A 71785-nucleotide genomic window follows, 5' to 3' on the forward strand; every position below is an offset into this window, starting at 1 on the left:
GGATCGGGAATCTGGATATGGTCCACTCTTACCTCGTGGACATGCTCCTTTTCTGTCAGCATGAGAAGGAAGCAAGCACTGGAGAGAGCCTGGATATCTCTCATGTCATGTGGTCTGAACTTCTATCTGCCGTATCTGAGCGCAAGTGTCCTATCTATGGTCCATTCATCATGAGGCTCATTGAGAGGGCCTGGGCACAGACTTATCCCAGAGTGTTGCTAGAGACTGGAGACTTGGTGTCTCATGAGATCAAGCGTCTGAGGAAGAAGGACAACTGGACAGCGCCTCACATAGGGGGTCCATCTGCTACTGCTGCCACATGAGGTCCGTTTGCTGATGCTGCTGCTGCTGCTGTTGCTGCCATGGGGACCGAGGGTGAGGCTGCTACTGATGATCATGAGGAGAACTTTGGCCCCTCTAGTGCAGAACCATCGTGGGCACAGAAGCTTAAGCGCAAGATGAAGAAGCTTTTCTGCATGGAGTCTCATGGTCAGTACATGACTCATGTGGCGGAGAAGCATGCCAGGACGCGCCACAAGGAGCTCATGCGTCAGATAGGAGCAACTATTGTCAGTGGGTCTGAGGGTCAGATCACTAGAGAGGAGGACTGGATTCATCAGAATTGCCACTGGACCGACTCCGATGCCGAGCAGTTTTCGACCCACGATGAAGATGCAGAGATGTGATGTTCGAGACCTTCCCCTCCCATCACCTGGAGTCGTAGTGTCACTCTATGTCCTTTTTGGTGTCTCGCTGCCAAAGGGGGAGAGAGTGTAGGGATTTGCTTCTTGTGTCATGCTTTGAGTCGTCTTGTGTTTTCTTGTGTGTTCCTTCTTTGGTTTGGTTTGGTGTGAGACCTAAGTCCTAGTCATATGGTGTAAGACATATGCTCCCTATCGCTACCTTATTACTTATGTCACTTCAGAGTACTGTAGTTTATATTGAGATGCATGCTTGTCCTGTTTATTCTCTTCTCTCATATATCTTGTGCTTAGTGTTGTTGGACTATAAAATATAGGGGGGGTGTTGATCCGAATGCGTGTGTCGTGCCTTATCTTGGTGCACACATTTTGGGGGAGCCCGTCTATATTTTGTAGTTCTTAGTTTTATTCGTTTTAATTCTTTTCCTTGCGCAAATCCCTTGTTGTCATCAATCACCAAAAAGGGGGAGATTGTTACGGCATATCTCTCTCAAGGTAGTTTTGGTGATTGATGACAACATGCTTGCAGACTAATCTTGTGCGTTGAATTATTCTCAGATTCTCCCCTGGCACGAGACGCTTTCTTCCCCTCGGAGTGTATTTCAAGACGGTGTAGCTCTTTCGTTTCTTTCTAGGTGGACTAGTTGCGTAGAGGGCACCGTACTATCAAGAGGGGGTCTGCTGGGGTTTTGCTTGGGTGGAATCATCACGTACACATCAGCTTCTCACCCTTTGAGCTTTTCCTGTCCATTGAAGAGATCTCTCCTCTCTTCCTTGTTCTGTCTAGGTCTAAGCGGCAGTACCACGCACCCAGCGGTAGTACCGCTGAGAAGCCACAAGCGGCAGTACCGCTTCGCAGCGGTAGTACCGCCGTGGCTCCACAGCAGTAGTACCGCTGGGGGCCTGGCACCTCCGCTGGTCCTCAGCTTATTTGAGAGATCCCTTCTCTCTCTCGCGTGCACCCCAGCGGTAGTACCGCTGTGTAGTTTGGCTCCTACCGCCTCGATTCGAGAGGTCTTTTTCTCATGTCGGGTTTTGCGGCACTAGTCACGGTTGTAGTGGCGGTAGTACCGTTCCAGGAGCGGTAGTACCGCCCTACCACCGCGGTAGTACCGCATTTGGGTCCGTTCCCTACTAAGTCTCCTCAGCGCGGCAGTATCGCTGGTTGGCGCGGCAGTACCATCGCCTGCCGGTAGTACCGCCCCCTCTCAGCGGTAGTACCGCCCTGTGCGGGGCTGGTTGGTGGGGGCAATGGGATTGTTGCCCCCACTATAAAAGGGAGTCCCCTTCCTCCTTCTCACCTACCTCTTCCTCCCCCAAGCTCCATTTATTGCTCAAGCTCCATTAAATACTCCAAGCTTCATTTCCGCCCGATCTATCTCTCTAGCCAATCAAATTTGTTGATTTGCTCGGGAGTGGTTGAGAAGGCCCCGATCTACACTTCCACCAAGGGATTTTCAATTCCCCCACTCATCCCTAGTGGATCTTGTTACTCTTGGGTGTTTGATCACCCTAGACGGTTGAGGTCACCTTGGAGCCATATTCCATTGTGGTGAAGCTTCGTGGTCTTGTTGGGAGCCTCTGATTAAGTTGTGGAGATTGCCCCAACCTTGTTTGTAAAGGTTCGGTTGCCGCCTTCAAGGGCACCAATAGTGGAATCACGGCATCTCGCATTGTGTGAGGGCGTGAGGAGAATACGGTGGCCCTAGTAGATTCTTGGGGAGTATTGTGCCTCCACACCGCTCCAACGGAGATGTACTTCCCCTCAAAGGAAGGAACTTCGGTAACACATCCTCGTCTCCACCGGATCCACTCTTGGTTATCTCTTACCTTTACTTGTGCAAACTCTTTATTGTTTCTACCCTTGCTTGCTTGTATGCTTGTTGTATTGCATCATATAGGCTGCTCACCTTGTCGCACATCTAGACAACCTACTTTGATGCAAAGTTTAATTTGGTAAAGAAAAGCTAAAAATTGGTAGTTGCCTATTCACCCCCCCTCTAGTCAACCATATCGATCCTTTCAGCTGTGAAGGAGGTGGCTCATGCCAGGAAGAGCTCCCTGGCTGTGAAGGAGGTGGCTCATGCCAGGAAGAGCTCCCTGGCTGTGAAGGATGAGGTTCTGCACGGTGCACAGAGGGTCATGGTTCTGAACGGTGCACAGAGGGTCGTGGTTCTGAATGCTGTACAGAGGGATGTGGCAGACGATGTGCTGGAGGAGGAAGTGCAACATCCAAAGTCCGTCTACACATAACAGCTGCGTAAATCCCGCGTAGCTTGTCATCAAGACGCCTCAACCATGAGACGCCCTCTCACGGTGGTATAGTTTCTCCCCTCTGAAAGCCCGCATTAAAGCGGAAACCTCCTCTCGCGCCTGTACTGTCAAGTCACCCTGTACACAAAGAGTTAACCAATTATATCCTCGTTGTATGATAGACACCACGAATAGACAACCAAGCGAATATGTCTAGATTAACAAAAGACTTAACATATGAGAACCAAGGCATTTACCGCGTGGTGTCTGGTTCCCACAATAGAGGCAGTTGGGTACATATCGCTGGTGAGAGGGGCTTCGATCTGATCAGGAGCAGCTGATGGAACCAAGTAGATCCTCGTTGTATGCTGGTAACGCTGCAGATACAACCTGAACATTTCCCAGTTAAAGGGCCGAACCTCACCCCAGATATTTGTCGTAGCGGTAGTCCATTCGTCAACATAAGGGGTAATGCTCTTAAGCCAATAAGCCATGTACTTGTTTCTTCCTAGGCGACTATCCCTGAGATTGACATGCGCAATACATGATTAGGTATATTATGAATGCAGAGCTGACAACTAAAATAGTATTAGTACTTACTTGTGCACGTGTTCTGGCAAGTGTGGAATATCTAGAATCTCGGGCTCTTGATATAGACCGAACTGTCTCATCACCCTATGAAGAGACATCTCCTCAACCGTCACGTCGAACACCAACTTGGCCTTGGTCATCCAAAAGTGCCGATCTCTAGTGCACAATCCAGAAATCTCAACTGGGTACCTCGATGATATAGCCTGAGGCGAGTATGGCTCCCAAATAACTTGACCCTCGTGCAAACTATCAAACTGCGCCATGAAGGACGGGTAGCATCCCCTAACCTGAGTATGCCAAACTGTCTCTGTGCATGACAACAAATAAGCATTAGTAATACTATTGAATGGCAAGAAATAATTGAATTAATTGTTACTTAATATAAAAGTACCTCTCGCCGTGTCCAAACAGATCCCATAGTAGGTAAGTCGCCGATAGCAGGCACATAAGTCCCAGCTAAGTCCTCCAAACCAAAAGGTTTATCAACGTAGACATAGGGTCGTCCAATAGGGAATCTCTCGTATGACCAGAGCTGCAACAATAATGGACATCCAACAAGACTAGATTTTCTAGACTTCAACAAGCAAGCTTTGCACAGGCCTCTGTACGTAGCCGCTAACACAGCAGAACCAAAACTCCTCTGTAGAATATCCGCAGGGCAACGTGCGTCAGCTATCTCTCGTGCAATACCGATGAGTCGTGCATCGACAGAGGTCACGTGGTTCTCCGTAAACATCGTCTTGCCGAACAGCCAAAGAATATATGCCTCTAGGGACCGGTCAATCTGTGCCTCCGACAACTGAACGTCGGGATATCCTAATGAGACAATATACATAGAAACGTAATAATTGTATGAACATCGGACAACTAAAAAACAACATTTGTTTAAGTGGCCGTGATGGTTACCTGAAACTGGCTCAACCATCTAGAAAGAGGTCCATGAGGATCATTCTCTATGGCCCTAGTGTTGGAAATATGCCCTAGAGGCAATAATAAAAGCATTATTATTATATTTCCGTATTCATGATAATTGTCTTTATTCATGCTATAATTGTGTTATCCGGAAATCGTAATACATGTGTGAATAACAGACACCAACATGTCCCTAGTAAGCCTCTAGTTGACTAGCTCGTTGATCAACAGATAGTCATGGTTTCCTGACTATGGACATTGGATGTCATTGATAACGAGATCACATCATTAGGAGAATGATGTGATGGACAAGACCCAATCCTAAACATAGCACAAGATCGTACAGTTCGTTTGCTAGAGTTTTTCCAATGTCAAGTATCTTTTCCTTAGACCATGAGATCGTGTAACTCCCGGATACCGTAGGAGTGCTTTGGGTATACCAAACGTCACAACGTAACTGGGTGACTATAAAGGTAGACTACGGGTATCTCCGAAAGTGTCTGTTGGGTTGACATGGATCAAGACTGGGATTTGTCACTCCGTATGACGGAGAGGTATCACTGGGCCCACTCGGTAATGCATCATCATAATGAGCTCAAAGTGACCAAGTGTCTGGTCACGGGATCATGCATTACGGTACGAGTAAAGTGACTTGCCGGTAACGAGATTGAACGAGGTATTGGGATACCGACGATCGAATCTCGGGCAAGTAACATATCGATTGGCAAAAGGAATTGTATACGGGGTTGATTGAATCCTCGACATCGTGGTTCATCCGATGAGATCATCGTGGAGCATGTGGGAGCCAACATGGGTATCCAGATCCCGCTGTTGGTTATTGATCGGAGAGTCGTCTCGGTCATGTCTGCTTGTCTCCCGAACCCGTAGGGTCTACACACTTAAGGTTCGGTGACGCTAGGGTTGTGAAGATATGTATATGCAGTAACCCGAATATTGTTCGGAGTCCCGGATGAGATCCCGGACGTCACGAGGAGTTCCGGAATGGTCCGGAGGTAAAGAATTATATATAGGAAGTGCTGTTTCGGCCATCGGGACAAGTTTCGGGGTCACCGGTATTGTACCGGGACCACCGGAAGGGTCCCGGGGGTCCACCGGGTGGGGCCACCTATCCCGGGGGGCCCCATGGGCTGAAGTGGGAGGGAACCCAGCCCAAAGTGGGCTGGGGCACCACCCCCCAAGGGCCCATGCGCCTAGGGTTGGGGGGGAACCCTAAAGGGGGCGCCCCCTTGCTTGGGGGGCAAGCCCCCCACCCCTTGGCCGCCGCCCCCCTAGTAGATTCCATCTACTAGGGCCGGCCACCCCCCTTGGCACCCCTATATATAGTTGAGGAGAGGGGAGGACTTCATACCTCAGCCTTGGCGCCTCCCTCTCTCCCCGTTACGTCTCTCTCTCTCGTAGTATAGGCGAAGCCCTGCTACTGTGACGCCCTGCATCCACCACCACGCCGTCGTGCTGCTGGATCTTCATCAACCTCTCCTCCCCCCTTGCTGGATCAAGAAGGAGGAGACGTCTCCCGTCCCGTACGTGTGTTGAACGCGGAGGTGCCGTCCGTTCGGCGCTTGGTCATCGGTGATTTGGATCACGTCGTGTTCGACTACATCATCACCGTTCTTTGAACGCTTCCGCACGCGATCTACAAAGGTATGTAGATGCATCTGATGACTCGTTGCTAGATGAACTCCTAGATGGATCTTGGTGAAACAAGTAGGAAAATTTTTGTTTTCTGCAACGTTCCCCAACACCTAGCAGTCGGGACCGCAGCCAAAAAATGGGTCTGCATCGCTGCTTGCCACCCAGATTCTGCCTCTAAGGGACCTATGGCAGCACCGGCCAGAGGTAATCCCAACAAGTAAGACACATCCTGTAAAGTAGGCGCCATCTCTCCCCAGGGAAAGTGAAACGTATGTGTCTCTGGTCTCCATCTATCTACTAAGCAGGTAAGGAGTGACTTGTCATAAGAGAAACGTTTCACTTGCCTCTTGTGTAACTGCAATGGTTCACCTGCCTCATCTAAGTCCGGACTATCAATCCACTCATCCAATGTACCCTCAACCAATCGTGCCGAGGGTAGAAGTCCAGCCCAACTTAACCTACAAAATAAAGAGATTGTTAGAGGTTATGAAAAGTATGTCAAATATAGTAAGTCATTATATGGACTCCATTATATGCACACATACCTATCAACCCATGAATCGTGTATCAGCCAGTTAGTCTTTGGGGTACGAGTGACCAACACGTCTAAGTTGTTGCCCGCTTCCGTAAGGGCGCTCCGGTGCTTTCTATCGATGTTACCATTAAGCAACGGATACGAAGACATATCTGCAATTCAAACAACAAATCTCAGATGCAAATAAAACATAGTACGACATATTACAAATTATAACATAGTCCTGACATATTACGAATTAAAACATAGTCCTAACATATTACAAATTAAAACATAGTCCTGACATATTACAAATTAAAACATAGTCCTGACATATTACAAATTAAAACATAGTCCTGACATATTACAAATTAAAACATAGTCCTGACATATTACATATTAAAACATAGTCCTGACATATTACATATTAAAACCCACTACGACACATTATATAGCTTGTGAGTTATTTCTTCCTCGTCCGCCCCTTCGGCCTCGACTACCACGACCACGTCCGCCTCTTTCTCCTGTTGTCGCAGCCGTCTATGTGGAAGCACTCGTCGATGCGGAAGCACCATCTTTGTTCAGGTTGGGACAATATTTCATCCTATGCCCATAAGCCGCGCATAACAAACATTGTCTGGTTGCTCCACCAGCTTCAGACTGGTCCATATCGTTCCGGATGCGACGGGCCTTTCGTCTTCCCCTACTTGTTCGCCGAAGGTCTGGATGCGGGATGTATACTCTCTCACCGTCGTTTACCTTGTTGAAATTGCCGACGACTCTAAACCCTGTCATCTGGCCTATCCAGGTGTTGAGCACTGCCTCTTTTAAATAGTATGGGGACACGAAGGATATAGCATCCAACTCAATCTGGCCACAGGCAGCCAACACATGAGAGCAAGGTAGGTGCAACAACTTCGGTTTGTTGCATGTACACTCACACGTTGGATAAAATTCCGTTCCAATTTTTATCTCGTGTGTCTTCACCTCATTTTCAGAACCAAAACCATCGGTAGGAAGCTAAACCTCATACCTCCTTTCTTGATTCCCTATGAGTTTGACAGTGTGCTTCTTTGCTTTCTCTATCTTCTTTGCCATGTATTCCATGACACGGCTACAATAAGGTGTGTTCTGATTATCTTCAATATGCTTCTTTGCTAACTCGTGCCTTTCTCTAAAATATCTCAAAGTGCCATGGAATACAGCCTCCACAATTGCTGTGAGTGGCAATGCTCTATTCCCTCTCAGCACAAAGTTATACACCTCTGCAAGATTGGTTGTCATGTGGCCATACCTAGCTCCATGTGTGTCATGCAGCAAAGACCAATTCATTGGAGGCTCTTTCTCTATCCACTCAGAAAAATTCTTTATTGCCCTTCCCTTATTTCTCTTAGTATTAGGAGGGTCAATTGCTGGCAAGTCACAAAGACCTACTGGCTCCTCTAGCTCCGCGATGAGTGCTGCTAATTTAACCTGATCTTCTTCCATTTTCTTCCTCGCACGGACCTGCTTCTTAGTAAACTCATCTAGTTTTGACCAAATAAATTCGTATTTGTGCTGCTGGCTCTGGTTGCATAATTTTTTGAACAAGTTCATCAACCGCTTGTTCTTGAACTGTGAGAAAAAATTAGCCCCAAGATGGCGCATGCACCACCGGCTCTGCAAGTCCCTCCAAGGTGTTGGTTCGTCATCTGTTGGATTACGAAGTGTCTTCACAGCCTTCAATATACCAGCATGTCTGTCATGAATGACACACACGTTTGGTCGGTCCTTCACGATGGCAATTTTCACTTGGCGGAAGAACCATACCCAGCTGAGAAAGTTCTCACCCTCCACAAATGCCATGGCAAGTGGGATGATTTGATTGTTCCCGTCCACACCAATAGCAGTCAGGATTTGCCCTCTATACTGACCGGTCAAGAAGGTACCATCCACAAACATAACAGGAGGACAATGCCGGAAAGTTTCGATGCACATAGCAAAAGAGAAGAACACTCGTTTCAACACCTTGAAATCTGGTATACTCAGCAACCTCATGTGTTGTACGTTCACATAAGTGCCGGGATTCCTCTCCTCTAGTATGCCCAGGAGACGGACAACATTATCATATGAGTCGAAGAACGTCCCAAACCTTTCCTCCATAGCCTTCTGCTTAGCCCTCCAAGCCTTCCCATAAGGAATGACATAATTCCATCTGACCTTCACTGCTGTCTGGATGTGTTTTGCTTCCATATCTTTCTTCTCTACTATCTCAGTATACATGAGTTGCGCAATAAGACTTGAAGTCAGGTTCGGATGCTTCACCAGCAGGTTCTTCCTCACACAATTATGTGGGACGACAATGGTGACAACCCAGTGGATGTCATACTTCAGCACGTGCTCGTGCACCTTCCCAGGACAACCTGTTACAACACATTTCACGGTATAGTTTGCTGGACTTGATATGTGTGTCCGGAAAACCCTCTGCATAGACATAGCCCACTTTATCACCGCATACTTCATTTTTTTTCTTTGTATCAAACATAGCCCCTATCTGTACTTGGTTCAGATTATACTGCCATGGAGTCTCATGGCCATCGTTGACCGTAAGGCCGGTGGATATGTCCTGCTCCCATGCAGAAGGAATCGGTACCTCCACTTCATCCTCAGAATTTTCAGAATCCAGTTCCTCCACCAATCCATCCTCGTCCTCTTCCTCCATCACCCTCTACATTTCATCCCCTTCCTCATCCCCATCAGCAATACCAAAACCAGCTAATATTATCGACTGGCTACTCTGCCCAGTATCAGGACCACAAACATTGTGTGGCACGTAGTCTGACTCTTTCTCAGGTTGGCTAGCATCCACATCTTGTGGCTGTGATCCGGATAAAACAATCTCGTTAGCCACTTCACTTCCTTGGCCGGGTTCATACCCCCTGTGGAGTTGTATGGTATTCTCCTCCTTCGGCACAGGTTGCACAAGTGCATATGGGTGGATTCTTCAGTCTCGGCACCGTCTTAACAAGGGCAACCAATGCTGGCTCCTATCTACCGGCATCAACTCCCACTTGACATTTTTACAAGATTTGGTCCACAATGCATGAATACTGACGGAACATACTTCAGGATCCAGCCCGAAACTAGTTGTCAACCAGTACTTCAATTGTCTAATGTCCAGTCTGTCCGGGTCTGCTAGTGTCATGACGCCATTTTTTAACTCGCTAAGATCAACCCCCAACTCATTATATCAAACATTACCAGCGCCGTAGTAAACATTCAGATTTACTGATTCGGACATTTTCACCTGTCAGACATTGCCATCTTCTCATTAATCACAATGAACACTAATATTATCCGCTACACTAACTAAAATCCGCTAAAATGCCACCACATACAAATTAACACTAACACAATTTTTATTATCCGCTAAACTAACACAATCATTATTATTCTGCTACACTAACACAATTATTACTCCGCTAAAATGCCACCACATACAAATTAACACTACAATTCGCAATATAATTTATCTACGCTAACTAAACTATGCAACTCAGAGAAAATTTGTGAGGAGATGATTATACCTTAGCGGAGGTGCTTGCACCACTGAACAATGACAGCACCACCGCCGCCCCCTCGACGACCGGAGCTTCAACTCCAGTCACCCCCAAGCCGCACCTCCTCCTCCACAGCTGCTGCTCCTCCTCATCAACACCTCCTGCCCAACCGCATCTCCTCCTCCCCACCATGGCTCCTCCTCCCCACCATGTCTACTCCTCCCCAAACGCACAGAAAACTATCCCATAGCAAAAAAAAACACCGTAGGCCGTTTGAGATTGCTACGATCTACCGATTCGGTGGCTTAGATGTGAAAATGGGTGGCAAACGGAGGAGATCAGCTAGGGGTGGTGAGGTACAGAGAAGAAACGAGAGAGAGAAAGAAGAACAGAGGCGAACAGGCGAGAGGAAGGAGACGCCGCGCGGTGCCTTATCCGGCACTTTTCGGTGGATGCGTGGCTGAAAAGTACTTCGGCCGCTGCCTGGCCGAAAAGGCCCACTTCGGTCGGCCCCAGGCCGAAGCTACTATTTTCGGCCATACTTCCACCGGCACTCGGTTTTCGGCCCAGCTAGGCATATCTTCGGTCAACCGCGGGCCGAAAAGCCCATTTCGGCCAAGCTGCGACCGAAAAGTGCCACTTCGGCCCACACCTGCCCGACGGGCTACTAGTTTTGGTTTTTTTGCATTACTGCTATAATTCTCGAAAATGCTATATAATATATCATAGTTTTGAAAAAAAATCTATAATTAACTGGCATGGAAATCTTTTCTTCTTCTTCTTCTTCTTTTTTGAATTTGACCGGGGCCATGTGTCAGCATCGTACTGTCAGGTAGGTTCATGAGCGGACCAGCTCCTCAGGTCTATACACTTGTGCCTCTCCCAGCTGCCTCGTGGCGCCCAGACCCTTCGAGAGAAAACAAGCATGGCCGATTCCTACAAACAAAAACTCGGCAATCTCTCCACCGCTTCTCTCAGAAGGCCAGAACCCAGCAAAGCACTTGCCCTGTTTCGGCGCGCTGCTTCAGGACGCGAGTGTTGATCACACAGGCCCGAGGCAAGATGGCGCGCAGGCCGGGGGCGGAGGAGGAGAGGCCGTGGGGGCTGGCTGAACACGGGAGGCTGGGGAAACGGAAGGTGGTGGGCGTGGTGGTGCTGGACGGATGGGGCGAGGCGCCGCCCGACCCCTTCAACTGCATCCACGTCGCCGACACCCCCACCCTCGACGCCCTCAAGAAGGTACCTGCGTCTCTCTTCTCTTCTCTCACGCTGCTTCATCGGTTCCGGTTCGGTTCCTACATGCGGATGGAGATCCTTTGCTTGTGTGGTTGCATGGCATGGCAGGGTGCTCCGGAGAGGTGGAGGCTGATCAAAGCTCACGGCACGGCCGTGGGGCTGCCTACGGATGATGACATGGGGAACAGCGAGGTCGGCCACAATGCGCTTGGAGCCGGCCAGATATATGCCCAGGGGTAATGCTCCCAATGCTACATCCACGGCCAATTAAGGGCTCCTTTGATTCAAAGGATTTGCATAGGAATTTTGAAGGATTGGTATCCGTAGGAATTTTTCCTATGTTGATTGTTTGATTTATAGGATTGAATCCTATAGAAATTTTTTCCAAAGGAATTTTTTGTACTACTTCTCATAGGATTTCTAGCATCCACTCAAACCTCTTTGAAAGAATCCTTTGTTTTTCCTATGATGCTCAAACAATCTAAAACCCTATAGGATTGAGATGAGCATGACATTCCAATCCTATGTTTTTCCTATTCCCATGTTTTTATAATCCTGCAAATCAAAGAGGCCCTAAGTATGGTTTACGGGGGTTGAGATCCTCTACAGTACTATACGGTGCTGTAGTGCGGATGACATATGGGCCGGGTCCACACGGCAATGATAGTACTGCATCATACAGTACTGCAGACGATCCTAGCCCGGTTTATGGGGGATTGGCCAGTTGGCAATTTTTGATTGGAGGTAAGAGGGGAGGCCGGCCCCACCCCTGTTGAATTTTTTTGGGGGGGGGGGGGAGGATTAGGAGGAAGGTTACGTAACATCTTTCGTAGGTGTAGTATTATTGCTAGTACAACCTCCGTCCGGAATTAACTGTCTCTGAAATGAGTGTTATGAGTGTATCTACATGTGTTTCGGTGTGTAGATACGCTACAGTTAATTTCGGACAGAGTGAGTACTAGAATAATAAGATTTGCAGTGTGTTACGAAAAATTTGTGGAAGCCATATAAGGACACTTGTTTATTTATCTCTTAAAGGTGGCTATCTTACTCCTTAGGACCTCTTTGATTCAAAGGTTTTTCATAGGTGTTTTAAGGAATTTCACTCCTTAGGATTGTTTATTGAAATTTCTATTTGCGAGTTATTTATTGCCAAAGAGGAGTCGGGTGCTACTTATTTCCAAAGAGAGTCGGGGAGTACTCGCCTCCGGAGAATACACATGAGATTTGTAGGAATTTCCCTACGTGGGTTGTTTGATTTGTAGTAGTATTGAATCCTATCAAGCATTTTCTCAGTGATTTCCTTGCGTAACATTTCAAAGAAACTTTTATGTTTGCTCAAACCTCTTGGAAAGAATCCTTTATTTTCTTACAATACAATCGATCATTTTTTGGTACACATTCATTCGTGTAGGATTCGAGTGGGCCAGTGTTATGACCGGCTTGGTCTATTCTAGGAAGAGGCCCACCGGGCATTAGTATTAGGGGCTTGGCCCACAAGTTATCTTAGGCAAGTTATCTTAGGAAAGTTATCTTAGGCTAAAGTTATAAATACTCATGTAAGGCATCGTTTTGAGGCAAGCAATAAAGACGACTATTATCTTTTGTTGCCCGGCTTCTAGAGGAGCCGGAAACCCTAGCCGCCGCAGCCAAGCCGCCGCCGCCCTCAACCCTAGCCGCGATGGCGCCCTGCCGCCGTCGCGCCCGTTCCTCGCCGCGTCCACTCCCTCCTTGCCCCTACAACCTTCGCAGTAGAGCCGGTAGGAACCCTAGTCCTACCAATTTGGTATCCCTAGGATCACAGTGGCGAACGGCGATTGCCTCCGGTGTCATGGGCTAGCCCGCGACATTCCCATCTCCATCGGCGGCGAACACTTTTCCATCACCTGTGCTGGGATCGATCTGGGCTGCTTCGACTTCATCCTCGGGGTGGACTTTCTCCGGACCCTCGGCCCCATCCTGTGGGATTTCGACGCGCTCACGATGACATTCTGGCGGCAGGGCCGCCGCATCCGGTGGGAGGGCATTGGGGGCGCCGCGCCTGCCGTGCCACACCTCCAGCTGGCTGCCGCGTCCTCGGAGGCCGAGCACCCCCTGCTGGATTCTCTTCTGCAGCAGCACAGCGACCTCTTCAACGATCCGCGGGATCTTCCGCCTGCCCGGGTGTACGACCATCATATTCACCTCGTACCAGGCTCCACTCCGGTGGCGGTGCGACCCTACCGCTACCCCCAGCTGCAGAAGGATGAGTTGGAGCGCCAGTGTGCCCTGATGCTCGCCGCAGGCATCATCCGGACCTCCACGTCGCCCTTCACGGCGCCGGCGCTTCTCGTCCGTAAGTCAGATGGCACATGGCGCTTCTGCATCGACTACCGCGCCCTCAACGCACTCACGCTCAAGGACAAGTTCCCTATACCGGTGGTCGACGAGCTCTTGGATGAGCTCCATGGGGCACGCTTCTTCACCAAGCTCGATCTCCGGTCGGGCTATCATCAGGTGCGCATGCATCCGGACGACATCGCCAAGACGGCGTTTCGCACCCACCATGGCCACTTCGAGTTCTTGGTGATGCCTTTCGGCCTCGCCAACGCCCCGGCGACGTTCCAGGCCCTGGATGAACGACGTCCTTCGACCCTACTTACGGCGGTTTGTGCTTGTTTTCTTTGATGACATCCTTATCTACAGCGCCACCTGGGACGAACATCTCCAGCACGTCGCCATCGTCTTCAACGAGCTTCGGGCGCACCACCTCCACCTTAAGCGCTCGAAGTGCTCGTTCGGGACGCCTACCGTCGCCTACCTCGGCCATGTCATCTCGGCGACGGGGTGGCTTGGACGCCGATAGGTGGCGGCCGTCTCCGCTGGCCAGCCTCACTCGCCGCGGGCTCCCGCGGGTTCCTCGGACTCGCCGGCTACTACCGGAAATTTATCCGGGAATTCGGACTCATCGCGGCGCCCCTCACGCGGTTGCTTCGCCGCAACGCCTTCGCCTGGGACGACGAGGCGACGACGGCGTTCGAGGCCCTCAAGGGGGCCCTCACGACAGGCCCGTCCTCCAGATGCCCGACTTCGACCGCGTTCGTGGTGGACTGTGACGCCTCGGGCGCCGGGTTCGACGCCGTACTTCATCAGGGCGATGGGCCCCTCCTTTCTTCAGCGGCCTTTCGCTCCGCGCCATCTTAGTTGGCAGCTTACGAGCGGGAGCTCATTGGCCTCGTCCAGGCCGTCTGTCATTGGCGGCCATACTTGTGGGGGCGGGACCTTCCCATTCGCACGGACCCACTACAGCCTGAAGTTTCTTGCTGGATCAAGCGGCTGTCGACCGTTCCGCAGCACCAGTGGATCAGCAAGCTCTTGGCTTCGACTTCTCCGTCGAGTATCGGCCGGGCCGTCTTAACACCGTGGCCGACGCGCTGTATCGCGATTCCCTCGCGCCAATCCGCCGACGCGTCCGCCGGGACGGCCTTGTGCATTCCGCTCCGGGCCATCGATTCGGTCTCTTCACCGACATTTCGACGCGGCCACTTGCGACGGCAAATGACGCCGCACTTCTTCAGCAGCAGCTCGCGGCCGGCGACTTGGAGGAGCCATGGCGCTTCTCTGACAGACTGCTCCTCCATGGGCGCCGGATCTTTGTTCCGGCGCATGATGATCTCCGTCACCAGGTGTTGGCTCGCCCACTCAGCGGGCCATGAGGGTGTGCAGAAAACCCTCCATCGTCTTCGCGCCGACTTCTACATTCCTGGCGATCGTGCGCTGGTCCGCGACTGGGTTCGGTCTTGTCAGACTTGCCAGCGCAACAAGACAGAGACCCTGAGGCCGGCGGGGCTCCTTCAGCCCTTGGAGGTGCCGTCTCAGGTTTGGGCGGATATCTCCTTGGACTTCATCGAGGGCCTTCCCAAGGTGGGGGGCAAGTCAGTCATCCTCACGGTGGTCGATCGCTTCTCTAAGTACGCCCACTTCATCGCGCTGGGCCATCCGTACACGGCGGCATCCGTGGCCCGGGCCTTCTTCGACGGCATAGTCCGTCTACACGGGTTCCCGACGTCGATCGTCAGTGATCGGGACCCAGTCTTCACGGGCCATGTCTGGCGCGACCTCTTCAGGATGGCGGGTGTCCAGCTCCGCCTGAGTACGGCGTTCCATCCTCAGACGGACGGTCAGTCTGAGGTGGTTAACAAGGTCATTGCCATGTATTTGCGTTGTGTGACAGGTGATCGGCCTCGCGCTTGGGTGGACTGGCTCTCTTGGGCGGAGTACTGCTACAACACTTCTTATCACTCCGCCCTGCGCGCGACGCCATTTGAGGTGGTCTATGGTCGACCACCCCCGCCTATACTTCCGGTCGACCCGGAGACGGCTCGGACGGCGGTTGCGGGTGACCTTATCCGCACCCGTGATGAGATGCTGGCTGAGGTCCGTCAGCGTCTCCTTCAGGCCAAGCAGACGGCCAAGCACTACTACGACGATCATCATCACGAGGCGGAGTTCGCAGTGGGTGACTGGGTGTGGCTGCGTCTTCTCCACCGCTCTACGCAGTCACTGGACCCGCGCGCGAAGCGCAAGCTTGGCCCTCGCTACGCCGGGCCCTTCCCTGTCGTGGAGCGCATTGGGAAGGTGGCCTGTCGTCTTCAGCTTCCAGCCCGCGCCCGCATCCACGACGTGTTCCATGTGGGGCTGCTCAAGCCTTTTCATGGCGAGCCACCGGCGGCTCCTCCGGCGCTTCCTCCAACCGCCGATGGTCGCATTCTTCCAGAGCCAGCAAAGGTGTTGCAGGCCCAGCTCCGTCGTGGCGTCTGGTTCGTCCTAATTCAGTGGGCGGGCCTTCCGGAGGAGGAGGCTACTTGGGAGCAGCGTGAAGATTTCCGTCAACACTATCCAGACTTTCAGCTCGAGGACGAGCTGTTTGCGCAGGCGGGGAGAGATGTTATGACCGGCTTGGTCTATTCTAGGAAGAGGCCCACCGGGCATTAGTATTAGGGGCTTGGCCCACAAGTTATCTTAGGCAAGTTATCTTAGGAAAGTTATCTTAGGCTAAAGTTATAAATACTCATGTAAGGCATCGTTTTGAGGCAAGCAATAAAGACTATTATTATCTTTTGTTGCCCGGCTTCTAGAGGAGCCGGAAACCCTAGCCGCCGCAGCCAAGCCGCCGCCGCCCTCAACCCTAGCCGCGACGGCGCCCTGCCGCCGGCGCGCCCGTTCCTCGCCGCGTCCACTCCCTCCTTGCCCCTACAACCTTCGCAGTAGAGCCGGTAGGAACCCTAGTCCTACCAGCCTGACATTTCAATTTTGTGTTCTTTTTCTACTACTTTGTTTTTGGGATCTTCCTAATTGTTATCAAAGCCAGTGACACTATAGTAGTAATAGTGATAATAAACTATGTAAAAGGGATACTTACTATGCTAGTAATAATTATAATAAACACTTTGTAAAGAAATTTGAATACACTATGCGTTGTGTGTGTAGGTTTGTTGCCGACTTTAGTCATTTTAGATATTGAACTTGTATGTTGGCTTTCTATGCTGGTATAATGTATGAACAAATGGAGGCATGTGACCTAGTGGTCGTTCATATACACCTTGGTTTAATCCTTGCGATTGACATTGTAACCGTACTTGTTCCGGTTACTCGGGCGGGACAAAATGTGATGGTGTTAAGTAGGCGAGGGAGTGTGCGGGTCTGCGTGCTTTGCGATGGTGTGTGCGGGTTAGTGCTAGCATAAGGACAACAGTCATGTATGACCAAAGCGACCAAGTTAATTTCAGTACAACTACCTTGGTGAAGCTACTTATTAAGCAAAAGTTAGTGATCATTTGTGCACAACGTGCAGTGCAAAACTGGTGGATTTGGCGCTTGACTCTGGGAAGATATATGAGGGGGAGGGTTTTAAGTACATCCAGCAGTCTTTTGACACCGGTACTTTGCACCTCATTGGTTTGCTGAGCGATGGGGGCGTGCATTCAAGGATCGATCAGCTGCAGGTTACACCATTTTTCTTCTAAGCAGAGTTCATTCTGCAGTGTAGTTCCAGGCTGATGTGAATGATTTGGCTGTGGCAGCTGCTTCTGAAGGGGGCTAGTGAACATGGAGCGAAGAGGATACGGGTTCATATCCTTACCGACGGTCGCGACGTATTGGATGGAAGCAGTGTCACATTCGTGGAAACGCTTGAGAATGATCTGGCTAAGCTACAGGAGAAGGGTGTTGATGCAAGGATTGCATCTGGTGGAGGCAGGATGTATGTTACAATGGACCGCTATGAGGTGATCTCTCCTATCCTATCCTACTTCAAAAAATTGTGTGTTTCTTCAGGGATGTACCCTGCAGCAGCAATACTGCAATTATAACTTCTTTTTTGCGAGATACTGCAGTTATAACTTTGTATTTCTTGTTGTTATGCAGAATGATTGGCAAGTTGTGAAGCGTGGCTGGGATGCCCAGGTTCTTGGTGAAGCCCCACACAAGTTTCCAAGTGCCCTTGAAGCCGTGAAGAAGCTGAGGGATGATGATCCCAAGGCCAACGACCAGTATTTACCCCCGTTCGTCGTCGTCGATGAAAGCGGAAAACCTGTTGGGCCCATAGTGGATGGAGACGCTGTTGTGACATTTAACTTCAGAGCTGATCGAATGGTGATGCTCGCAAAGGCGCTAGAGTACGAGGACTTGGACAAATTCGACCGTGTCAGATTCCCGAGGATTCGCTACGCCGGTATGCTTCAGTATGACGGCGAACTAAAGCTCCCAAGTCATTACCTTGTTGCTCCCCCGGAGATAGAGAGGACGTCCGGCGAGTACCTGGCGCACAATGGCGTACGCACCTACGCTTGCAGGTACATACTTTTGTGCTGTATAAAGAGCTTCTATCTCTGAACATTCTGGTACTTGAGCATGTCTTGTGGTTTTGACCTGTAGCGAGACAGTGAAATTTGGTCATGTCACCTTTTTCTGGAACGGGAATCGGTCGGGCTACTTCAACCCAAACCTGGAAAGGTACGAAGAAATTCCCAGTGACACTGGTATACCCTTTAATGTACAGCCAAGAATGAAGGCCGTGGAAGTTGCAGAGAAGGCACGGGATGCCATCCTCAGTGGCAAATTTGATCAGGTACTTGGCACAATGAGATCCTCCTCAAGCATAAATCCATGCATATGCATATGCATGTGCAAGTAGACAAATGAGATACTCATTTGTAACTGTTAATTGGCAACTACGGTGAGTAGTAAAACAGAGTGATGTGGTGGTTTTGTAGGTACGGGTAAACATCCCGAATGCAGACATGGTTGGGCACACAGGTGACCTTGAAGCCACCATCGCTGGGTGCAAGGCCGCTGATGAAGCCGTCAAGATTATTCTTGACGCCATTGAACAAGTAGGTGGCATCTTCGTGGTCACCGCTGACCATGGCAATGCCGAGGACATGGTGAAAAGAGACAAATCCGGGAAACCGATTCGCGACAAAGACGGGAATGTGCAGCCCCTTACCTCACACACACTGAATCCAGTGAGTGCACATTTCATCATCAGACGCCCGGTGCTATGTATATCTATATGCACGAGCACGACTGAGTGTCCCGTTCTCATCGTCTTACTGAACCCGGCTGCAGGTCCCCATCGCCATCGGAGGTCCAGGGCTTGCGCCAGGGGCTACATTCCGGGAGGACCTTCCGGATGCCGGGCTCGCTAACGTCGCGGCGACACTCATCAACCTCCATGGTTTCGAGGCCCCTCGTCACTATGAGCCAACTCTCATCCAAGTCTCGCCGGTTCCCTTCTGAATCCGTCATCTGCCGTTCCCCTTCCCTTTCTGTGATTGGCGCAGCCATGCTTATGTCTACCTAGTAAATAAATGTCCACCCATGTACCACCATTTTCTTTCTTTCTTTGAATTGATGTCCACTTCTGTATCTGAATCCGTCCGTGTGTGGTGATACCGTACCCGTATGTAGTAGGAGTATCTATTTTGTGCCTCTTTTTCCTGGGTTTAGGTTTGTTGGGAGAGCGCTTCTGACCTTTGTAATCATGCAGCGTTTTCAGGATGATTGCTTGGCACGCTCCAAATTCAGTGAGAATTATTTTTTTACGCCAAATACGTAGCTAAATGAGAACTTGGAACAAGAAGTCGCCTTCAGAGTTTTAGCTTTAAAAATCCCAGAGGTTCGCGACACCAACAGTAGATCATCAATCAGTTCTAGTCAAGCTGCCTGATATAACCAACTAGCTGGATGCAGTTAAATCTGTTTTTTTTCTTTTGCAGCAGTCATCAGTCAAGATCACCCGCAAAAAAGAAAAATAGTAGTACCAGTCAAGATAACATACCGGTCATCTAAAACAACTCAGAAAAATACTTAAAAGATGTACAGCAAGACATGAGCAAAGTAATGATATGCGGACCGCTAAGGAGAAGCTAATATCGAAGAGCAGGAAAGCAGAACCGGACACAAACAACCTGGCTCCGTTCTCAACAATCAGTCACCTCAATCCATTTTTACATCTAACGTATAACAACGCATGCTATCTATCGAAGCTTTGACTCGTTGGTTTTGCTGCTCCGGAAGTTTGAGAGGGAGAAGAATGACCTTGATGCTGCTGCAAGTACAAAGAGGCACAAACAAATGTATTAGTGGTGCTTTCACGTCTACTCAACTCTAGTACTCCCTCTGTTCCGAATTACTTGTCTCGGATATGGATGTATCTAGAACTAACATACATCTAGATACATCCATTTCTACGAAGTAATTCCGAACGGAGGGAGTAGATACAAGTGACCATAATTTTGTTTGGGTAAAAGGAACTAGCCTTTAGTTGACGGTGCAGCTCCAGGCCTGTCCCGTAGCCTATCCGAGCCTGTGGCATTGAAGCTGCTGGCCGTTGATTGAGCTGAAAAACAAGAGGTTTAGATTCGACAAGGTAGACCTGCAATTTTATTCATAGGAAAATGAATAACTACGTGTATTTCATAGAAACACATAACGGTTATGTTTATGTAGATTCACTTTGCGCTATCATATTGTCGATGTTACGTTGCGGCGCGCTGTGTATGACCATCTTGGAAGGAACTTTAGATGTAAAATACTGAGAGCCTCAAGCACTAAAGTATGAGATGCTTTCTGCTTGAAAACTACAGCATGTAGGATGAGAAGCTCCCGCTGAATTATGGCTGTAGAAGTACCTGATAAGATGCTATTAGTCTTGGAACCATCAAAAGTTCTCCTGCTGGAATTTACACCGTCACCAGCACCGGATTCTTCTTGTTCATCCTCTCCATCAGAAACCACAGATGGGCTGGCCAAACCATTAGTGTTGTTGTCTCCTTTGTTTTTCCGAGCAAATTTAAGAAGTCTCTTGAATCCTTTTGGAGAATCTTTATGAAAAACTATTGCGGGTGGGTTTTCAGCATTTCCCCACTCGATTATTTCTGGTTCGTTGCTATCTGCTTGCAACATTTGTGACAACGAATGACGGATTCTTGGGCTTGATGACGGCAATGGTTCAATTGCTGGCGAGGTGACATCCTCGCCTGTCACGCTTTCACCCACATCAGTAACTTCTTGATGATCCACTTCAACCCAGGCAGCTGATGAGATGTCCATGTCCTCGTCAAGAGGTTTGACCTCAACGACAGAGGGCTCAACCTGGTCACTGGGGCCCATTTCGGCTGCGCTTAAACTCGAGCCCGGGTTTTCTGTTTTTTCAACATGTAAGTCATTATCGATCGAAATTTCTAAATTTTCATCAACATCATGTGCTGGTTGAGCAAGATCAGCCTCTGGTACCTTGGTAGTTGGCTCGGTTGTCACAGGAGATTGCTCCTTATCTTCCGCACGGGTAACAATTCCACTGCCCTTTGAAGAATCACCAAGCTGCGGCACTTTACTCTTAACAGCACCAGAACCAACACCTTGACTAATCCCAGTGGCTTTCTTCACGGGTTTGGGTTCTACTGGTACAACACTGCTTTTCTTTGGGACCTTGTTATACATGCCTGACTTTGTCATTGCACTTGATTTTTCTTCTGATGCAGGTGAACTTTTTGCCACTCTGCTCGGCTTTGTTGCTGTCCTTGTCTTCTTATCTTCCTGCCCCTTAATGGCTGGCTTTGTCGCAGTCACAGGTTCCTTCTTGTTCTTCACTGCTGGAAGGGGTTTCTCCACCTTTGAAATCGGCTGAGGTGCCAAGGATGCTGTCGCGGTCCTTCTCCGGCTAGTTGGTGTCGATGTTGAAACTGCTCCAGGAGAGTTTTTAGTTTTCTGTGCAGTACTACTAGTTGCTTTAGTCAAAGATCCTGACCATGAACTACGGGTAGCTGGTGCAGGTGATGGTTTGGGGGAACTTTTTTTTGCTGGTGTCTTTGAGATCACTTCCTTTGGCAAGACTGGAGGTGATGAATTTCTCCTTGCCCTTTGTGGAATAGGTGAGTTGCGCTTCTCTGTTATGATGCTAGTCTTGGGGGTAACTGCTGCTCTGTTCTGCCCAACGGATTCCTTCAAGAGCTTGGTGCTCGTCTCCTTTGCTGGTCGCGTTACACCTTTCTCTGTTCGAACCTTCGTGTCTCGCTTCTCTCTTTGAAGTCCGCCTTTCTTCTCACTTGCAGAAATGAGCCCGGTAGCAGTTACATTGGCGCCTGCAAACTTCCCAGGCATGACCTCCATCATTTTCATTAACATCTGATTAAGTTCGGCTTCCTTCTGGCGATTCCACTCAGCAGAGGCCATTGCCCTATCACTGTTTGACTCCTGCCCAGAATGTGTTTGTTCAGCAGAAATGTTAGTGTGGGATGAGACCACATTTTCCATGTCCGACACTGTGATGCCATGGCCATCAGCATCGTAACTTCCTGCCTCAGGTGCAACTACACTGTTTGGCGCTGCATCTGTCTCAGCCTGTAATTCAGCTTCATTCTTCTCTGCATCAGATGCCATATTGTTAGATTTGCTTTGAGAGGTAGAATCTGAGGTCTTTTCTCCCGATGTATTGCTGTTCAAAGAGTCACCCATTCCTGAACTCCACCGACGCAGTACAGATTTGGTCGCGACCAAGCCGGCTTTCTTACTTTCAGAATCCAGATTCTCACCCTTCTGCTTCTTCTCGAAAAGGCTAATCGCATCTTGCACGCTCATTCTTCTTACATTATTGTCGGATCTCCTTGGCGGCTGGTCTGTTTCACCATTGCAGCTGCTTTCATCATCTTTATCCAAAGCAACTCTCTGGCTAGGAGGGAAGTAACTTAGGCTCTTGATGGCAATTGGCATTGACCTACGAGATCCTGATCTCCCAATTTGAACCCTTCGCATTGGAGAAGCAGACCTCCTAGGAGAAGCAGATCTCATAAGGGGGCGGCTTCTTTCAACAACAGCTTCATCTTCATCGGTGGACTCAGAGGAATCGTCGCTTTCCATTGACATTTTACGTTCAACTTGTGCAAGCTTTGCTGGGGAAACATTACTGGTGATAGGCCTTTGGATATTGGTTTGGGAACTGATATCACGAGTCTCAAGTGCATCATCCTTTCTCTCAGCAGTAGAAGCTTGGTGTGGGGGTAGCACAGAGGGCTGGCAATCCCGGATCAACAGTAGGCACCTCACCAACCAACTAAAGCAAAACGAGAAATGATGACAATTAGCTTCTTGTATCACACAAAAAAAAGTACAATGGAATGACCTTGTAGAAATGATCTGATTGTGTGCGTGTGTGTGTGTGTGGGAGGATAAGTTTGTAGTGATTTTTGCAGCATACCTAAACTCTGATGTCCCAAAATGCTGAACAAAACCAGACAAATCTGATACTTCTTTATTCAACAACTTAGAGCCAACTGCTCGACTCAATAATACCAAGATTTCTTCTTTCAGTGCTGATAGCCTCAAATCCAGTGCTCGAAGTAACTCGTTCCTTCAACATTTAGTTATAGAAAATGTCAACTAATAGATGGGAAAAAATAGTGACAGAAAAAGGAAAAAGAAAAGGCTTTACTTTGTAGCCACTGAGGAGTTTGGGCCAATATTTCCCTGAAAGTAATTTTGAGAACTAAAATGTGAGCAAACAAAACATAAAAATGCACAAAAACATAAAGCCATCAGAAGTTTTGCACAAATGGAAATTACCTGCTGTGGTTTGCCAACGGTGCTGGAGAGACCACCTGCAAATTAGAATATCATCATAAACTGAGCACTCTACCAACATTAGCCAGAATAAGACATTCTGTAAAGAAATCCCTTGCCATCCATAGAAATTGCTTGTACTAAGTCAAAACTAAAAACAGTTACCTATAGGTTTTAGTGCTCAATTTTTTTAATAGAGTGTTTTCATTTGCATTGACGCGCATGCAGAAATGTGAAGTGTGAACATTTTCAACAAACCCAAAGATAATATTTTAGAGCATCAAAACATTTTATGTCAGACCAAATGCCTCGGGTTCCGATTTTTTTAAGTCAAAAGAAGGGTTGAACTTATCCAATTAGAGCAAATAGTGTCTGCCAAAATGCATTTGCCTATATAAATCACGTGTGAGTGCAAGACAGCAATTTTTATTATGTTTTCACGTCTTTGACAGATAGATAATTTCTAGAATTTGCAGCAGGCAGCTAATTTCTTCTAGTGATAGGCAAAGAATCATGGGTACGATAGTAGGATTCGTTATCTATGGACACAAGCAAACAAAATGGATGGACCAAGGAAAATATGTCAATGGCCTCAATGCACCAACAAAGTCTTAAAGATATCAAAACACAATGCACCAACAAAGTCACCAACTAAATAGTCAAGGAACCAACTAAAGTCACCAATGAAGTACTGTGATTCATCAACCATTTGAGTGTTATGCTTGACAAAAAATGTGATTTCAACCAGGGAATGAGTAACAGGCTCTAAGAGTAGAACTAAACTGTTATTAAGTCCATCACTCATAGCACTAAAATGGTAAAGTGAATCCAAAATTTGATTAGATAGGCTTCATAAAAAGGAGACAAAAGCCATATTGCATACAGCCATACATGCTGAAAGGTTGTGATGGCTTTCGAGTACAAAGAACAATGGAAGAAGCAAGACTTTCTTTGAATGTACCTGTCAAAGCACCACCCATAAGATTTTGTTGTTCCTGCATAAAAAATGGATTTTGTTATTTACGGCGTCTGCTGTTTTTCTAGATAAGAACTGAACTTAAATGTGCAAGCAAACTTAGCACAGAAAATTTGTTTTACTTCTTTTGGGACAAAATTATGATACCTTGGACTGTAGATAATCATGAAACTTTCTAGTTTCCTCCAGCTGAGACATTTCCTGTAAAATCCCATTCGCCGTTTTGGATGCATCAGGCGAATTTATGATATGTAGAAATCTGGTAGGGATGTTCAATTTAGTTACGATTACAACTATAAAAAACACAAGTAACTAGAAAAAGGTTAAGGTGAAAGACCTCTCTAAGGTGGATTTTGTGAACCAGGTAGAGCCTTTTGCATCCCCAGCCAATAACAGCTTAAAAGAGCCACTTGATGAACGTGATTGGAAATTTTTGGCATCTTCCAAGTGCAGGACTAGTTGGTCGAAAGGACCAGATGCTACTGATTCGGCACTCTCTCCATTACAAGCAATTGCCTCATACCTGATGAAGGAAAGGTTTCACAATACTGGGCGGGTCAGAATTTATATCAGAGATTGTGAATCATAAAAGACTCAATATGGCATATCCATGAAACAGTTTTCAGCCAAATGCAGCGACGAAAATCTGAAGCACACTTCATAAGCTCAATCACGGTGAACAGAGTGCTTCACCTGTTCTTGGTCAATGACACTTGGAACACTGCAGAATCAAGCTCCACGTCGCCAGCAACTCTCCCCTCCATTTTGCCCACAACGACAAGCACAGCAACCCTCTATAGATCGTATCTGCTCCTTGTCCACTTCAAATACCTGACAACGGGAATATCAGCAGAAACGTCACCAACCTTGCAAAAGGAAACAGATAACAAAGAAGAGAGATAATGCTACTGCCAAGGTCAGAAACGCTAATATGTCAACATCTATAATAATAAGTGATTAAATGTTCCATGCCCAAATATGCAGGTTACTTTTCAGCATGAGGGTACCAACCAAGCATAGAGCAAACTGATTGTGCATGTATCACCGAACCAACTCCACACCTAAGTCATTCATTCCGCTCGATTATGTTCCCACAGCACAGACAAACTTATAGGCTTCTATAGCGGTAAAATAGCATGTGGTACGAGTGTAGTATGCCTCAATTTCCTTAGTTAACGCAATCAGATTCATAGATCAGAGAAGCAGAAAAGCAGATACAATTCAAACCCAAAAGACAAAATTCTAGTACCATCAGTGCAGATCCTTCATCATCAGAGCTACCAAACTAAGCACTGGACGCATTGAATCCGAAATGGAGGGTTTCTAAGCGATCGAAAGTTTGGAGCCCGCGGGGGCTCCCGGATCCAAAACCCCAAAATCCCTCGCAGACAAAAATCCAAAGCCCTAGAGATCCAGGCAGGCCAACTCCACTGATTCCTGGCTCCTATGGCTCGCCAAAAAACAGAACGGAAGAAGGCGGATCCAGATTCTGGAGTAGACAACGCCCGCTCACCGACCCACTGCCTCAAGCTTCGAGCTCAAGCAAGCCACCCCCACCCAGGTCCGAGGAGACCGCAGCAAAAACACCCGAGAAAACTAAGGCAGGGAGACGAATGCCTCACCAGATCAAGCGGCGGCGGCCTCCGCCTCCCGCATTCGATCCGGCGCCGCGCCGACTGGATCGAGGGCTCGGAAGTGATGGAGAATTTTTGTTCCGTGAGTCACTCCTTTTTTCGCTGGGGGCAGTTGCAGTTGCAGCAGCGAGTGGGGGAATGGACGCCAGGAAAAGGCACAACTGCGGAATGCGGGGTTTAAATGACTGAGGGCCAGTTGAGGAACTGACACTGGGTATTGCACTTATTTACTGTCCCGCCACTGGCCTGGTGTTTTGTGTACCCGTGGAGTGCGCTTGCGGTTTCAAAAGGAGGCCGTCGGTCGGTGGGACGCGTCGGGAGAATTTACCATAACGCCCTTCCGGGGAATTATAGGTAGGAAACGTACTCCGCTTTTGCGCGCGCTGATTTCTTTTTTGTTTAAGAAATCTGATTGACAATTCCGACGAAATATTGAAATGAATAGTAACAATAATACAGTATTGGGGATTGCATCATTCAAATTTAAAGCACATGCGATGGAGAATATCCGGCAAGGAGAATGTTGAGTAATTAGCATTATTCTGTGTAGAATGACTAAACTTAGGTTGGCATAGTGGTGAGTAACTTGGACTAGTGCATGCATATGTTACTAGTCTATGTTAGTATCTTTATAGTAGGTAGTAACATATGGATGATAACATGCAAGTCTTCCTTAATTGAGATATAGACTCATTTTACCTCGGGGTGTGTTATGTTACAGTAACATATTATATTACTACAAGCATCTTTTTTCTCATTATTAACTCCATGCCACATAAGCAATTTTTTCTTAGGATGTGCTATGTTACTACTACCTCCGTTTCAGTTTACAAGTCCTACGCGTATACCTAAATTGTCAATTTTATCACCTTAATATAAACTATATAACACAAAAATTATACGGTTTGAAAATAGAACATCTGAAGTTTATATTGATATATTTTTTGTAATATATGACGTGTATTAGGTTGGTCAAATTGACGACCTAGGGACACGCGCACGCCCTGTAAACTGAGAGAGAGGTAGTACCTAAGTTACGCCCACTATGGCTAGCCTTAAGCAGCAATTAGATTCATACTCTCTCTTTTCCGGTTTATAGATCTTATCTTAAAATTTTAGTTTTTTCATTTTATAAGACTCAATTTGGTTGTTCCCCGTCACATGTTCAGATTCCAAAATATATTAAATCATTACATGCAAGTATTAAAAGAAAATTGATCAATACATATACTTTATGCATGCATGTATTGCAATTAATACATTGGTAAACATAATTTTTTGAGAAAAACAAAAGCACTAATTGTGTGTTTTTGCAAACTACAAAAAGTATTCCACCACTCACCATCTACCTTAGTTGGTGAGATTTTTGAATTAAGCTCTGTAAACCGAAAAGGAATGAGTAGTTCATAGTACAGAACCTTGAACTTGTAGGTAAATTATGTGTTCAACAAATTCAAACACCAAACTCTAAAACCCCAGTAATTGCAGGTCAATTGGTGGAAAAATTATCTGCACATCGATTTGATCGTGATTTTATGGTCAGAGCCACAAGGACACCCAAAACCCACCGTTTGCGTTTGTGATAGCATCGTATTGAAGGAGCAGCCGAAAGATGCGTGTGGTTTGTGCGTATACTACTACATCGTATATGTACATGGATGTTTATGTTGGTGTAATGGACGTTATCTATACTACTATTAAACAAGCAAACATATTCATTGCTAAGTGCACCTAGCCTAAGCTACACAAAATATCATGGACCAATTACAACCTCACGATCAGATTACTTAATTAGATCTAACCATTAAGATTAGACTAACCCTCAGGCAAAACTGCGCTTAGCAATTTTCCTCGGCGGAAGAAAACTCTGCCGTCCCACCTCTGCAAGCGATCATGCAAGCCATGAAAACAGAAAACTGATCGCAATCAGATCGCCTCAAAACAACTACCCCGCGACGCATGCCACCTGCCTCTGCCCGCCGGATGCTCCTACTCCCTCGAGGGTCGCCGCCTGACCCTCCTCCTCTGCCACCGCCGACGCTTGCCTTGCCTCTTTTTCCCTTGTCACCATTGATCTGTGTTGGCCTCCGCCCCCGCCGCCGCTGGCCGGCCTCTCCTTATGCACAGGTCACCACCCACCGCTCCTTCGTTTGGCCGCCGACCGATGCAAGTGGCTGTACACCGCCACTGGCCTATCCTTGCGCGCAGGCCGCACACTCAGGAAGAACGCGATGAAGGAGTAGGTGAAGGACATGATAACGGCGATGATGGAGACAAAGGTGGCCGATCTCCAGGCCCGGGAACTATGAGAGGACGACCTCGGCAAGGCGGAACATCACCAGGTACATCGCCCCATCCTGCTGCAGTTTGCGTCGTGGCCCTTTTAATGGCGGCAGTTGCTGGGCACCACAGACCTGCACTCTCAAGGCAAGGAACTTCTTTCAGTCCATGACTTTTATGAACAAAATATTTACAGATATTCAGAAGCAAAAGAGGCTTAAATAGTAAAACTGTCTGTGCTTACATGATGCCCGTGCCAACTGTGATGCATAGACAACTGTGTACTGTGCATTGCCACACACAGCTACATCTCTAGGCCCTGCATGGACATGATCAAGAGTGTGAGACCCATTTATTCTGCCTAACAACAGACATGCATGCATGCTGCCAATGTCCATCCATACATGCCAGGAGAAGTTAATTCAGGATTATTTGTTACCGAGGCAGGAGCGAACGGCGTCCATGTACATGTGTATAGTTTCGTTTGCCATGGATGGGTTCCGGGAGCGGTAGTAGTCGGAGATGAGGACAACGATGTAGTAGGTGATGTAGGCGCAGGCAATGAGGACGATGGGCCGAGGACCCAGCCCATCTGCGCCACGCTCTGCATTAGCGCCAGCACACCGGACCTTCTATCATTTTGATCTTTGTAGGGATCTTGACCTTAAAAGAGGGTTTCCACAGGTGAAACTGGGCAAGATGTATTGCTCCAAATTTGAATCTCACTACAGCGCACCAGCAATTAGAGGATAGGTATTATTATGAAGATATAAAAAAATCATCGGGTGGATATTTTTAACAAGAAGTACAGAACTAAGTTGTGGTTGAAAAAACACTTCAGCAAAAATGGAATAGCAATGTGATAGCTTTATATAGTGCTTCAGTGATAGCTTTGTACACTGCTTCAGTGTTTATAATGGAGTCCATTGCAGTTTAGATAAATGAAAAAGGAGGGACAACAACACAAAATTCAAGTACAACCAAGCATTTTTATTTGTTTGTGTTTGTAACATTAGTATAACCGAAGTTGCAAACTGGAAGTATGTGAAGGAAACCGTTATAATAAAGTACATAGCAAAAAATAGTAGTACAGTAAAATATGGACACTGGTGTAACTGAAATAGCTTGTTTTGAAATTTTAACTAATGCATCCCTCATCAAACTAGAACACAAAATTCTGCTATGAAAGTGATTCCTTAAGATTATATTTCAGGGTGAAACATTTCCCAACAGAAAAGTGTTTGTTACTGCTCGTTTGGGCCAGCAAGCTCCTTTCTGGTTAAAAGGATTTGAGTGGAAGGTTGATTGCAATGAATGCAAGCAAGCATGCTTCTACTGAGCCTTAGAAGAAGCCAAGGAGTATGTTCCAGAACCTCTTTTGTATTACTTCATCACAAAAAGTTACTGCAATATTTGCTTTTTTCCTAAATATACATGATAGACTTGAATGATTTTCTGTTATATTGCAAGATGCCCTATTAGTGTGATCATAACAATTCTTTGTAATCATTGGTCGGTGTCATGAAGCAGAGCTTATTTTGTGGATAGATGCATTGGTTTATGTTTCAAGCCTTTTAGATTTTCCCTAATAATATGGAGTTGATTACGATGAATGATGCGCTTCTTTGCGAATTTCCCATGTGTGTAATTACAAAAAAATTGGTTCTCGGCATTACCTATTTGATAGGAAAAACTTGAATACAAAGGTTTGGCAATATGTTCACTAGGGTTTTAGTCCGAGTAATTTTTTTTGGTGTGTTACAACATTTTTAAACATCTCTATTGCCTCTCTTATGTTGGTACATCAATGTATTTTCATCATTTTATTGATATATTATCTTTGTATGATGAATGCTAATTGTTTTCACATGATAATACATGCGTTGCACTTGCAAGCTTACTATTTATTTAAAACTGAAAACAAAACATGTAACCTGATCCATTCTAAACACTAAAGAAGTTGCACTTCCTGATTCCAGAGTGTAAAATGGTGCATTTGAATGTCTTCTTGTTGGAACTATGCAGTTATGCGATATTCTTCTTTCATGTAGATATCCTATTAGGTGAGAGCGTCAATGAGGTTTTGTTGATCTATCATGAACCGGTTTAGAATAAATGTTTTTGAAGTATATATGCTTGTGGTAAGACGTGTAAGAAATATTTAGAGTTGCCGATGAAGGTAAACTGGAACTTTGATTTAGTAAACAAATATGCCCAACCATCACATCAAGGAAACGTTCCATAGGCAACCCCAAGGATTTCCCAAACTATAAAAATAAAGTGCAATGCAACTCACAATCAAAACATACCCGTCCATTCAGACTTGTTGCTCCCATTCCCTTTCGGCGCCTTCTTCTTCTCCTTCATGAAACTGAACCATTAAGGATCGCATCGTCAACACAGCCACCAACTAATAAGTGGATTAAAGGAAACCCAAAACTAGGAAGAAAGCTTACTCTTTTTCGATTGGTAGTAGAATAGCTGCCGGGATTGCGAGTTTGCGAGCAGGGACCTCCAGTCTCGGACCTTCCCGTCCCTATTTATTGGCCAATGAAGCCCGTCTCCCCAGACTGGAAGTCAGGCAGCGACCCACGAGACACAAGCCAGCGCCCTCACCGCCGGGCGGCGGCGGCGGCGAAGGCAGCACCGCGCGGAACACGCCATGGCCCCCGAGCAGATAACCCTAGGGATCCGAACATTGCACGGAGTGAGGTGATGCACCTGTTGACGAACCAAATTAACGGGGAGGAGCAGGCGGTGGGGTCGGAGAGATAGAGTAACCTGGAACTGGGACGAGCGCGGGAGAGGGTGGAGAGGCTCATGGCGGCGGCGGTGATGTTTACTAAATCAGGAGGAGGGAGGAGCCTCGGCGTCCGGGCGAGCATGTCGAGCTTGAGCACCGTCTCGGTCACTTCGGCGACCGGATTCGATGAAGGAGCAGGGAAGAGCAGGGGTGTGCGATTCCCACGCCTCCGACGGCCAGTTCCGCGGCCGGATTTGACATTAAGGGGAGGAGGAGCAGGGGCGACCATGGGAGAATGGGGAACAGCAAGGAGATGCGAGGGGGCGGTGGGGAAGTGACCAGATTGTTTTTCTTTCGTTAATACTGTATACACGTACTCCGTGTTGACAGTGACTCACCAGAGAAATTGTAAGTGAGTGCGGCTTGTCCAAATAAAAAAAGAATTATCTTCTGACTGACTAGGTTGTATTATCATGAGGGAGGTTCCTTCCTCGATGCCTTCTCCTTGAACAATCGATGAAATACACAACTAGCTTGCACATATTTAAGGTGCACGGTCAGTTTCATTTTGTGTAAAAAAAATAGAGGTGAGTTTTTCTTCAAAGATGTCTCCACCAATCCGCCTACATAGACAATCCCTTTGTTTGCAAAAAAAGGCAAGTGTGAATTGTCCTCGATTTTGAAATTATGAAAGTTTCTTCCCCTCTTACATCAGGCAAGTGTCTAGAGGAAGTTTTGCTTTTGTTTAGGCTCAAGAAACAAACTATTGCACAGTACTGCGGATATGGTATAGTGCTCTTCTCTTCCAAAAAATGCATAGCAAAATTTCAGGGGCCTGCAGATGATTTCTTGAGTAACAAATTTTAGGAGTTCAGACTAATTTTCTTATGATAGTTCAGACATGCTGCCAATGAAATTCATCCTCTTTAGAAAACAACAAGTTGTTTACTTATGTGTTGTTCTGTGATTAGACTGTAGGGTAAGTTACTTTTTAATGAACCAAGATTCAAGTTTTGTTTTATTTTGATAGTTGTACCTTTTTCTTCTACAATTTACAAATATTCTCACTAATTTGGGATGTAACAATGGTTAATCCGTCCTTTCATGTTTTTTCATAATTGCTTTGGGTATCTGTTAATTATGCATGAATCCATCTTCGCACACGCTGCATTACTACATATATGTATTCGAATTTTTCTAATATATCTTTTATGACATCATGGCACTGAACCATGAGTGAAGCAAAAATGTATACAACTGAGGGGTATAAGCACATTTGGCTGCTGGACTAAACATTACATATTTAGTAACTATTTCAAATCATAAAATTTCATGATGAAGAAATCAGCTTGTCCATTTGCTATATGGCTTGACTCTTTTCAATCTTACTGATAACGAAACTGTTTTTCTTCTATGATATGATGAAACAAGGGCATGTGTGAGACAGGAGAGGCAACGTATTTGACTCTCATCATGTTGAAATTGTTGCAGCCATGTGTGATGTCAATTTTTATGATGGGGCAGAGGGTAGAATCAAGATGATATGGCTACAAAAATAGCTTATAACTAATTACTAGGTACTAGCATCATATGTTACATAAATTTATTGATCTTGAACTTATTTGCATGCCCTTTATTTGTTCGTCATTTAGCTGTGTTTCCATCCCAAAAAAATTATTATCAGTAATAATACATGTATAGTACTCCCTCTGTCCCATAATATAAGAACGTTTTTCAAGCTATGTTAGCTTCAAAAACGATCTTATATTATGGGACGGAGGGAGTAGATGATAAACTATTTTAATAATTATTAGATGACAATTAAGACGTGCGTTGCACGTGCATACTTACTAGTGGGAGATAATGAGATTAGCAATAATACTTTATCCCTTTAGATTTGAACCTAGTTGGATTTTGTGAAAGGGTTTCATGAACTTTGTGGGAAAAACTCCCGCAAAAAAAAGAACTTAGTGGGAAAATATATGGAATGAATCTATTGTTGCTGAGGACAGTCTGGATGTCATGCAAAAAAACTCAAGAGTATGAGCAAATCGAACATATAAAGGACGAGCGGGGTGCTTGGCAGGCTCGCTGCGTCCACGTACTCTATGAATAGTTGGTGAGAAAGCGGGCAGCGTGGGTGAGCGAGCGGGCAGCGTGGGCGAGAAAATAAAAAGGGGAATATCAGAAAGGATGGGAGAGGAATTTAAGAGATCAGATCCTGAAAATAATAAATATCTAACTGATGAGCTAAAGACATGGAAATCTTGGAAGAAATTTAGCCCCTTGCCAGCCATGAAAAATTTCGGCCAGAGCTCTATTTGTAAGTCTCTCGAGGAAGAAGAAGGCTACTGACACAAGAGATCTTGAGAGGATTGGTTCCTTGAGGGAGACAATAATACTTGTTACTTCCATATACTCCCTCCGTTCCTAAATACTTGTCTTTTTAGAGATATCAAATGGACTACCACATACGAATGTATATAGACATATTTTAGAGTGTAGATTCACTCATTTTGCTCCATATGTAGTCATTTGTTGAAATCTCTAGAAAGACAAATATTTAGGAACAGACGGAGTAATTGTTAATGGTAGCAGGATAAAAAGCACATTTATTTTCTAAATAATGGATAATTTGTGATTCAAGGGACCACCGGTCTTGTTGATCATGCTTCCAACTATTACAATGAGCTTTCTTGACCTACTAAAGGTTTTAGTTGTAGATTAAGAAGTGATGTGTGGACTAAACATGAGAAACTGTGAGAGGAAGATAATATGGAACTCAACAAACCTTTTAGTGGGGAAGAAATTAAAAAAAGTGATTGATGGTATGAAAAAGGATAGAACAACAAGGTGTGATGGGTTTCCTATTGAATTCTATCAAGCATATTGGCACTTTATCAAAGATGATATTATGGTGTGCTTCCATTAATTTCGTGTTGGAAAGGTAGACCTGAGCAGAATAAATTTTGCTATTATAACTCTTATTCCAAATGGAGCAGATGCATATATTGTTTAGAGATACAGACCAATTTGTCATTTTGCCTCTGTTTATAAAAAATACCCAAAAGCTATGGTTGATAGAGTTAAACCTTTTTACGGGTAAACTTATCTCTATAACCCAGAGTTCCTTCATTAGAGGGAGAAATATTATGGATGGAGTCATGTTTTGACATGAAATATTACATGAGCCAAGGAGGAAAAAGCAACAAGGGGTTGTTTTGACGCTGGATTTTGAAAAGTCTATGACAAGGTAAACTGGAATTTACTTTTTTATAGCGTGAGAGAAAGAGGGTTTAATGATAGTTGGATGTGGTGGTTCCATACTATGCTTAAAGGGGGACTCTCGGTGTTAAGTTAATGATATTGTTGGTAAGAATTTTGGCAGCTTAAAAGGGGTGAGGCAAGGTGAGTAGGTGACCCCTTGTCTCCTTTCCTCTTTAATATCAGTGCAAATTGTCTTTAGAAAATGGTGAAGATGGCTCAAGACATTCGGAAGTTTGTAGGTTTGATACCTCACCTTATATATAAAGGGGTGGCCATTATACAATTTGCTCATAATACCATTTTGTTGATTTAAGATAATGTTGATTCTGCCAGGAATTTGAAGTTGTTGGTATATTTTTTGAACAAGTGTCTTGGTTGAAAATCACTTTCCAGAAAAAGTGAGGTCCTTATGATCCTGCATGATGATGATAGAGAACACATGCACACTAACACTTTCAATTGCCAGCACGGGACATAGCCTATTAAGTATGTAGGTGTGCATGTGTGTCTGTGTGTGGGAGTAAGTTACATGTTGAAGATGGGGTACCCGCTGAAGAGAAGCTCCACCAAATACTAGATGGTTGATAAGCCGGTACCTGATAACCCACAAGTATGGGGGGTCGTTTGTATCCCTTTTGAATAAATTAGAGTGTCGAACCCAATGAGGAGCTAAAGGTAGAATTAATATTCTCTTCAAGTTCTATCGACCACCAATGCAACTCTACGCACACTTAACATTCGTTTTACCTAGAACAAGAATAAAACTACTTCGTAGGTGTAAGAGGATAAGTTTGCAAGAATAAAACTAGAAGTACTTAGATAGAATAAAAATAGGAGTAATTTGCAAGGTAATAAAAGTTAGTTGTTTAGTAGAGAGCTTTTTGTAACACGAAGAGAAAGATTGTCCATAGGCAATTGAATATAACACGGTAGATACTTATCATATGCAATGAGGGAGAGGCGTAGTCTCATGGTGTGCTCACGGCAGATGCCATGGGCAAGCTTATCGAACGTGGTTGGGGCTGAAGGACGACAGTGGGTTCCGTAGGCAAGATTGGGGATAAGCAGCGCGCGACATGAGATGTAGCCAGGTTTGGGGACCTCCGTGGGTGGTAACACCCTTGGTCCTACCGGATCTACTATGAGGATCACAAGAGGATTACAATGGTGCTCCTTGAGCTGTTTGGGTGGAGGAGGAAGAAGGAGCTAGCTTTCCCTCTTCTCCTTGCGTGTGCGTGTGTGTGGAATGAGCCGGCCCCCTCTTTGGGGGGCTCCTAGGAGGTCTTATAGCCTGGCCTCTGCTATTTGTGAGTTGCGTTGGGATTTCCCCGAAGAGGAGGGGATCATGCAGTACAGTAGAGATAAGTATTTCCCTTAGTTAAGAACCAATGTTATCAAGCTAGTAGGAGAACCATGCAACACCTCGTTAGCAGCACCTATACACAAAATAACAAATCCTTGCCCCCAACACGAACAAGGGGTTGTCAACCCCTCGGTGGTTACTTGCAAGATTAAATTGTGTAGTAATTGATAGATAGATCGAACAAAAATACAAAATAAAATAAATAAAGTAAAATTGAAGCAAGATATTTTTAGGATTTTAACATATGATAAAAGTAGACCCTGTGGCCATAGTTTTCACTAGAAACTAGCATGCAGTGGGTAAACAAATTACTGTTGGCCAATTAATAGAAAAGCAAATAATCATGACGATATTCAAGGCAGTGATCATGTATATAGGCATCATGTCCGAGACAAGTAGACCAAAATGATTCTGCATCTACTACTATTACTCCACATATCGACCACTATCCAGCATGCATCTAGAGTATTAAGTTCATAAAGAACGGAGTAACGCCTTAAGCAAGATGACATCATGTAGACAAAGGAAACTCACGCATGAATAGACCCCATCTTTTTATCCTTAATGGCAATGATACAAATACGTGTCATGTCCCCTTCTATCACTGGGATTGAGCACTGCAAGATCAAACCTATCATAAATCACCTCTCCCATTGCAAGAAAAATCAATATAGTTGAGCAAACCAAATATATCGATCTGAGAGAAATACAGAGCTATAATAATCATGCATAAAAGAGTTCAGAGGAAACTCAAATAATATTCATGGAGAATCTGATCATAAACTCACAATTCATCGCATTCGAGCAAACACACCACAAAAAGTGATTACATCGAATAGAACTCCAAGAACATCGAGGAGAACATTGTATTTAAGATCTTAGAGAGAGACATCTAGCTACTAACTATGGACCCGTAGGTAACTATGGACTCGTAGGTCTATGGTAAACTACTCACACATTATCGGAAGGGCAACAAGGTTGATGTAGAGCCCCTTCATGATTGACCCCCCCTCCCGCAGAGTGCCGGAAAAGGCCTCCAGATGGGATCTCGTGAGAACAGGAACTTGCGGTGGCGGAAAAAGTATTTTGGACGGGTCTCTGGTTTCCCGAGTTTAGAGAATTTATAGAGGCAGAGTTAGGTTAAACGGAGCCACGTAGGCCCCACGAGCCACCAGGGTGCGCCCCCTGGGCACGCCCTGGTGCCTCATGGGACACTGCTCCATCCGTTGGTCCTCTCTAGAAGCTTCCAGGTTCTCTTATGTCCAGAAAAAAAATCTCTAAAAAGTTTCATGGAATTTGGACTTTGTTTAGTACTAATATTCTAAAAACCAAAAACCGGCAAAAACGACAACTGGCACTAGGCACTAACTTAATAGGCCAGTCCCGAAAAATGGTATATAATTGCTTGTAAATGCATATAAAGCATCCAAGATTGATACTATAATAGCATGGAAGAATAAAAAATTGATATGTTGGAGACGTATCAAGCATCCGCATGCTTAATTCCTGCTCATCCTCGAGTAGGTAAATAATAAAAAGAGAATTTTTTGATGTGAAATGCTACTTATCATATTCATCATATAATCTTTTCTTTGTGGCATGGATATTTGGACTTGAGTGATTCAAACCAATAGTCTATGGTTTGACATGAAAATATAAATATTCAAGCATACCAACAAGCAACCATGTCTTCCAAAATATCAGCGCTAAAGAAAGTTATCCCTAGCACATTATGCCCAGTCATGGATCCATTCATGAAACACACTTAATATTAACTGCACCCAATGCACAAGTCTGACAATAATGCTCTCCACACTGGTGCGCGTCGGTCCTAAACAAACGGTTTTTAATCCCTTTCCGCGACGGCATTTGAAACTGTTGCCAAGTGAGTGTGGGCGATAGGAGGGTCCTTCCCACACGACCCAGAAACCGTCGGGGATATGCCCTCCTGGCACGCACGCTCGGCAAAATAAGATCGTGTGCGATCGGCGAGCGCTCAAATACGAAAATACGTACCGTAGAGCTAAAAAAATACAATTATACGGCGACATTGTTTCCGGTCGCAAGTACATCCCACACAGTTAGTCCCCGCCAAATGTTTTCGTTCGTATGTACATCCCACACAGTCGCTCCAAGGAAAACGTTTTCGTTCACAGGTACATCACAAAAAAAATTCCCGTTAAATCGTTTGCGTTATTGAATGTATCACACACGGTCCGTAGAAGAAACTGTGTGGCAAAGGTTGTCCATCACACACAGTTTTTATGTGGTAAATGTTTGCGCAAGGTGGCCTAACGCAAACAGTTTTTAAGAGAAAGTCGTGTGTGATTGTTCATTGATCCGACACGATTTATTCCTAAAAACTGTGTGCGTTGCCTGAGGTCATCGCCCACGGTATTTTTTCAACAACCGTTTGGAATAGCAAAACCCAACTACCAGGCTAATTCGCCATTAGCAGGCTAATTATCCGATTATTCATAATCCATTTATTAATCTAATTGGCATTTCATATTAAGCACACAATATATTTCATTTCCATATTTAGGAAGTAGAATTTCATAATTTAAATACATCAGAGTACAACATGATATAGCTTCAGCACTCAGCTACCCCATTACACAACTGCACCAGCAGCAAGTTCCACATGCAACATGTATAACCTTTCAAAATTAGCATCATAGACGGTATATAGACAGATGCATCTCATCTAGAAAACTGCTGAAGCGGAAGGCGAATATTGAGCCTTCATTCATGTTGAAGGTCTTTGCAACTTTAGGCCAGTGCCTGTGGATGATTGACCGTCTGTCCTTCGTCCTCTTCAGTAACACTTCAATATTGAACCGTGGGTGTTGTATGAATACCTTCCTTGCCTCCTGACCATAGAGGTGGTTTGAAAGGTAATCATGAGTGAACTGTTTGGAAAGGCCTGAAAACAAGGATGTGCATAAATATCTTCTCTATATTGGAAATGGGGCAAAGGAATAAAAAAGGCAAGGTATAATAGTTAGTACCATCTTGTAGTGAGCTGATGTCTTCTTCATTGTGCAGACAAAGATCTTGTTGTTTTTGTCGCTAATTTCTTTCTCCTAACAATCTTTATGAGTTTCTTGATTTGATTGATATTCATGGACAACTCATTTCCCCATATGCAAAAAGGGTCGAACAGTGGGTCAAAACCTCTGACAGCAGGATCTACATGTGCAAGACCAAATTGTTAATAATGTGCTATTAGAGAACGGACAATGCACGTGCTAACCTCGATTGTAAACCTCAGTGCTTCCCATTGTTTCCCTGCAACACATATAAGGTAGTTAGTCATCAGGTTAAGTAAGGGTTTGCATGCTATCAGTAAAATATGTTGGTGCAAAATTAGCACATTGCAGATTCATCAGATTAATTAAAGCCACATGGAAAATCCATTTACCCAAACCAAGCATGATTAATAACTAGGAAATATAGCACTTGTATATATTTCTCATGTATTAAGTGCAGTCAAATTCGATTTATTCCTCACATGCACAACAATACAAAATTCTACCCACGACAATTGGACATCATATTGCAGAATTGAACCAAGCAGTTAACTAAACACCACAACAAATGAACCAAACATTAACTGAGCACCACATTGCACAATATAACATACTCCTAATAGAAGATCAGATAGTTAACGAAACAGTTGACTACAGCCAATTGTAGAAATTGTATTTGTTTCTCATGTATTTACTACAACCAAATTCAATTTATTCCTCACATGGTATATAATTACAGAATGCACCCACAACTATTGAACACGCATTGCAGAATTGAACCAAACAGTTAACTAAACATCACAACACAAATGAACCAAACGTTAACTGAGCACCACATTGCATAATGTATAACCAAACCAAGCATGCTTGACAACTTGGAAATATAGCAATTGTATTCGTTTCTCATGTATGTTGTAAAGATAAATTCAATTTATTTCTCACATGGAAGACAATACAAAATTGCAGCCTGAAGAATTGAACATCACATTTGCAGAATTGAACCAAACAATTAACTGAAGACGGCAACTAATTAACAAAACAGTTAATAAGTGAGCACCACACTGCACGACATATAGAACATATACACTAGAGCAACAGATTGCATGGTAAAATTAGATAGCACAATTCACTAGAATTTGTGAAGGAACAGGAGCAGCACACGCAATGGGTAAACTGAGCATGCTTAACCAGCGTAGCTAGCAAATGGCAAGGTGGTCCTCCAAGATCTGGGGGTCGGCACGAATGGCAGCCATCGCGACCTCATCCGCGTGTGCGGCTGCGATTTGCTTCTCCGTTGCCAAATGCTCCTTGAGATCCTGGCTATACTGCGTACACCATGGCTTAGGGCTGTGCTTATTTGATGGAGGGGTCGGTGATTTGGGTGGAAGGTGTCACGCTCGCGCCGACGGTCAAGGCATGTGGGATGTGGAAGGAGGAGGAGGAGGATGGAGGTCGGGTGTGGATTACCTGACTGGATAGACGAGGCCGAGCAGCATGAAGGAGGGTCGCCAACGAGAAGGCGGCGCTGCAAGCAAGGAGTGAAGGTTTCAACTTGGAAAGGAAGGCGGAAACAGGGGAAATGTGGCTTTTGGTAAGGGGGAGGGGCGGGGAGATAGATATTTCTGCAGAAGCCGAAAATTTGGAATCGCTTCAGCCAAAAAACTGGTGCACAAAGTGTCATCAGACACGGTCCCTTATTTAGAAATGTGTACGATATGTGGACATCACAAACGATTCAGATAGCTTCACCCATGTGTGATGAGTTTGAACGTCAAAATTTTTGGTTCGAATTTCCATGGTTACAGTGGTCATCCACGTCATTGCATAATTTGGGTACACAAAGGAGACTACAACACACCTACACTTCTTAATCGAGCAAGTTCAGCAATTAAACAGAGCTAGCTTACCTAAACATTACTCAAACAAATTAAAGACCAGTGCTCTTAATTAAACAAAACAAAGAGTACTACTATGGCTGATGCTCGTCGATCTCCGCCGCCACCTCCATGTCCAGCTCGCGCCCGACGGTCTCCTGGGAAAGGGGCTCCATGGCATCCATCACACCATACTCGGCAAGCATCTCTCCATCTGCGTCAGCCATCTCTTTGGAAAAGGCCGCCACGAGCTGGACGTGGGCGGATGCGATCTGGGCTTGGATGGGCTCCATCGTCGCAAGGTATGCGGTGGAGGAATGGATGGTTGCTCGAACGCTCTCGGCGATTGCCAGCTCTTTAGTTGTGGGTTGCCGACCATTGTCGGAGAAGCTTTGTTCGATTTGTGTGATGATCGCCAGGAGCTGGGCGTGGGCGGCCTCGACATGGTCGTGGGCGGCCTCCATCAGGGCTAAGGCCGCCGCCGCGGCACGGACAACTGTTGTGCCGCTCTCGCCAGTTGCTAACCCCGAGGCAGATGTTGATGCCGCCACCTGAGAAGCAACATCGGCCGTTTGGGCTGCCTTTGCCGCTCGGTCGCAAATTGCGGCCACGCTCATGCACATTGTTAGCACGAGGATGGCAGCTGCGGCCACGCTCTCGCCGGAGTGGGCCACCGAAGTTGCCCTCATGACGCGGGTCCATGTGCCCATCTTTCACCGGTGACGATTGAACAGTGAAATGATATTTGGGGAGCGAGCTAGTGTGCTTGAGACGCCGGCTGTGGACTGTAGCCGACACACCTTCTCGCGTAAGCCATAGGAGTACTATACACTGACGGTGCTCTAGGATATTTTGTGCTGCATCTCACACGGTTGCTGATAATAAACTGTGTGCGATCTACTTCATTTTTCATCTTGATTTGAATTACATAATGGGGTCACAACGACAATGGAAGGTGTTTGAATTGCTAGACCTTTTATCTGAAGTGAACATACAACTATATGTGTGTCGTAAAAGAATTGGAATTATTCAGGGTTCGTTTGAACATTTTATACATTAAATTGGTTTTCTAGCAATTTCAGGTGCACAATTAAAAATTAAACTACATGCACATGCTCCAGTGCATATAAATTGGTTGAAAAATCAAATCTGTGTCCTTGGGTGCATGCTTAGGTCCCATGCAAGAAATGGGAATGAATTTCAAACACCAGGGCACCGTTGATTGCCGGCAAAACATTGAGATGCCTGGTTTTAAATTCTAGTAAATCCAAAACTCGTCTAAAATTCATGAAACTTGGCATGCTATCATGGAGCGGCATCAACATGCCGTGGTAAAAAAATTGTCCCATTTGGGGCAGGTTTGGGTATATGCTTCTCACAAACCAGAGCTTCTCACAACAAGCATGATGGTTCTCGATAGGAAACGTCCCACCTTTGGGGACGAAACAATATCCATTGCTTTTTATTGCTTTCAAATTTTTTCTCATGTCAACATAGAACAATAGGAGTGTTGTGTGAATTTTTGTGATTCTTCGGGGTTCGTTTGGACATTTTATGCATTAACTGAGTTTCAATGCATTTATGTGCATAATTCAAATTTGAACTACATGCACATGCTCCAGCGCATATAAATTGGTTGAAAAATCAAATATGTGTCCTTGGTTGCATGCTTAGGTCCCATGTAAGAAATGGGAATGAATTTCAAACACCAGGGCACCATTGATTGCCGGCAAAACATTGAGATGCCTGGTTTTTAAATTCTAGTAAATCCAAAACCCGTTTGAAATTCATGAAACATGGCAGGCTATCATGGAGCGGCATCAACATGCCGTGGTAAAAAATTTGTCCCATTTGGGGCAGGTTTGGGTATATGCTTCTCACAAACCGGAGCTTCTCACAACAAGCATGAAGGTTTTCGGTAGGGAACGTCCCACCTTTTGGGACGGAGCGATATCCATTGCCTCTTATTGATTTCAATTTTTTTTCTCGTGTCAACATAGAACAACATGAGTATTTTGTGAATTTTTGTGATTTTTTGGGGTTCGTTTGGACATTTTTATGCATTAACTAAGTTTTCAATGAATTTATGTGCATAATTCAAATTTGAACTACATGCACATGCTCTAGCGCATATAAATTGGTTGAAAAATCAAATCTGTGTCCTTGGTTGCATGCTTAGGTCCCATGCAAGAAATGCGAATGAATTTCAAACACTAGGGCACCGTTGATTGCCGGCAAAACATTGAGATGCTTGGTCTTTAAATTCTAGTAAATCCAAAACCCGTCTGAAATTCATGAAACTTGGCATGCTATCGTGGAGCGGCATCAACATGTCGTGGTAAAAAATTTGTCCCATTTGGGGCAGGTTTGGGTATATGCTTCTCATAAACCGGAGCTTCTCACAACAAGCATGATGCTTTTCGGTAGGGAACGTCCCACCTTTGGGCACGAAACGATATCCATTGCCTCTTATTGATTTCAAATTTTTTTCTCATGTCAACATAGAACAACTGGAGTGTTGTGTGAATTTTTGTGATTTTTCGGGGTTCGTTTGGACATTTTTATGCATTAACTGAGTTTTCAATGCATTTATGTGCATAATTCAAATTTGAACTACATGCACATGCTCCAGTGCATATAAATTGATTGAAAAATCAAATCTGTGTCCTTGGGGTGCATACTTAGGTCCCATGCAAGAAATGAGAATGAATTTCAAACATCAGGGCACCGTTGATTGCCGGCAAAACATTGAGATGCCTGGTTTTTAAATTCTAGTAAATCCAAAACCCGTCTCGTGAAACTTTGCATGCTACCATGGAGTGGCATCAACATGCCATGGTAAAAAATTGTCCCATTTGGGGTAGGTTTGGGTATATGCTTCTCACAAACCGGAGCTTCTCACAACAAGCATGATGGATTTCGATAGGGAACGTCCCACCTTTGGGGACGAAACGATATCCATTCTCTCTTATTGCTTTCAATTTTTTTCTCGTGTCAACATAGAACAACAGGAGTGTTATGTGAATTTTAATGATTTTTTGGGGTTCGTTTGGACATTTTTATGCATTAACTGAGTTTTCAATGCATTTATGTGCATAATTAAAATTTTAACTACATGCACATGCCCCGGTGCATATAAATTGGTTGAAAAATCAAATCCGTGTCCTTCGGTGCATGCTTAGGTCCCATGCAAGAAATGGGAATGAATTTCAAACACCAGGGCACCGTTGATTGCCAGTAAAACATTATGATGCCTAGTTTTTAAATTCTAGTAAATCCAAAACTCGTCTGAAATTCATGAAACTTGGCATGCTATCATGGAATAGCACCTGACATGCTATGGTATTTTTTGTGTCCATTTTGAGAGAAGGCACACTCGAATAATGATAGCCAACAAAGGCATTTTGAAAAATAGCTGCCACTTTAATATCTCAAACGTTTGTATAATTCAAACCGTGTGCGTTCTGTTAACCATTAATGTGGCGCCACGTGTCTTGGTTTTAATGGATGTAGAAGGTGACGTGCGGACAGCTGATTGACCTTGACTGAACGGGAGGCGTGCGAGCGTTGTCCGGTGCGCAGGCTGACCGAGAGGCGTGCAAGTTGTCCTCGAATGCGCAGGCTCACCGGGAAGCGTGCGAGCTGTACGCTGCACAGGAAGCGAGCCCTTTGACTTCCATGGCCGCCCGCCTTGCTTGCATCCTCTCCATTAATGGTGCCCAAACCGTAGTTGAATTTGCTTTTTTTAATATAAAACAATCATCGCAAATATTTTAGTTAGAACACCCGTATGCAAATCGACAGCTTCCTCAGGAAGCCAAGTGAAAATGTGCCGAGCAGGATTTCTGTTGCTCTTGATCGCAAACGTTTTAGATAGAACGCCCGTATGCAAAGTGAGAGCAACGCGGGATTTGTGCATCCCTTCAACGCAAACGGTTGTTTTGAATGACCTGTGTGCAACCACGTACAAACAATTTGGTAAGATTTGTCAATACTTGTAACACTGCGATTTGTCAAAATATGGAGCTAAAAATCACTAGCAGTATCTAATTTTTGTAACTAAGATTTAGTAATTAAGTATAGATTTCATTCATAGATTAATCAGTTCTTTCTTAATTTATACAAACAGTTCAACTCGACAGCTGAACCAACCAAACTTTTCCCCAATTGTTGCCAACCATGTACTGAAATAGCTAGTTTAACTGTATATACTAGCTAATTTTAAGTACGTTGTACAGTTCCACCACCTCTATAGTCAGATGAACTAAACAAAATAACCCCTAAATACTAATACTACTACTTCGGAGGGGCTTTGTACTACTTCCGGCTGCTTCTCCTCTGTCGAGCACGCTCAGTAAGAGGCGGAGGAGGAGGAGCCTACCGACGAGCTGGGCAACCGCAATATGGTGTCTGCCGCTGTTGCGGCTTCGGCGATGCTCACCTCGAACGCCATCTGCCGCTCCAGACGACCCCTCTTAAAGCGGTGGTTCTCCTCATAGATCTCCTAATTCCTCGCCTCTAAGGCGGCGTGTGCTATGGCCACGACAGCGGTAAGGCTCTTTGCGTGCTCGAAGAGGCGCTCCCCCTCCTCCTGCAGGAACTCGGTGTAGCGCGCAAGGTCGCTGAAGCACGTGCGAGCATCCACCTCTGCCTCCCGCCTTCGAGCGGTGGTGGCAGAGCGGGTGATGACCCCAGTGGTCGACGGTGGGCTGGCGGCCACGGCGGCCGATGACGGGGTGGCGGCCACGACCATTGAGGGAGTCCTGGATTAGGGGGTCCCCGGACAGCCGGACTATATCCTTTGGCCGGACTGTTGGACTATGAAGATACAAGATTGAAGACTTTGTCCCGTGTCCGAATGGGACTTTCCTTGGCGTGGAAGGCAAGCTTGGCAATACGGATATGTAGATCTCCTCCCTGTAACCGACTCTGTGTAACCCTAGCCCCCTCCGATGTCTATATAAACCGGAGGCTTTAGTCCGTAGGACAACATACAATCATATCATAGGCTAGCTTCTAGGGTTTAGCCTCTACGATCTCGTGGTATATCAACTCTTGTAATACTCATATCATCAATATCAATCAAGCAGGATGTAGGGTATTACCTCCATCAAGAGGGCCCGAACCTGGGTAAACATCGTGTCCCCTGCCTCCTGTTACCATCCGCCTTAGACGCACAGTTCGGGACCCCCTACCCGAGATCTGCCGGTTTTGACACCGACATTGGTGCTTTCATTGACAGTTCCACTGTGCCGTTACCATAAGGCTCGATGCCCCCTTCGATCATCGGTAACGATGTGGTCCAGGGTGAGGTTTTCCTCCCCGGACAGATCTTCGTATTCGGCGGCTTCGCACTGTGGGCTAATTCGCTTGGCCATCTAGAGCAGATCGAGAGCTACGCCCCTGGCCCTTAGGTCAGGTTCGAAAACTTAAACTACACTGTCGACATCCGCGGAGACTTGATCTTCGACGGATTCGAGCCCATGTCAGGTGCGCTGCACAATCACGACGAGCATGATGTAACTCTGTCGTCGGACTGTGTTCGGGAGATCGCATCTGCAACTACTCCGGCCTTCAATCCGGAGCAAATTGCGCCATCCGACGACGGAGGGATGGACCCCGCCATGGAGGCCGCACTCTCAGTGGCGATGGAGCCGGATACTGACTTCACCCCTTACGAGAGTTGTGTTGCCGAACCGCTGGATTCGTCTCCAACCACGGACTCCGAGCCGCGTGCATCCATGCCTATCGAATCCGATTGGGCGCCGATCATTGAGTTCACCTCCGCAGATATCTTTCAGCACTCGCCATTCGGTGATGTGCTAAATTCATTAAAGTCTCTCTCCTTGTCAGGAGAACCTTGGCCGAACTATGTCCGGCTAGAATGGGATGCAGACGACGAAGAAATTCGCTGCCCACCCACGACCCACTGAGTAGCCACTGTCAATGATTTAACCGACATGCTAGATTTCGACTTCGAAGACATCGATGGTATGGACGATGATGCGGGAGACGAACAGGAACCACCGCCCACAGGGCGCTGGACTGCCACTTCATCACATGACATATACATGGTGGATACACCCAAAGAAAACAATGATGAGGAACGAGAGGAGATAGCGGAGGATGACCCCTCCAAGAAGCAAACAAAGCGTCAGCGTAGGCGCCGCTCCAAATCGCGCCTCGGCAAAAACAGCGATAACAGCGCAAGAGAAAATAACACTCCAATCGACTCTAGAGGAAACGACGACCACATTGCCCTGGCGGCAGAGCACGATGAAGCTGCAAATGGCGAACACAGTACGGATCCGACGTCCGAACACGATGATGCCGAGAATAAACCTCATCAAAACCCCTCTGGGGAGGAAAACAGTCCGGATGAAGATGCACACATCATCCCAGAAACGAACTTGGAGCACGAGAACCTCCGTAGAAGGCTTATTGCCACAGCGAGGAGTCTGAAGAAGCAGAAGCAAAGGCTTAAGGCCGAATAGAATACGCTCAACAGCAGGTGGAACAAAGTGCTCGACAACGAAGAAAAGTATGGTGTAGGTTACCACACAAAGAGCTATCCAAAGCGTAAGCTGTTACCCGAATTCAACGATGAGGCCTTAGAGCCCATACAGCCGAAAAATAAAATGGCCAACTGGCGGGATCAACCACCTTGTGACCGCGATAGAGCGGCTAACAAGGTCGCACATAAGTCAACACACGATCTACGTGAGGACTTGCGCCAAAAATCCAGTATGACCAGATCCATCTATGGATCTAGGAAGCGTGCTCTGGCACAAAATCAAAATTGAATACTACAACCGTCCGAACGCCATGATACATCCAAATACAGGATTGCCGCACACCCCCTATGTTTCACTGATGAGGTGCTGGATCACGAATTCCCAGAAGGATTCAAACCAGTGAACATAGAGGCGTACGATGGGACCACAGACCCTGGGGGTCTGGATTGAGGACTTTATACTCCATATCCACATGGCTCGTGGAGATGATCTCCATGCCATCAAGTACTTTCCCCTCAAGCTTAAAGGACCAGTTCGGCACTGGCTGAAAAGCCTCCCCAAAAATTCAATTGGAAGTTGGGATGAGCTCGAGGACGCTTTTCAGGCTAATTTTCAAGGGACCTATGTCCGACCTCCGGATGCAGACGATTTAAGTCATATAATTTAACAGCCCGGAGAGTCAGTCCAAAAGCTTTGGAACAAGTTTCTCACCAAGAAGAACCAAATCGTCGACTGTCCGGATGCCGAAGCCTTAGCAGCTTTCAAGCACAACGTCCGAGACGAATGGCTCGCCAGACACCTCGGCCAAGAAAAACCGAGAACAATGGCAGCCCTGACAAGCCTCATGACCCGCTTTTGCGCGGGCGAAGATAGCTGGTTAGCCCGCAGTAGCACCAGCGAACCAAGCACATCTGAAGTCAGGGGTGGCAATGGAAAACCACGACGCAGTAAAAACAAGCGTCGAAATAAAGAAGTCAGCCCAGATAATACGACGGTCAACGCCAGATTTAGGGGCTCTCGGCCAGGTCAGCGGAAAAAGCCTTTCAAAGGCAGCAGAGATGGACCGTCTGGCCTAAACATGATTCTTGACAAACTATGTCAGATTCATGGCACCCCCGATAAACCTGCAAATCACACCCACAGAGAATACTGGGTCTTCAAGCAGGCCGGTAAGCTAAACGGCGAACACAAGGGGGGGGGAAGACACCAAGCGAAGACGAGGATGAACCTCGCCAGCAAAGCACTGGAGGACAGAAAAATTCCCACCAGAGGTTAAAACAGTAAACATGATCCATGTGACGAAGAGGAGAAGCAAACATGCACTCCAAGACATACGCGCCATAGAGCCCGTCACCCCTAGGTTCAACCCTTGGTTGGCCCACCCGACCACTTTTGATCGCGGGGATCACGCGACAAGCATCCGGCATGAAGGATTGGCTGCCTTGGTGTTAGACCCAATAATAAATGGATACCATCTCACACGAGTCCTTATGGACGGCGGCAGTGGTCTAAATCTGATATATCAGGACAAAGTCCACAAAATGGGGATAGACCCAACAAAAATAAGCCACAGTAATACTACCTTCAAGGGAGTAATACCAGGCCCATAGGCCCGCTGTACGGGCTCTCTATTACTAGAGGTTGTATTCGGTTCTCCCGACAACTTCCGAAGCAAAAAGTTAACTTTCTACATCGCTCCATTCTGAAGTGGCTATCAAGCACTACTCGGAAGAGCGGCTTTCGCTCATTTTAATGCAATACCGCATACGCTTCTCTCAAGCTTAAGATGCCCGGTCCACGTGGCACCATCACAGTTAGTGGAAATATTGAGTGTTCTCTACACGCAGAAGAATGTGCGGCGGCTTTAACAGCCGAGCACTAGACGGCCTCACCAACCAGAATAAATGACAGGTCGTCAAGACCACGGACACGGTTAGACAAGTCCAGCGCATCACTACATACACATGTGATTGGTTTGATGGTTAAACCCTCATAGATGGTACCAGGGGCTTCCCGCGTGTAATCAGGGCTAGTTCGGTTCAACTTGACTTATCTTGAATTTTAATGGTTTACTGATAATAACCAATTTTCTGGCACGACAACTTTCACCTAAGTTCTTCTCTTTTACAGATGACAATCGTGCTACACCCGTCCAGGACACGGCACAACGTAGACACGGGTGTTGACGTGTAGTAGGACTCGCTCAAAGGTTTCTTTTCAGATTAAGACCCTGCGTAAACCTTTTTTACTGTCTCTTGTTGTTCACATCCTCCGGATACTCAATACAATCGAGAAGGATAATGACGTTCTTGGCATGTGGCCACGTCAGGATATTGCACGTACCTGGACACTTGGGGTTTATTATTAAGGGCATTGTTCAGCCCGACATATGTTATAAAGACCGAATACCTCAGGGAGTGTTCAGCGTCGTGAGTTTGGCCTTATATGCATCAGCTCCGAATCATGTCTTTGGTCAAATGTTGGGTTTGCCCGGCTCCCATGTTTTGGTACCTTACGTTCCGCTATATCGGCTAAGGTAGCACTGGGAGAACTACTGCGATTGTGCCTTGGTTTATCCGGATGAGCACCTCAGTAGAGAAAGCCGAAAACTGACTGTCATGATAAAGCGCGAGACTGGTCAACCACTCGATGACTTAGTGGAATCTTCGGGATTCCTCCACATTAACGAAGGGCCGTTTCCCGGTCATGTACGTACGCGCCCCGTATTCGGACGAGCGCAGAAGTACCAGGGGCTATATAGTAGTCCCACCGTCAAACTCCTATGGCTAAGTGAAAGTGTTAAAGCAATATAGTCCGATTGCCTCGTTCGCTATGCTACCACCTCCTTCATGGACCAAGACGTTGGATCAAGTGTGAATACACGTTTTTTTGCGAACACCCCCACATTATGTTCGTGGGGGCTGAAGCCGACGACTGCAATCTTTCAGGTTATATACATATATACATAAACGGCCGCACAGGAGGCATCATAATACTTTCAGGCAAAAGTATAAACACAACCTTTATAATTCAATAAAACATTGTTTTTACAATGGGAATACATGTCACTAGAACATAATATTCTTCGAGCATTGCGCCTCTATCGAACGAGCGCCTTTAAGGACCTCTTCAAAGTAGTGCTCGACAGCTACTCGGCCCACGGCCGAACCCTGTGTTGCAATAGAAGTGGCCTCCATATCTTCCCAGTATGTCTTGACACGGGCAAGTGCCATCCGCGCACCCTCTATGCACGCCGACCTCTTTATAGCGTCGATGTGTGGCACAACACCAAGGAATTGTTGCACTAAACTAAAGTAACTATTTGTCCTTGGCCCTTCTGGCCACAGATGATCCACAACAGACCTCATGGCAAGTCCGGACAACCTATGGAGCTCGGCCCACTCGGACATTCGCTCATTCAACAACAGCTGACGCACTGGAGCATGGAACTGTGACCAGAACAGCTTCTCCACTTCACGATCTTTTTGATCCTTGAAGAACTCGGCCGCATCAGTAGCACTTGCTGCCAAATCCACGTATGCGTCTGCAGAACTCCATAGTTGATCAAGAGGAGCATACTTCGGATCTCCGAACTTAGTCTGCAACAAAAAAGGCTTCCCAGCCACAATATCTGCAACTTGATGCAGTTCCTCCTTCGTCGCTCTGATTTTGGAGCGGGCTTCCTTGGCTGCTACCATGGCCTTCTCCAGGTCCGTCGCCTTCGCTCGGCTTTCTTTTTCAAGAAGCTAGTAACGGTCAGCGGCATATTTCAACTCAACGGCCATCTTGGCTATTCTTTCCTTGCTCTGACAATGCGCGGCCTGTTCGGCCCTTAGCTCTTCAACCGCCTTTAGAGTGGCCGCATCGCTATTCCTTGCTTGTTCCTTGGCTCGGGCAAGTTCCGCTCGAAGGGTCTCCACGGTGGTAGCTCCATTTGCGGTCACAACATATTAAAGATACTGGCATCATGCTCCTCTTACTATGTGTTTATCACCGGAGAAATCACTTACCCCGTGCCTCGTCAAGCCGCTTGTTGACAAGCACGATGTCGGCATCTGCCGCATCAAGCAGCTGCTTTAGCTCGGCAAACTCATCAGTCCGGCTAGCCACCAGACCTTCAGCCACCTGCACATAAAGGCGGTCTGGTTATTACCTGGGAATATGATCCTCCGTTTGCTGCCGTTTTTGACGGCAACGTGCGCGGTACTGTAAAAAACATACACTATTTCACGTACCTCAAAGCCTTTCAGCAGACTCATAAAAGCTTCATGCAACCCGCTTTCGGCGGATGAAATCCTTTCAATTACCGTACCCATTAGCGTATGATGCGCTTTTGAGATGGCCGCTTGGTCCAGAAGATCCTTCAGTGCGTCCAACCGCACACTGTACGGTTCTAGACTCTTTCTATTGCTCTCTTTAGGAGCCGAATACTGAGGATTCCGGGTGGCCAAAGGATTACCCTCTGGCCTTGGCGGATCAGGAGAAGCCCTCCGCGACGACACTTCAGGGTCGCCCGCCTCATGAGGCGGGGTGGCAGGGGGAGGTGTTTCGCTCTCCATCATCTCCGGAATAAGATTCCCCGAAGACGAACTCTATCGAGAAGGGCTACGATCCGAACTACAAGATATAAGCTTCGGTTACTGTCTTCAGAAGTAAGGTAGGATATTTTCACTAATAAGTACTTTTTATTTACTTACAGCTCGGTCGAGGGCTGATCCCCTTGCGGGCACTGTGCGGCAAGAGTACCCTCCAAGACGGGACCCTCTGGCGAAGATTTCTTCCCCCGTTTGAAAACCTTTGTTTTTGGGTCTTCAGAGGTGTCCCTCTTCCTTCCTTGGGGAGAGGGAATGTCAGATTCTTCTCCCTGGTTATCCTCCTTCGCGGAGGCGCTAACTCCCCCAGTTTGGACAAATAGTGAGTGAGGCTCGCTTTCAGCCTCTTTGTTCCCCCCTTTATCTTCCTTTGAGGGCGCCTGATACGGCGCTGGCTCGAGCATTCTGTCTAGTACTGGATTGGCCAAGCCTTTGGGAAGGGGGGCCGAACACCTGATCATCTTTGCCTTTGTTATCCATTCCTGGTCAAAGAGCGACTTTTCATAATGATGTTATGATAAATAGAAAGACAGCGTGTTCGGCCATGGGATTACTTACTTGGGTATCAGGGTGATTACAACTCAGACCCGCATCCTCGGTGGTGTCCAGACACTCTATTTGGGGTCCGAAGAACAATTTGTACATCTCTTCGAGCGTCATGCCGAGGAAGTGCTGAATAGTTCGCGGTCCTTCTGGGTTGAATTCCCACATATGGAGGGGTCGACGTTTGCAAGGCTGGACTCGACGAACTAGCATGACTTGCATTACCTTGACCAGGCTGACATCTCTCTCAAGGAGATCTCGGATGCAACTCTGCAATATCGGCACATCATTCACTAGCCCCCAGTTCAGCCCCTTGTTGATCCATGACGTCAGTTGCGGTGGGGGGCCTGAGCGAAAGGCAGGGGTGGCTACCCACTTGGAACTCCAGGGAGCTGTGATATAGAACCACTCCCGCTGCCACAAGCTGGATACCTCCGGGAAGGAACCCTCTGGCCATGGAGCCCCAGCGCTTTCGCTTATTACGGCACCTCCGCACTCTGCGTGCCGCCCCTCGATCATCTTTGGCTTCATATTAAAGGTCTTGAGCCACAAGCCGAAGTGTGGGGTAATGCGGAGGAAGGCCTCACACACGATGATGAACGACAAGATGTGAAGGAGGGAATCCGGGGCAAGATCATGGAAATCCAGCCCATAATAGAACATGAGCCCCCTAACAAAGGGATCTAGAGCGAGGCCTAGCCCTCAGAGGAAGTGAGAGATGAACACCACACTCTCGTTGGGTTCGGGAGTGGGGATGACCTGCCCTCGGGCGGGCAGCCTGTGCGAGATTTCGGCGGTCAGATACCTGGCCTCTCTCAGCTTCTTGATGTCCTCCTCTGTGACAGAGAAAGGCATCCACTGACCTTGGAGGTTCGATCCGAACATGGTTGAAGGCCCGAAGCGCCTGACCTGAGCCTTGGGTGTTGGGACTCGAGGCGGGGGAAGGATTCGATTGAGCATGAGAGGGAAAAAAAGGACAGGCCTTGGCCTCTTTATAAAGAGGGTGAATATCAAGCGTCCCCCTCGTGGCCGTTTGGGACTTGCCTAAAATTGAGGAGTCATACCGACATGCACGGTTGGGTTACCCACGTCCGTATTGATGAGAATCCCGTAATAAGGGGGGCACGATCTCTGCTTTGACAAGACGTGTCAAGAAAACCGCCTCGCGATATGTGCAGTGCTGGTTGAGAAAAATGGTTAGAATAATGGCCGGGCCATGACGTGATGTCATGCTGTCAAAACATGTCAGTAGATTAGATTTGTGGAAATATTATTCTCTCTACGGTGGTATGTGGAACTTGTTTTGCAGAGCCGGACACTATCCTTGTGTTCAAAATCTTCCATGGAGTATTCGGAGGAGGAACCCGCCTTGCAATGCCGAAGACAAAACTGCGCGCCAGACTCATCATCATTGAAGCCTGGTTCAGGGGCTACTGAGGGAGTCCTGGATTAGGGGGTCTCCGGACAGCCAGACTATATCCTTTGGTCGGACTGTTGGACTATGAAGATACAAGATTGAAGACTTCGTCCCGTGTCCGGATGGGACTTTCCTTGGCGTGGAAGGTAAGCTTGGCAATATGGATATGTAGATCTCCTCCCTTGTAACTGACTCTGTGTAACCCTAGCCCCCTCCGGTGTCTATATAAACCAGAGGGTTTAGTCCGTAGGACAACATACAATCGTACCATAGGCTAGCTTCTAGGGTTTAGCCTCTACGATCTCGTGGTAGATCAACTCTTGTAATACTCATATCATCAATATCAATCAAGCAGGACGTAGGGTATTACCTCCATCAAGAGGGCCTGAACCTGGGTAAACATCGTGTCCCATGCCTCCTGTTACCATCCGCCTTAGACGCACAGTTCGGGACCCCCTACTCGAGATCTGCCGGTTTTGACACCGACAACCACCGCCTCCCGCTTTCGGGCCGCGGTGGCGGAGCAGGTGATGGCCACAGTGGCCGGCAGTGGGGTGGCGGCCACGACGGCCACCGCGGCCTTCGGGCCGCGGCGACGGAGCGTGCGATTGCTCTGGCTTTCGACGGTGGTGTGGCGGCAATGGCGGCCGGCAACAGCTGCCGACGGGCATCGGCGGCGGAGCCTGTGGTGGGTGTTCCGCGCACACCCAACAGGGACGCCACGCGCACTACACTACGCCGGGGATTGCACCGTTGCTGCGGTGTAACCTCCCAGCTGGAGCTGTCCTTTGATGACGACGAAGTGGCTGGGCGACGATGACGGACCGGTGCCATTGGCGATTGTGGGAGAAGCAGACAAGATAAGCTACAAGGAGGGAGGGGAAAATGCGGCGCAGGACTCGCCGGCCGTGAGGGTTTTTATAGCAGGCCGATAAGCATTTGGATTTTGGGGGATTTCACCGAGCGGGGCGGGAAGCTTGCACGGGAACCTGCGAGGTTGCGCGGGAACGGGCTCACCGACGATTCATTGGCGCCATCGTTTGGCCAAAAGAACGCCCCCGCGCGCTGCGCAAGCTTGCGCTATAAGCCGTCTGCGACAGCGGGGTGACAATACATGCGAGAGAAGGACGAAAGGCCACGTACACATACAGTTAATAAAAAATGTTTGCGATCTAATTACCTACTATACCACCGTCCTGGTTTATAAGTATGATTTAACTAATAAAATACGAATGCATGTCGCCAAAGTTTATATAGTTGGATTTGTATTTGAACATAGTTTCCAATTATATAATTTTTAAAACATGCATTAACATTTTGTTGGTTAAATTTGAGTGCAAAATATGGCACAGAATATAAAGGAGACTATAGACTAGACAGAGGTGGTAGCACATGGTCGCTCTCTACGTAGCGACGCAACTGTCGGCCGGCTTGTAGGCGACCATTTCCTGCCTGTTCAACTGCTCTATGCGTGTGGTTGCTTGCGGTTCAGGCGACCGCGGCGCGCTCTGCTCGCGTCCTGCCGCGCACGCTCTACTCTCGCGTCCCTCCGGGTGCTCTTTCCTCGTCCCTCCACGCGCGTTGCCAGTGTTTGGGGCCGGCGTACTGATACATCTCCAACGTATCTAGAATTTTTGATTGTTCCATGCTATTATATTATCAACCTTGGATGTTTTATATGCATTTATATGCTATTTTATATGATTTTTGGGACTAACCTATTAACCCAGAGCCCAGTACCAGTTTCTGTTTTTACCTTGTTTTAGAGCATCGCAGAAAAGGAAAATCAAACAGAGTCCAATTGACCTGAAACTTCATGGAACTTATTTTTGGAAGAAAAGCAACCCGGGAGACTTGGAGTCCACGTCAAGAAAGCAAAAAGGAAGCCACGAGGCAGGGGGCGCGCCCACCCCCTGGGCGCGCCCTCCACCCTCTTGGGCCCCTCGTGGCTCCCCTAACGTACTTCTTCCTCCTATATATATCTCCATATACCCTAAAACGATCGAGGAGCAGAATAGATCGGGAGTTCTGCCGCCAGAAGCCTCCGTAGCCACTGAAAACCAATCTAGACCCATTCTGGCACCCTGACGGAGGGGGAGTCCTTCTCCAGTGGCTATCTTCATCATCCCGGTGCTCTCCATGACGAGGATGGAGTAGTTCTCCCTCGGGGCTGAGTGTATGTACCAGTAGCTATGTGTTTGATCTCTCTCTCTCTCTTGTGTTCTTGAGGTGATACGATCTTGATGTATCGCGAGCTTTGCTATTATATTTGGATCCTATGATGTTTTCTCCCTCCTCTACTCTCTTGTAATGGATTGAGTTTCCCCTTTGAAGTTATCTTATCGGACGGATTGAGTCTTTAAAGATTTGAGAACACTTGATGTATGTCTTGTGCGTATCTGTGGTGACAATGGGATATCACGTGATTCACTTGATGTATGTTTTGGTGATCAACTTGCGGGTTCGCCCATGAACCTATGCATCATAGGGGTTGGCACACGTTTTCGTCGTGATTCTCCGGTAGAAACTTTGGGGCACTCTTTGAGGTTCTATGTGTTGGTTGAATAGATGAATCTGAGATTGTGTGATGCATATCGTATAATCATACCCACGGATACTTGAGGTGACATTGGAGTATCTAGGTGACATTAGGGTTTTGGTTGATTTGTGTCTTAAGGTGTTATTCTAGTACGAACTCTAGGGCTGTTTGTGACACTTATAGGAATAGCCCAACGGATTGATTGGAAAGAATAACTTTGAGGTGGTTTCGTACCCTACCATAATCTCTTCGTTTGTTCTCCGCTATTAGTGACTTTGGAGTGACTCTTTGTTGCATGTTGAGGGATAGTTATGTGATCCAATTATGTTATTATTGTTGAGAGAACTTGCACTAGTGAAAGTATGAACCCTAGGCCTTATTTCCTAGCATTGCAATACCGTTTACGCTCACTTTTATCATTAGTTACCTTGCTGTTTTTATATTTTCAGATTACAAAAACTATTATCTACCATCCATATTGCACTTGTATCACCATCTCTTCACCGAACTAGTGCACCTATACAATTTATCATTGTATTGGGTGTGTTGGGGACACAAGAGACTCTTTGTTATTTGGTTGCAGAGTTGCTTGAGAGAGACCATCTTCATCCTATGCCTCCTACGGATTGATAAACCTTAGGTCATCCACTTGAGGGAAATTTGCTACTGTCCTACAAACCTCTGCACTTGGAGGCCCAACAACGTCGACAAGAAGAAGGTTGTGTAGTAGACATCAGGATCTTTTCTGGTGTCGTTGCCGGGGAGGTGAGTGCTTGAAGGTATATCTTTAGATCTTGCAATCGAGCCTTTTAATTTCTTGTTTTAGCACTAGTTTAGTTTATAAAAGAAAATTAAAAAATATGGAATTGAGTCTACCTCATACGCTTCATCTTTTTAATATCTTTCATGAGTATGACGGAAAGGAAAATTGTGCCAAAGTGTTAGAAGAAGAATGCATTAAAATGTTTGGCACTAAATCTTTGAATGACGAGCATGATTGCAATGTTGTTAGTATGAACTCCTTCAATATCCATGGTACTAATGATGATTGCACTAGTTATGATGAAAATGTCTCCTATAAACATGTCAATTTTTGTGGAGTGCATTGGGTTTGTAAGTACACACCAAATAGGGAAGATAGATATTGCAAGAGGCATAAGTACTTAGAAACTAAATTGTTGCAAGAAAGGCTAGATGATTGTGCTGAAAATTTAAATTTTCTTGGCCATACTTGTGAGCTTTGCAATGAACATGGTCATTTAACCATCCGATGCAAATTGTTTCATGATCTAATCGTGTCCAAAAATTGTGATGAGTTGATTTCCCTTGCACATTATAATGAACTTAGCTTGCTTATGGGTTGCGAAGAAATGAAACATATAACTGGGGATCTTCCAGAATTTGCCCGTTATAAACTGCTTGGATTTGATCTAGAGGAAATTTATATGTATTGTGCGGTGAATTGCATTGAAAATCCTTATATTGCCAATTACATAAAGAAAATAAAATAAATAGAGGATGAATAGAATACTAACAAAAGGGAAGAGACTTCCCAATACCCTTCTATTATTTCTTATGATGAATCAGGTAACGAGGAGGAGCCTCCTATTCAACCAATCTCATTAATAAGGAGCTCCAAAAAGAGGATTGAACCCACACATGATGTGGTGAAGAAGAAGAAAAGAAAAAGGAAGAGAGGTAAAAAGATATCTCTCCCAAATAATGCTGCTCATATTACTATTATGCCTCATGAAAATATAATTGTGGAAGATAATGTTACTTCTTATGATCTTGAAAATCTTGTTGGCACTTGCTTGGAAGAATATGATAATTGCTATACTATTGGTGCTATCCATACTATTAATGATGAGAGTGATTATGCTTATGATATGAAAAGGCCCAAGCTTGGGGATGCTATGTTTGATGAAGATGATGTTTTTGAGAATATATTTGCTGCAATTAATTTTTGTCCCAAGCTTGGGGAAGCTATGTTTAATGACGATATTTTTAGTCTCCCAAGTTTTGATATGCAAATTTATAATGATGATAGCATGCCTCCTACCTATGATGATTATTGTGATGATACTTATGCTATAAAAAGTAGTGATTATATTTATAAAACTTGTCATGATTATGATTACCCTTTTTCTGAACATTACTCTTTTAATGTGGAAACAATTTATAGTATTCGAGTCTCTTATGATACTCCCACTATTCCGAATGAGAAGAATCTTGCTTATGTGGAGAGTAATAAAAATTCTATGCTTGTAGATCATGAAAAGAATGCTTTAAGTGCTGGTTATATTGTTGAATTCATTCATGACGCTACTGAAAATTATTATGAGGGAGGAATATATGCTTGTATGAATTGCAATAATATCAAGTTTCCTCTCTATGTGCTTAAAGTTTTAAAGTTATGTTTGTTTTGCCTTCCTATGATAGTTGATTATTGTTCCCATAAGTTGTTTGCTCACAAAATCCCTATGCATAGGAAGTGGGTTAGACTTAAATGTGTTATTCTTCATGATGCTCTCTTTATGTTCTAATTCTTATCCTTTATGTGAGCATCATTGAAATCATCGTGCCTAGCTAGGGGCGTTAAATGATAGCACTTGTTGGGAGGCAACCCAATTTTATTTTTGTTCCTTGCTTTTTGCTCCTGTTTAGTAATAAATAATTCATATAGCCTCTGTTTAGATGTGGTTTTATGCTTTTAATTAGTGTTTGTGCCAAGTAGAACCTTTGGGAAGACTTGGGGAAAGTCTTGTTGATCATGCTGTAAAAAACAGAAACTTTAGCACTCATGAGAATTGCTGCCATTTTTATTTGGAGAGTGATATTTAGTTAATTCCTTTTGTAGATGATTAATAGATAAATTCCTCACGTTCAGCAATTTATTTTAGAATTTTTGGGGTTCCAGAAGTTTGCGTTAGTTACAGATTACTACAGACTGTTCTGTTTTTCGTGTGTTGTTTGCTTATTTTGATGAATCTATGGCTAGTAAAAGAGTTTATAAACCATAGATAGGTTGGAATACAGTAGGTTTAACACCAATATAAATAAATAATGAGTTCATTACAGTACTTTGAAGTGGTGTTTTGTTTTCTTTCGCTAACGGAGCTTACGAGTTTTCTGTTAAGTTTTGTGTTGTGAAGTTTTCAAGTTTTGGGTAAAGATTCGATGGACTATGGAATAAGGAGTGGCAAGAGCGTAAGCTTGGGGATGCCCAAGGCACCCCAAGGCAATATTCAAGGACAACCAAGAGCCTAAGCTTGGGGATTGCCCGGAAGGCATCCCCTCTTTCGTCTTCGTTCATCGGTAACTTTACTTGGAGCTATATTTTTATTCGCCACATGATATGTTTTTTGCTTGGAGCGTCATTTTATTTCATTTTTTGCTTGCTGTTTGAATAAAATACCAAGATCTGAAATTATTAAATGTTAGAGAGTCTTCATATAGTTGCATACTTGTTTGACTACTCATTGATCTTCACTTATATCTTTTGGAGTAGTTTGTCATTTGCTCTAGTGCTTCACTTATATCTTTTTAGAGCACGGTTGTGGTTTTATTTTATAGAAATAGATGAACTCTCATGCTTCACTTATATTATTTTGTGAGTCCTAAACAGCATGGTAATTTGCTTTGGTTATGAAACTAGTCCTAATATGATGGGCATCCAAGAAGGATATAATAAAAACTTTCATATAAGTGCATCGAATACTAAGAGAAGTTTGATACTTGATGATTGTTTTGAGATATGGAGATAGTGATATCAAAGTTGTGCTAGTTGGGTAGTTGTGAATTTGAGAAAAACTTATGTTGAAGTTTGCAAGTCCCGTACATTCACGTATGGTAAACGTTGTGTAACAAATTTGAAACATGAGGTGTTATTTGATTGTCTTCCTTATGAGTGGCGGTCGGGGACGAGCGATGGTCTTTTCCTACCAATCTATCACCCTAGGAGCATGCACGTAGTGCTTGGTTTTTGATGACTTGTATATTTTTCAATAAGTATATGAGTTCTTTATGACTAATGTTGAGTCCATGGATTATACGCACTCTTACCCTTCCATCATTGCTAGCCTCTTCGGTACCGTGCATTGCCCTTTCTCACATTGAGAGTTGGTGCAAACTTCGCCGGTGCATCCAAACCCCGTGATATGATACACTCTGTCACACATAAACCTCCTTATATCTTCCACAAAACAGCCACCATACCTACCTATTATGGCATTTCCATAGCCATTCCAAGATATATTGCCATGCAACTTTCCACCGTTCCGTTTATTATGACACACATCATCATTGTCATATTGCTTAGCATGATCATGTAGTTGACATAGTATTTGTGGCAAAGCCACCATTCATAATTATTTCATACATGTCACTCTTGGTTCATTGCATATCCCGGTACACCGTCGGAGGCATTCATATAGAGTCATATCTTGTTCTAAGTATCGAGTTGTAATTCTTGAGTTGTAAGTAAATAGAAGTGTGATGATCATCATTCATAGATCATTGTCCCCAAAAAAAATAAAAAAAGGGGAAGGCCCAAAAAAATAAAAAAGAAAGGCCAAATAAAAAAGGAAAGGCCAAAAAAAGGGACAATGCTACTATCCTTTTTCCACACTTGTGCTTCAAAGTAGCACCATGATCTTTATGATAGACAGTCTCTTGTGTTGTCACTTTCATATACTAGTGGGAAATTTTCATTATAGAACTTGGCTTGTATATTCCAACAATGGGCCTCCTCAAGTGCCCTAGGTCTTCGTGAGCAAGCAAGTTGGATGCACACCCACTTAGTTCTTTTGTTGAGCTTTCATACATTTATAGCTCTAGTGCATCCGTTGCATGGCAATCCCTACTCCTTGCATTGACATCAATTGATGGGCATCTCCCTAGCCCATTGATTAGCCGCGTCGATGTGAGACTTTCTCCTTTTTGTCTTCTCCACATAACCCCCTCATTATATTCTATTCCACCCATAGTGCTATGTCCATGGCTCGCGCTCATATATTGCGTGAAAGTTTATAGGTTTGAGATTACTAAAGTATGAAACAATTGCTTGGCTTGTCATCGGGGTTGTGCATGATGAGAGCATTCTTGTGTGACGAAAATGGAGCATGACTAAACTATATGATTTTGTAGGGATGAACTTTCTTTGGCCATGTTATTTTGAGAAGACATGATTGCTTAGTTTAGTATGCTTGAAGTATTATTATTTTCATGTCAATATTAAACTTTTGTCTTGAATCATATGGATCTGAATATTCTTGCTACAATAAAGATAAATACATGATGAATATGTTAGGTAGCATTCCACATCAAAAATTCCGTTTTTATCATTTACCTACTCGAGGAAGAGCAGGAATTAAGCTTGGGGATGCTGATACGCCTCCAACGTATCTATAATTTTTGATTGTTCCATGCTATTATATTATCAACCTTGGATGTTTTATATGCATTTTTATATGATTTTTGGGACTAATCTATTAACCCAGAGCCCAGAGCCAGTTTCTGCTTTTACCTTGTTTTAGAGTATCGCAGAAAAGGAAAATCAAATGGAGTCCAATTGACCTGAAACTTCACGGAACTTATTTTTGGAAGGAAAGCAACCCGGGAGACTTGGAGTCCACATCAAGAAAGCAACGAGGAAGCCACAAGGCAGGGGGGTGCGCCCACCCCCCTGGGCGCGCCCTCCACCCTCGTGGGCCCCTCGTGGCTCCCCTGATGTACTTCTTCCTCCTATATATCTCCATATACCCTAAAACGATCGAGGAGCAGAATAGATCGGGAGTTCCGCCGCCAGAAGCCTCCGTAGCCACCGAAAACCAATCTAGACCCGTTCTGGCACCCTCCCAGAGGGGGAATCCTTCTCCGGTGGCTATGTTCATCATCCCGGTGCTCTCCATGACGAGGAGGGAGTAGTTCTCCCTCAGGGCTGAGGGTATGTACCAGTAGCTATGTGTTTGATCTCTCTCTCTCTCTCTCGTGTTCTTGAGGTGATACGATCTTGATGTATCGCGAGCTTTGCTATTATATTTGGATCCTATGATGTTTTCTCCCCCCTCTACTCTCTTGTAATGGATTGAGTTTCCCCTTTGAAGTTATCTTATTGGATTGAGTCTTTAAAGATTTGAGAACACTTGATGTATGTCTTGCCGTGCGTATCTGTGGTGACAATGGGATATCACGTGATTCACTTGATGTATGTTTTGGTGATCAACTTGCGGGTTCCGCCCATGAACCTATGCATAGGGGTTGGCACACGTTTTCGTCGTGATTCTCCGGTAGAAACTTTGGGGCACTCTTTGAGGTTCTATGTGCTGGTTGAATAGATGAATCTGAGATTGTGTGATGCATATCGTATAATCATACCCACGGATACTTGAGGTGACATTGGAGTATCTAGGAGACATTAGGGTTTTGGTTGATTTGTGTCTTAAGGTGTTATTCTAGTACGAACTCTAGGGCTGTTTGTGACACTTATAGGAATAGCCCAACGGATTGATTGGAAAGAATAACTTTGAGGTGGTTTCGTACCCTACCACAATCTCTTCGTTTGTTCTCCGCTATTAGTGACTTTGGAGTGACTCTTTGTTGCATGTTGAGGGATAGTTATGTGATCCAATTATGTTATTATTGTTGAGAGAACTTGCACGAGTGAAAGTATGAACCCTAGGCCTTATTTCCTAGCATTGCAATACCGTTTACGCTCACTTTTATCATTAGTTACCTTGCTGTTTTTATATTTTCAGATTACAAAAACTATTATCTACCATCCATATTGCACTTGTATCACCATCTCTTCACCGAACTAGTGCACCTATACAATTTACCATTGTGTTGGGTGTGTTGGGGACACAAGAGACTCTTTGTTATTTGGTTGCAGGGTTCCTTGAGAGAGACCATCTTCATCCTACACCTCCTACGGATTGATAAACCTTAGGTCATCCACTTGAGGGAAATTTGCTACTGTCCTACAAACCTCTGCACTTGGAGGCCCAACAACATCTACAAGAAGAAGGTTGTGTAGTAGACATCACGCACGATCACGCACGTTCGTGTGCAAGCGGTTGCGCTGGGCGCGGCGCGACGATGCAGTTACCCGCTGCAAAAACTGCCATGCGGACGCGCCAAGAATCCACACCGCCGGGCCCCCTTTTATTCATGTGGCCATTTAACTTCATCTCTTGTCTCACACGACACAATAAGCACACCTACGAGGACACATAGAGAGAGGACATCCAGCGGTTCCAATGGCACTCCCAGCGGCCGACGACGACAAGGGCAAGCAGTTCACCACGGGTCACGTAGTGGACACCCACGTGAGGGGGAAGGCTGCTACGTCTTGAGCTTGCGTTGGTTTTCCCCGAAGAGGAAGGGATGATGCAGCAGAGTAGCGTAAGTATTTCCCTCAGTTTTTGAGAACCAAGGTATCAATCCAGTAGGAGGCCACGCGCAAGTCCCTCGTACCTACACAACACAAAGAGCTCAACGCAACCAACGCGATTAGGGGTTGTCAATCCCTTCACGGTTACTTATGGAAGTGAGATCCGATAAATAATATTTTTGGTATTTTTGATATAAAGATGCAAAGTGAAAAGTAAAAGGCAAAGTAAAAACAAAACAAGATTAAAGTGATGGAGATTGATATGATGAGAATAGACCCGGGGGCCATAGGTTTCACTAGCGGCTTCTCTCGAGAGCATAAGTTTTCTATGGTGGGTGAACAAATTACTGTTGAGCAATTGACAGAATTGAGCATAGTTATGAGAATATCTAGGCATGATCATGTATATAGGCATCACGTCCGTGACAAGTAGATCGAAACGATTCTGCATCTACTACTATTACTCTACTCATCGACCGCTATCCAACATGCATCTAGAGTATTAAGTTAAAAATAGAGTAACACTTTAAGCAAGATGACATGATGTAGAGAGATAAATTCATGCAATATGAAATAAACCCCATCTTGTTATCCTCGATGGCAACGATACAATACATGTCTTGCTGCCCCTTCTGTCACTGGGAAAGAACACCGCAAGATCGAACCCAAAGCTAAGCACTTCTCCCATGGCAAGAACTACCAATCTAGTTGGCCAAACCAAACGGATAATTCGAAGAGACTTGCAAAGGTAACCAATCATACATAAAAGAATTCAGAGAAGATTCAAATATTGTTCATAGATAGACTTGATCATAAACCCACAATTCATCGGTCTCAACAAACACACCGCAAAAGAAGAAGATTACATCGAATAGATCTCCACGAGAGAGGGGGAGAACATTGTATTGAGATCCAAAAAGAGAGAAGAAGCCATCTAGCTACTAACTATGGACCCGAAGGTCTGAGGTAAACTACTCACACTTCATCGGAGGGGCTATGATGATGTAGAAGCCCTTCGTGATGACGGCCCTCTCCAGCGGAGCTTCGGAACAGGCCCCAAGATGGGATCTCGTGGATATAGAAAGTTGCGGCAGTGGAATTAGGTTTTTGGCTCCTCTTCTGATCGTTTGAGGGTACGTGGGTATATATAGGAGGAAGGAGTACGTCGGTGGAGCACCAAGGGGCCCACGAGGCAGGGGGCGCGCCCTGTAGGGGGGGGGGCGCCCTCTACCCTCGTGACCGCCTCCGATACTTCTTGGAATAGGGTCCAAGTCTCCTGGGTCTTATCCGAGAAGAAAATCATGTTCCAAAAAGAATTTTTCTGTTTGGACTCCGTTTGATATTCTGTTTCTTCGAAACACTGAAATAGGCAAAAACAACAATTCTGGGCTGGGCCTCCGGTTAATAGGTTAGTCCCAAAAATAATATAAAAGTGGAAAATAAAGCCCAATATAGTCCAAAACAGTAGATAATATAGCATGGAGCAATCAAAAATTATAGATACGTTGGAGACGTATCAAAGGCCCTCTCGGTAGTGTACACGAATGATTCGGTCTCGGTGGAGAGCTCCATCCAAACTATGGAGCAATTCCTTGCCGAGGACAAGTACCGTGTGGTCGGCTTCGACCTCGAGTACACCATCGGTCATGCCATGCACGATCAGAAGGTTGCCGTCACCCAGTTGTGCGTGTGACATGACGTCCTCCAGGCCTTGCGAGCGTTTCTCCAGGTTTATCAACAACTCCGACTACAGTTTCGATACGGTGGACACCACCAACGATCTAAAAGCGCTTAAGGTTTCAGACTTGAAATGCCCGAATCTTGTCAACATCCAGCACCACTAAAAGGTCTAGGGCAGCAACAAAAACAAACTGAACTCCCTGGTTGACCTCACCTCGTCCATCATCGACCCCTACTACGCGAAGATGAAGGAAGAGAGCAATAAGGACAAGAACGCCTGGCACAATGTGTGGCATGAGAGACTGGATGAACAACATGTCAAGTACGCGGCCATGGACGCGTACGCAAGCTACGCGATGTACAGGCGGATCGTTGACATGAGGAACTCTCTTCTTCCTGACCCAGACGAGGGATTGAGCCACATAGCAGTGGCGGGAGCGTCACAAGAAGTAGATGACTAGACGGTCATTTCTCCTACTTTAGAATGGATCCAATTGTTTATTGAGGTGCATGCGAATGATCTGTATAGTCACTTATGTAATTGGATGTTTATTTCAGTTATATATATATACATGTTATTCTACTGTAGACAGAGAAATTCACACGGCTTATTAGCAGCAATCGTCTGTGTTATTATTGGTCTTCGCAAACATTTCTGATTACGGACCTGTTTGCTGCGTATCACACACACCTTGATCTGGCAGACCATTTTTTTGTTGCCTAGTCACAAACAGTTCTTCCGAGTGAACCGTATGCTCTATATCGCACACGCCTTCATCAGGCTGCTCGTTTCTTTTGTTCCACCTCATCGCAAACAGTTCATTGAGCTGAATCGTATGCCCTCCATCGCATACGCAACTAAAATCTGAACCGTGTTTGGTAGCTCCTCCATCGCAAACGTTTTGCACCTTTTTTGACAGTTCTTTTACACCACCATTTGCGATTATGGTATCGCACACAGTTTCGTCGAAGGGTCTCTGATCGTAGTGTCGCGTTTGGACCATCCTGCAGTAGTGCTAGTTGGTGCTTTATAAGAGAAGATGGAGACTCAAAATAAAAACAAAAACTACATAAAAGCAAAATAGATAGGCCCTTCGCAGAGGGAAGCAGAGATTTACAGAGGCGCCAGATCTCAAGGTTTATAACATAGATTAAATTATTTTTGAGAGAGGCATGCTTTTCCTGTCAACTTCACGACCAAAAGTTTTCAATATCTCCCATGCTGGACTGTAACGCCCCGAGACCGATGTGCCAGGTGTCTTCTTGTTTTTCGCTGTTGTTGCCATGTTATTTGCATCATGTTGCATTTCATCATGTCATCATGTGCATTGTGTGTTTTTCATACATATTAAGTTGTTGCATGTTCCATGCAAGAATCTTGCTTCATCACCTTCTCCTTCCCTCTACTTCCTTCTTTTGGCAAGTGTCTCGTTCCCTTCTCTTTTAATGTTCATCTTTGCCTCAATATTCTAACACCATGCACCTAGCCTCTATGTCAAATTTCATCTCTATTGAAATTGTTTTGGTTAGGGTTTAAAATGGTTCAAGTTTGAATTTAATTCAAACTTGAATTATTTTTACTTCCTTTAAAAATCTCCAAACCAATTTTGTTAAATAGAGCACATTTTCAGGATCACGAGTATATTTTTATATTTCTCTAGTTCCTCTCCTTTTTTTCCTGCTCTTTCCTTTTTGTTTTTCTGTCTGAAGAAATAGAAAAGCAGCAGCACCAGCTACCTGTGTCGGGTGGTAGGTGCGACATATGCCAACGGGTGGCTTATCATTGTGGGAGCCAGTAAGACATCGCCGGTGCCTGGAAGCGGGATAAGGCGAAGACATGCACGCCGGCGGATCTTACCCAGCTTCGGGGCTCTCCTTGGAGATAACACCCCTACTGCTGCTCTGCGGGGTCTCCGCATGCTCACTCGATGAATCAAGTAGCTACACAACGCTCCTAGAGCTGTTTGGGGGAAGGACGAAGAAAGGGCACGGCTAGCCTGCTTCTTCTCCTTAGGTGGTGTCTAGAACTAGCAGGGGGGTCCAACCCTTTGCATGGGTGCTCCGGGGGGTTTATATAGGCCTACCCCCCGGGGGTACAATGGTAATCCGTCTGGGCGCGGGGCCCAGCCGTCTGTGACTGCGCTCGCCGGCTTCTGCGCCGGCTGCTGGGGCCCGCCGACTGGTGGGTCCCGCCGGCTGCCAGCTCCTTGGTCGATAGGCAGGCCCCATTGCCCAGGGCCTGGTTGGCGGCTGGTTACTGTGGCTCTATCTTGTTGACGTGAGCTTCATCGTGGTAAGCGCGGCTACAGTACCGCCGCCCGCCGGGCGATCGCTGTAGCCTTACCGCGTCTTGTCTCCTTAATGGGGCGTCTTCCTCGAGGGAGGCGGCAAGCCGGCTGCGGGGAGCCGGCTCTGTCTTGGGCCGACTAGTTGGAGACGTGGCCGCCTTCGGGCGTCTCTCTGCTCGAAGGGGCCCACCGTCGATGGGCCGAGCTGGCGGCCCGTCGTGGGTGATGCCAGAGTCAGCATGGCAACAGTGCTGCGCCGGACGGGTCACGCCTACCCCGTACGGCGCACTGTGCCAGGCGTGCTCCGGGATTCGGGGGTGGCAGGCTTTACTGTAGCCACGCCCCGTCGCACCGCCGTTAGGTGGGTGCAAACTTTGTGGGTATGGTCCTGACCGCTTTATGGGGAGCCGGCTTCTTGGAGTCGGCCTTCTCATGAGGGCTAAAGTCGGACCGCCTTCCGAAAGCCGGCCTGGGCTGCAGCCAGCTAGGGGAAGGCGGCCCCATGTCTTGGATTCTTGAGAGCCGGGCGGGCTCGTAACTTTTTCAGAAGTGCCAGGGGAGGCCGGCTAGGCTACCCATGGCCATTTACTCCGACATAGTCCCCAAAGCTGATCGAGCTCCGAGGTGAGCGGGGGGACGAGAAGCTTGGTCAGCTTCCTATCCTGAAGAGCCAGCTTTGCGGGCGTACGCCGACTTCAGAGAGCCCGCTTAGGCGGGAGGAGAGGGGACCTGCGTGCTGACCACGGGCCCTCTCGCGGCCACGTGGCGGCAGGATCCTGCGTGCGCACGCGCGTGACGGGACGCCGCCGTAGGCTCGGGCCCGCCACTCGCGAGCCTTGGTCCGGGCGCGGATCTTCCGTGGCCCACAGGGGCCGCTCGCCTTCTCAAGGCAGTTTCGTCTCGCCGTTAAGGCTCGATAATCGCGGGACGTGGGGAGTGGGAACGATTGATCCCCACGCTTCCCCACGCCGCGCCTCCTCAGCTCCGCCACGTGAGCCTATAAGTAGGGGGAGGAGGGAGAGCGACAGAGGTTTGCGCGCTCCCCCCGCTCCATCCCTCCTAATCCTCGTCTTCTTCCTTTCGCTGCCGCCGCAGCTTCCCGCCTCAGCGCCGTCGCGTCTCCACGCCACCTCGCTCCCATGGCGTTGTCAAGCTCCTGGGACGGCTCCAACGTCCATGAAGACCACATGGAGTTCCTTCGCCAGACCCGGCGCCTGCCCGGCGCCGACCGCGTAAAGGTCCGCCTGGCGCCCGCGAGGGAGATCTCGCCGGCGTCGGAGGAGGGCGAGCGGGTCGTCTTCCGTTCGCACTGCCTGCGCGGCTTCGGCCTCCCGGCGAGCGGGTTTCTGCGCTCCTTCCTTGACTTCTACAACCTCCAGCCGCATCACCTCACGCCCAATGCGGTGATGCTGCTGTCGGCCTTCGTCTCCCTCTGCGAAGGCTTCTTGGGGCTGCTCAGCTCTGGGGAGAATTCTTCCAGAGCAAGCTCGGCACAGTCGTCGCCGGCGTGCCCGCCCCCTGCGGAGCCTTCATCGCCATGAGGAGGGCGAGCGAGAACAATCCGTTCCCGCCCATCCCCCTGATCCAGTCGGTAAAGGTCTGGCAGAGATCTTACTTTTATGTGAAGAACGTCGCCGAGCAGGAAGACTACATCAACCTGCCGGCTTACGTAGCCGGCCCGCCGGCTGGGAGGCAGCCCTCGTGGAGCTTCTGGTCCCGGTCGTTGTCTCCGGCCGGGAACGCCGCCATCTCCCGGCTTCGGGTGATGATTCAGTCAGAAGGCCTGCGCGGGGCCGACTTGGTGGCCGCCTTCGTGGGGCGGCGGATTCTCCCTCTCCAGAGCCGGCCCCATATGATGTGTCAGATGAGCGGCCGCTTCGATCCAAGCCGGCTGAGCACATGGGAAATGCCCCACGCAGAGGTGGCGCTCATGGTCAACTACATCGCCAACTGCAAGCTCGCCGGGGACTAGCAATACGGCAAGGTGCCGTATTCTCGCGCCAATCCTCCGCCCACGATAAGCTTCTCTCTCTATCTTCTTTTTTGTCGTCAGCCGGCTTCGTGACGCCCGGCTTCTGACCAGTCGGTCCTTTGAGCAGAACCCTCTTCTTGCGCCATCGGCCGGGGTGGCAGGGATTGAACGCTAGTACGCCCCCGACCGCACGGTGGATGACGTCGACGACCCGGACTTGGGGGCGGCCGCCATGGAAGACGCCGTCGTGGGGGACAGTGCCGAGCCCGGGGGCTCAAGGTTCACCGCGAGCTTCGAGGACTGGCCGGACGATTTCGAAGCCGAAGTCGCTCCGCGTCGCCAGCCGGCGGCCGACCAACAGGGCGCGGGCTTGTCTGTCGCGCCGGCTGCCGGCGGCGCGCAGAAGCGCCGGGCCGCTCTAGGCCTCTTCGGCAGTCGGCCGAAGAAGTCCAAGCCTTCCGCCGCGGCGACAAAGCGGGAGGAGACGGCCGCGAAGGCGGCCCGCTTCCACAAGGCCGTGAAACAGCCCCAGGCGGTCTCGGGGTAAGTCTTTAATTGCCTTGCCGCATTCTCGTCATCGTTCTCTTTTTCTTCGAATTTCTTCTTGTCTTTTCCTTGCTTGCTGGACAGGGCGCCGCTTTTCCTTGAGCGGGGCCCGGGCGGCTCCGTCGTGGGGCCGGCTGGAGGGTCTTCGAGCTCCCGCCGCGTGGACCCCCGCGCCGATCTTAGGGAGGCCATAGAGCGGAACGCCCGCGAAGCGCGGGAGGAGCGCGAGGCGGCGGAGAAGGCGGCCGCCCAGGCGGCGAAGGAGCAGGCTGAAGCGGTAGCCTAGGCCCAGAGGGAGGCGGCTACCGCGGAGACGGAGGCGGAAAGCTTGCACAGCCAGCCTCCGCTGCTCGCCGTTCCTCTCCGAGCCATAGCCCCCGACACCCCGTTGCCCTTGGCGGAGGAGATCATCCAAGACCCGCCGCTGTTGGAGAGGGAGGAGGACCCCGTGGTCTTGGCGGGGAGAGCACCGCCTGCGGCGCCAACCGGAGCGGGCCAAGGCGGTCAATCGTCAGCGGCGCCAGAGGAGCCGGCCGGAGGTGAGCCGGAGAGCAGAGCCGGCCTCGAGGTGCAGCTGGCGACGGGCTGGCGTGCTGGGGGGGAGGCCTCTCCGCCGGAGTTGCGCCGAGCCGCAGGCGCAGGCCGGCCGGCAGGAGATCTGGAGGCGGCCAGCACCGCCGTGTCCGAGTGGACTCCCAGCGGGGGGACTGGCGAGCTGGATGCGGCGGCTCAAGGGCTCCGGAGCCGGCTACAAGCTCAAGCCGCCCTGCTGCACCAGCTCAACCAAGAGTTTTTGTCAACGCGAAATACTATTCGGGTGAGTCCTTCGCTCTTGGCTGCTTTGCTTTCTTGATTTCTTCCGTGGGGGCGCGTCAGCGCACCCACTGGGTGCAGTCCCCGAGATTCGGGCCGACTGCTGCGCAGTCGGGTCGGATCTTTCTCGACGGCTTTCTTACTTTGCTTTTTTCTGAATTTTCAGGAATACCACAACCTTCGTGCTGCCGCCTTCGACTCCCAGGCTCGAGAGTTGAGTCGGCGGACCGACGACCTGGCCGACAGCCGAAGTAAGTACTTGGTTTTGTCTGTCTCCTGTGGGGGCGCGTCAGCGCACCCACTGGGTGTAGTCCCCGAGATCCGGGCTGATTGCTGCGCAGTCGGCTCGGATCTTTCTTGACGACTCTTTTCTTATTGATTTTTCTTTTTCTTTGTCTTCAGGGGCCAACGCCGACTTGAGGAAGGAGCTTGGCGAAGCGAAGGCCGCCCTTTACACCAAAGAGGCTGAGTGCGCTGCCTTGGTCCTGGAACGGGATTGCCTGGCCAAGAAGCTGGCCGACCAAGAGGAGAGCCACAAAGCGGCCCTGTAGGCGGCGCGGGAAAGTGAAGCCACCTTGCTAGCGGAATATGAGATGGAGGCGGCGAGCTGGTCTGAGACCCGGCGAGCTCTGGACGAAGGCTTCGGCCGGATTGAAGACTTGATCGACGGTAAGTTGCCTTCCTCGGCCCTCCTCCTGCCCCTTGTCGCCTGGGTCTTTTGACTTATCTTGAGCTGTTGCTTGTTGTTTCTTGCAGATTACTTCCCGGGCTACTCCGCCTTCGCCGCCCAAAGCATTGAGGCCCATCGCGAGGCGCGCCG

At 46.8% G+C, this 71785-nt stretch overlaps 2 protein-coding genes and 1 long non-coding RNA gene across 7 annotated transcripts; 1 reads left to right on the forward strand and 2 right to left on the reverse strand.

The window, feature by feature from the left end:
* The first annotated feature begins 11053 nt into the window (after window positions 1-11053).
* LOC125551754 (2,3-bisphosphoglycerate-independent phosphoglycerate mutase-like) lies at window positions 11054-19504 on the forward strand. The gene is made up of 8 exons (XM_048715066.1): window positions 11054-11402; window positions 11508-11635; window positions 17233-17383; window positions 17462-17665; window positions 17805-18232; window positions 18315-18507; window positions 18653-18904; window positions 19008-19504. The coding sequence occupies exons 1-8, from the start codon at window positions 11226-11228 to the stop codon at window positions 19176-19178; spliced, it is 1704 nt and encodes a 567-aa protein (XP_048571023.1). The 5' UTR covers window positions 11054-11225; the 3' UTR covers window positions 19179-19504.
* Window positions 19505-19716: 212 nt separating this feature from the next.
* Window positions 19717-26309, reverse strand: LOC125551753 (proteoglycan 4-like). 4 transcript variants are annotated; one of them, XM_048715063.1, is made up of 11 exons: window positions 26097-26309; window positions 25168-25305; window positions 24812-24997; window positions 24622-24733; window positions 24460-24493; window positions 23502-23536; window positions 23371-23405; window positions 23137-23289; window positions 20573-22992; window positions 20200-20280; window positions 19717-19986 (listed from the first exon to the last, which is right to left on the reverse strand). In XM_048715063.1, the coding sequence occupies exons 2-11, from the start codon at window positions 25236-25238 to the stop codon at window positions 19919-19921; spliced, it is 3195 nt and encodes a 1064-aa protein (XP_048571020.1). In that variant the 5' UTR covers window positions 25239-25305; window positions 26097-26309; the 3' UTR covers window positions 19717-19918. The 4 variants fall into 4 exon arrangements, with proteins under 4 accessions (XP_048571020.1, XP_048571019.1, XP_048571021.1 ...); XM_048715062.1 differs by having other exon boundaries at window positions 19717-19989; XM_048715064.1 differs by lacking the exon at window positions 19717-19986 and having other exon boundaries at window positions 20200-20316.
* Window positions 26310-27805: 1496 nt separating this feature from the next.
* Window positions 27806-31477, reverse strand: LOC125551755. Of its 2 annotated transcripts, none has more exons than XR_007303088.1 (5): window positions 30845-31477; window positions 30698-30759; window positions 28828-29113; window positions 28633-28707; window positions 27806-28522 (listed from the first exon to the last, which is right to left on the reverse strand). It is a non-coding gene; the product is annotated as an uncharacterized LOC125551755 (long non-coding RNA). The 2 variants fall into 2 exon arrangements; XR_007303089.1 differs by having other exon boundaries at window positions 28828-29051; window positions 30845-31475.
* Window positions 31478-71785: the final 40308 nt, after the last annotated feature.

This window comes from Triticum urartu, chromosome 4 (genome assembly GCF_003073215.2).
Source record: "Triticum urartu cultivar G1812 chromosome 4, Tu2.1, whole genome shotgun sequence".
NCBI lineage: Eukaryota > Viridiplantae > Streptophyta > Magnoliopsida > Poales > Poaceae > Triticum > Triticum urartu.

Bases quoted from the DNA above. Each gene is read 5' to 3' on its own strand.
- LOC125551754 (XM_048715066.1), top strand. From the start codon at position 11,226: ATGGCGCGCAGGCCGGGGGCGGAGGAGGAGAGGCCGTGGGGGCTGGCT. The intron at 11,403-11,507 runs GTACCTGCGTCT...ATGGCATGGCAG, and splicing joins CCCTCGACGCCCTCAAGAAG to GGTGCTCCGGAGAGGTGGAG. The intron at 18,905-19,007 runs GTGAGTGCACAT...ACCCGGCTGCAG, and splicing joins CCTCACACACACTGAATCCA to GTCCCCATCGCCATCGGAGG.
- LOC125551753 (XM_048715062.1), bottom strand. From the start codon at position 25,238: ATGGAGGGGAGAGTTGCTGGCGACGTGGAGCTTGATTCTGCAGTGTTC. The intron at 24,494-24,621 runs GTATCATAATTT...TTTTTTATGCAG, and splicing joins ATGATTATCTACAGTCCAAG to GAACAACAAAATCTTATGGG. The intron at 19,990-20,199 runs GCTAGTTCCTTT...TTGTACTTGCAG, and splicing joins AGCTGCACCGTCAACTAAAG to CAGCATCAAGGTCATTCTTC.